Source organism: Cajanus cajan, chromosome 7 (genome assembly GCF_000230855.2).
Source record: "Cajanus cajan strain Asha chromosome 7, NIPB_CcT2T_4, whole genome shotgun sequence".
Lineage (NCBI taxonomy): Eukaryota > Viridiplantae > Streptophyta > Magnoliopsida > Fabales > Fabaceae > Cajanus > Cajanus cajan.
The window spans coordinates 52,795,856-52,849,920 of NC_138523.1; the positions used below are offsets into that span (position 1 = coordinate 52,795,856).

At 29.1% G+C, this 54,065-nt stretch overlaps 4 protein-coding genes across 7 annotated transcripts; 2 read left to right on the forward strand and 2 right to left on the reverse strand.

The window, feature by feature from the left end:
* Positions 1-2,735: 2,735 nt before the first annotated feature.
* Positions 2,736-6,058, reverse strand: LOC109795443 (S-type anion channel SLAH2). Of its 3 annotated transcripts, none has more exons than XM_020354948.3 (6): positions 5,828-6,058; positions 5,073-5,214; positions 4,489-4,908; positions 3,569-4,342; positions 3,408-3,439; positions 2,736-3,321 (listed from the first exon to the last, which is right to left on the reverse strand). In XM_020354948.3, the coding sequence occupies exons 2-6, from the start codon at positions 5,205-5,207 to the stop codon at positions 2,982-2,984; spliced, it is 1,701 nt and encodes a 566-aa protein (XP_020210537.2). In that variant the 5' UTR covers positions 5,208-5,214; positions 5,828-6,058; the 3' UTR covers positions 2,736-2,981. The 3 variants fall into 3 exon arrangements, with proteins under 3 accessions (XP_020210537.2, XP_029126445.1, XP_029126442.1); XM_029270612.2 differs by lacking the exon at positions 5,828-6,058 and adding an exon at positions 5,773-5,811; XM_029270609.2 differs by lacking the exon at positions 5,828-6,058 and adding an exon at positions 5,686-5,802.
* Positions 6,059-21,259: 15,201 nt separating this feature from the next.
* On the forward strand, positions 21,260-24,435 carry LOC109789895 (F-box family protein). 2 transcript variants are annotated; one of them, XM_029270614.2, is made up of 6 exons: positions 21,260-21,622; positions 22,211-22,365; positions 22,458-22,545; positions 22,679-22,905; positions 23,414-23,556; positions 24,087-24,435. In XM_029270614.2, the coding sequence occupies exons 1-6, from the start codon at positions 21,438-21,440 to the stop codon at positions 24,213-24,215; spliced, it is 927 nt and encodes a 308-aa protein (XP_029126447.1). In that variant the 5' UTR covers positions 21,260-21,437; the 3' UTR covers positions 24,216-24,435. The 2 variants fall into 2 exon arrangements, with proteins under 2 accessions (XP_029126447.1, XP_020204535.1); XM_020348946.3 differs by having other exon boundaries at positions 21,262-21,622; positions 22,718-22,905.
* Positions 24,436-27,595: 3,160 nt separating this feature from the next.
* On the reverse strand, positions 27,596-29,432 carry LOC109795156 (reticulon-like protein B5). Its single transcript, XM_020354580.3, has 5 exons — positions 29,198-29,432; positions 28,603-28,783; positions 28,333-28,474; positions 28,106-28,175; positions 27,596-27,996 (listed from the first exon to the last, which is right to left on the reverse strand). The coding sequence occupies exons 1-5, from the start codon at positions 29,352-29,354 to the stop codon at positions 27,836-27,838; spliced, it is 711 nt and encodes a 236-aa protein (XP_020210169.1). The 5' UTR covers positions 29,355-29,432; the 3' UTR covers positions 27,596-27,835.
* A 9,435-nt stretch (positions 29,433-38,867) lies between these two features.
* Positions 38,868-40,431, forward strand: MAKR5 (membrane-associated kinase regulator). The gene is made up of 2 exons (XM_083060060.1): positions 38,868-39,970; positions 40,046-40,431. The coding sequence occupies exons 1-2, from the start codon at positions 39,205-39,207 to the stop codon at positions 40,093-40,095; spliced, it is 816 nt and encodes a 271-aa protein (XP_082916186.1). The 5' UTR covers positions 38,868-39,204; the 3' UTR covers positions 40,096-40,431.
* Positions 40,432-54,065: the final 13,634 nt, after the last annotated feature.

Sequence of the window (54,065 nt, forward strand, 5' to 3'; positions counted from 1 at the left end):
TTGCCTTTCTTGTAATGGAAGGTTTTCGTGGCACTTTTTGTATTAATTTAAAAAAATGTGCATGAAAGGAATGGAATCATTTAAGCTATTGCACCCTTTTCTAAGATATTTATATATCATTTAGCATTTGCAATTGGCTGCAACTGGAATTATTTGCTGTGTAGTGGGAAGGTCACATAACTAATTAGGTCTTGATCGGTAAAATAATAGGAAACCATGGAAGGTAGTATCAATAACAGTTTGCACCACTTGTGAAACAAAACATGATGATATCCAGAATGGTTTAGATGTTCCTTTTCTTTTCTTGCTTAATGCCAGCATGTTGACAGGAACATTCAATATTTGAAATAGCCAAGCATGACAACGATCGATCACAGCTGTCTCTTAAGAACTGGAAAAAATATAAATAATTTAATCTGAATTTGGTTAATATTAAAAAGTAATTGGTTACCTGAACAACTAATAAGTTCTTTATCAACCCATCAGGAACAAATTAATAAGAAGCTTAGCTAATTTATTATAATCTGTCTTTGAGATTAGAGTTTTCAAACACAAATTAATTTATTCTTCGTACCGATCAATTTCAACAAAAATCAGTTCTATAAAAATTAAATAATCTAAAACAAACACACACAAAAACATCCAAAATAAAGTATATAATGGTGGAGCCTGTTGGGTTATGGAGTTGGATTTGTGGATATTATTGGATCTAAATAGTGATCATTTACCACTCTAATAGGCTCGGCCCATGAATCACTTACCTGACTTCCTATAGTTCGTTATGAAGTCAAAGGAGCTCACCACTACTAAAATAAAAAATATTAGCAATTTAGTGCTGTTGGATTTATTACACTCTACGCATAACCTTTATGTAATAGAAATTGAATTATCAATATAAATATTATATTTATATTATGAACCTATTGTAATAATATAACCCATATTAATAATAACTAACAACTTGAGTTGGTCCTACTGCTTAATTCAAATGATTAAAGATTAAATTTTAACTCTTATAAACGCTGAGTTATGGTTTAACTTTTAGGAAATTCACCTTTTCTATTTTAAACGTGAGTATTATATTTTTTTGTTATAAACTGCAAACATTATATTAACTAGTAGGGAAAGAAGACATTTTGTATTTCTCTATATTTATAATTTTAATGTATTAAAATAGTTGTAAAAAAAAAAAGATTTGAAAATAGGTAACCATATAGATTTATGAGTGGGTAGTTTTTTTTTTTTTTTTTAATTAGAGTGAGTAATTTTTAAAATGTATTATTTAAGAACAAAACTTTTTGATCAAAAGTAAAAACTAAAAAAGGTTGTTATTTATTATGAATTTTAATTATAACATACTTTAAAAATTCAAAAATATTTATTTATTCTAAACTTTAATTATATAAAATAAATAAATGTCCTTTTGTATTGTATAGGCTAAAATATTAGTGCCATTTTTTTAATTCATTAAAAAAATTATTTTTTTAGTTCATGAACATGATTTATATAATATTTCAAAATAAACAATTAACACTGACATAAAAATTAATTTTGGGTACATCAATTTAACTTTTATATTTCATGACAAATCTTATAATCAGTTAATTTGCACCTTGGTCCTAGTATTAGAGTGAATCCTAGATAAGAGTAAGGTGGCTTATGAACATTAAGAGCGTGTTTGTATACACGTTTTCAACGTGGAAGCTATTACTAATAGCTTCCACGTTAAACGTGGAAAACCACGTTGAAAACGTGTATGCAAACACGCTATAAGTTGTTGACATATAAAACTTCGTTTTAATGTCAGTGGCATCTGACAAACTCTTGGGAGAGGAATCTCCTAAAGGACAAGCTAGGAACAGTACGTTATTACACATGATTTGAAGGTTCATACTCCAAATTAATACTTCTGTTGGATGAGCAACTTGAGATTAGTTCAATATTGGAATTTGTGAAGACAATGGTATACAGGTTAATTAGATATTATATTGGAAGACTACTTGATGATTTGAATGTGAATTTTTAACTGACATAGAGATTTACATGAAATTTGGCTCAAATTCTTTACGTTCTTTTTTATCAAGTGAGACATTTTTCTAGATTTACTTGTATAAATTAAAGTAAATAGAGCTGATATCCAATTTTACTAGTGTTGATTTGTTGTCATTTTGGCAGCCGATTATTTGTTAATTTTTTAAAATATTTCTGCATTTCCATAGGCATGAACATAACACCAATTCCAAAAAGAGAATAAACGGAACAAATTTTCTCTAACGCAGTAAAACCGATTACCATAAGGTTTCTAGCTAGAAATTTGTGAAAACATGCATATTTACTGACTTCGAGTCAGATCAAATGAGGCAATCCTAAAATGTTAATTTTGAAGAGTGTGTGAAAAAACTCCTCTTTTCTTCGATCATATTCCTTTTGGTAGCATTATTACTTTTGACTTAGGACACCACAATGGGTTTGCATGTTTCCCTAGCGTATATGCAAAGGACATTGCTATAAATCTGATTCTGTTCTGTTCATTTGACATAAACCTTCATATTTTAATTTTCATATAAAGATCAAATTAAAAATGCGATACATTCCAACAATCAAATTAAGAATGTGTAAGAGATTAATACATATAAGAACTAAATTCGTAATAGCGTAATGTTTTTAGTTACAAGTATAAGAACTTATTTATTAAATTTTTACTTACATAAACCAAATTGAGAAATCACTTCATATGCAAGAACTAAATTATGTTCAAAATTTATTAACATTAGGAGCTAAAATAATCAGCATTTACAATGTCAGGGATTAGAATGGGTTTACTCAAGAAAAATCTAAAACTTTCACTCATGTCCCTCACATGTCTAACCACTTAAGGTCATTAAGATGTTGGTTGCCTCATTATTTTCTTACTCATTTGAGACTTCTAAGTATTCAGATACATGATGAATTATTTGAGTCTACTGTTGTGGGATAAGCTTCTAAACAAAATCCTTTCTATCCGAGTCCACAGACTTCAAGTTATTTTCAGTCTTTTTGGCATGACCATGGCTCCCAAATCCTAATGGGAAGCATTTCCTATGTGGTTTTTGCTTTCCCTCACTAGTGGCAATGGCAAGGTCATTGGGAAAGAGGTCTCGGAGGACAAAGGCATGCAATATTGTCGAGACAAGCACTGATGTTACTGTGAATGTAGAAATGAGACTCAATATTACACTCAAAGTTTGAGTTACAACATTTGTCACTTGATTAGAGTAGCCTATGGTTGCAATTGCTGCAGCAGTCATTGGAAAGGTGTAGGCCCACCATGAAAGTGAGAATCTGCAGAATAGCATATGATATTTGTCAGAAAAATCAACATAATGGAATATTAAATGTTATAGATATAGAAGTGTAGTGTAGCATACTTGAATCCTCTGAAGAGATTGACCCGGACAGCCTGCAAAAGCATATGAAACTAATAAGCAACTTGAATGCTAAAATTATTGATTGTGCAAGGAAAAAAAGGTTGTATAAACTATATTAATATGTTAAGCGTCTTTCAAATACTAGGGTGACAAAAGCTTACCAGCGAGAGATATAGGAACATGGCTACGAAATAGAAAATCCGTGATTCATAATGGAAAGAACCCTGAATCTTGGCCCATGCAGTAGCAGCAACACTAGGTGGTGCCACAAAAAGAAAGAACACTGGATGGAGGTCTTTTGGGATGGTTTTATTTGTTGGAAGCATCTGGTGGAGGGTTACAAATAGCACCATGTAGTGAGCAAGCCCAATAGCAAAGAAGAAAATTGGCCCTTCTTTTAGGCCCATAGATGCTCCCAACAAGGCCCCCACAAAATTTCCAATAATTGCTAGGAAATTTGTTGGATTTGCCACCTTTGAGAGCATCCTTCGGCCCCCAAACATCCACTGTCCATATATCTTGAGCTTAAGGCAGAACAATGGAATCATTAGAGCATACCAAACTGCATGATGCAAGTCTTTGGAAAGTGATGGTGGAACTCCAAGAGCTAAGAACAAGAGAGATATCCATGGGGCAAAGAAGAAGTTAACACGAACTGGATGATGGTACTCACTACGAACTGCTTCAAAATAGAGAATTATTTTGAAGAGATAGATGGTGAAAATAGTGGCAACAAGAGCAATAGAGATGAACCATAGGGTAAAATTTATTCTAAGGCTTATGTGAAGAAATTCAGTGGAAGGTGACTCGGCCAATGTTTTCCAAAGAATTGCTTGGCTGCTAACTCCAAGACAAATACCAAAAGATGAAACGGGAAACCGAAGAAGAAATGGCCACTTCTTGTCCTCAGGTAGCACCTTCTCTTCTGAAGATTTCTGAAGGTGTCAATCAAATCAAATCAAAATATATTAAACATTGTTTAACTTATTTGAACATAAGACTTCTGGGATATGGATTATTTGTTACACAAGAAGAATGAGACTGCACTTAAATTAGTAGATGGTAATAAGTAATCACATACCTTAGGAGTTAGTAATTGTGGACCTTCCGATGCTTTGAAGAACAAATCAACAGTTAAAGGCATTTTAGTTTTGTCTAAGCTGTTATCCTCTTCTACATTTTGTTTTGGTACCCTTCCATGTAGAATTGACAATTGTCCCTCAAGTTTACTGGACCATGTTTCGAAAAACTCAAGCCTCTTATCCTTTAAGCTGTCGGTGCTTTCATGATTGGTAAGATTGATACTGTCATTTGGCATTGATTGTGATGGCAATGGTGGTTTGGAGCCTGTAGTTTCGGCACTATAGAGAACTCTTATGGTGTTATCTTGCTGAACTTCTTCTCGAGAGAATGGCATGTTTATAGACACCGAATGCTTATTTTGATGATTTATGGCCCCATGTTCATCACCTTGGCTTCCTGCTAAGACTGTTTCATTTTCCTGTTACGGGAAACAGATATCATAAATTATAATCACCAAAACGGAGGTTGTTATTGTATAATAGTTTTATGTAGTTTCATCAAAGGGATAACTAATCACTGGAAGTTTATTTTCGACCAATATTTTCAATTTTGCAAACTCACTATTATGATAAAGAGGCTTACTTTGAAAGATGAGCTGAGATTTTTCACGTCAACAGTGTCAAAGTTGGCTACTTCATTTGATGATATATGTTGAACAAGTGATGAAACTTTAGGCAAGCCATGCCCTTCTCTTTCACGGTTAAGGTTGTTTCCCATGCTAGACCTGAAAATGTATAAAATTAAAAAAAAAAAAAAAAAAAAAAAAAAAAAACACTATTCAGTTTACTGACATGTGAATGATTCATTTTATTTCTTATGGAATTTGTTACATTAGACATGCAAATAACTATTTTGAATTACAGAGACAGTAACTTAAACATGCATCTATATGTTTTGAATCTCTTTTCCTTATTACTAATTTAGAGGATAACAATGGGAAGCTTGGATACAGAAATCAAATGCAAAGCATATTAGACTAGTGAGCCAGGAGATCAAATGGCAGACCAATTATTAACCCATCAGCTATCATTTATGTCATTTTCTCGTTAGATCATTGGAATCTGCATGCATAATTTAAAAAATAAAAAATAAAAAATGGAGGGACTGATGTTCACTCTCGCCCCTCTCTAAGAAATGTGTGTTACAGTAATGCAAGAGGGAAAAGTTTTATGAGCAATGCTAGTAATATGCTCACTTCAACAAGTTTCTTATTATTATTGGGTGAAATTCACCATAAGATAGCAAATTGAAAAGAATGCAAAACATTGTTTTAACTCCTAACCCATTAGAGAGAGAATAAGCTTAGAGAAACAATATATATGAAAGAGGATCTGAACCTTGAAGTTGGTATACTATTTATCAGAAATTTCAGGCTTAGCTAAGCTTAGAAATTTCACAAGATCCAAAAGAGAAAATACAAGAAAGAGTGTAGGTAGAGAAGGCATGCGTAAGAGATCATAGGAAGGAAAATATATAGAATCCAATATGGTCTCTTTGCATTGCAGCCATTACATCAACAGCACTTTATTAGTGATAACAACAGCTGCTTATTTTGACGCCACACAAGAGGACAAGTACGGCACAAATTATGGTTGGTCAGATTGTGTCAGAAACCATACATGAGTCCATGAATACAGTAATATAACTATAGACCAAAAAAGTTTAAGGGGATTTAATATATATTATAATTAAGCCTCACAGTTCAAGGTCAGTGCATGTCTCAATTTTCTAGCCACCACCTAACATTTGGGTGACGTTACCATTAAAAAGCAAAATGCAACCAAAAAACTCTTTCATGAACAGGTATCGTTGCTACCACTTATGCTGACCCTTATTAATTAGCAAGTAATATTCTAATATTTTCCTCGTCATTTCTTAACACAAACTCCAAGTGGCCTAAATATTTAATCAAGGAATAGAGAACAGAAGATTTATAATGGAAGTTGTAAGTACATATATGCATGTTAAAAGACTAGAGTGTTATCGTAATGCACTCTTTTAACACAATTTTAACATTTTTTTTATTTTAATTAGAAATTATATATATATATATATATATAAGTAAGATTGTAACAAATTTTAATTTTTAATAATTTTTTTTGCCTATAATAAAAAAATATTCGAAAAGATCTGTTATCCGTAATAAATGTTATAAAATGTGAAAAACAGAAAGAGAAAGATGTTTGATTTTTTTTGTTCATGTTACAAGATGAGATTGTCTTAGCGGCAGCATGGAGACATTGAGTTGTGTGCCAAGCCATGTGGTGTAATGAACAGAATGCCATGCAACTCCAATCTTCATATTCCTCTTTTATTATCAATTCGCCGTAGATCGTCCATCAGTACTGTTTCTCCTGCATTTTTATTGTCCAATGAATATAATTAAATTCGGAGATCCAAAGGAATTAACTCGGCATTGTTAACAATAACTAATGATCATTATTTAGAGAGAAGGTTAGAAGAAAGAAAGAGTAGAAAAGTGTTGATAAGCATACGTGTTTGACTGTGGCTAGAAATAAGAGAGGTGGCTGGCTACAATTTAGAAAAATAAAGGTGTTTCTTAGTCTTAGTTTGTGGTGGCTAAGCTTAGCTAGCTACAATTTACAACAGAATAGATGCAGATGCATCTTAGACTCTTAGTTGTTGTGTTCACCATATATAATAAAATTATTTATTAAAATTATTATTTTTTTAAAATAACAAATCAAATATAAAAAATTAATATTTTTAATATCAAATTTTTTAGGAAGTAATTTTTTAGTGGTCTTAAAACATCGTAAAATTTCAATTTTTCAAAGATAAGTACTCCGTATAAAGCTATAGACCGATAGTAAAATTTTGTTCGCCTACGCGTCAATTTGATATTTAATGCTATTAATGTAGCATTTATATATTTTAGATTTATTATTCCCACCGTTCGACAATCAATGCATGTTAAGCTTTCTTTCTATACGGATTATGACAACAACAATAAATGTATTATTATTTTTTAGATATAATTTTATTAAAATAATTTACTCTTTTAATTATAATACCTAAATTTTGTCCTACTTTTAATTAGTAAGGTAGTTGAATATTTTATGAAGTGATTAAAGTTGTGAGTTGATTGAGTTATTGTGTTAAAAATATAATAAGTTGTTGCGTTGATTGAGTTGTGTTGACCATTTAGAACTAGAGGAGATTTTTCAAAAGTCGCTTATTCCATTATGTGGATAAAGTATTCTGGTGCTCTAAGAGCCCAATTTGTTGAAAATTCTTCTTAGGAAGTTGATCCTTGAAGTGGGTGTTGTGTTGTTTCTCCTCTAAGACTTTGTTGGTACCGTATGTGGGTAAGGTCGAAGCACACGTGTATGAATCGATCATAGTAAGGGAGCAAATCAAGCTATACTGATTACAAGTGACCAACCGAGTAAAATACAAAGTCAAAAACTTAGTTCCTAACCAAGTATCGGAAGGTTGTAGTATTTGGAGGATAGTCGGTGGACTAATTCTATAGGAGACTTAGTTAAGCTAGCTAATATAGTGGTAAGCCTATACCCATTTGTTCTATCCTGATGTTAGTACTATACTTCCTTGTTTAAGTGGAGACATCTAAAAAATCGAGTTACCATGTGTTAAGTCTCAATTATACTTCTTTTTGAATGAGACTTATTGAACAATTTCACTCATCCTCTGAACCATTGCAATATAATTGTTCTCTTTTTGGTTCATTTTGTGTGCAGATATAACTAACCCAAATTTAGCTAATAATACCTTAATACACCTCATTTTTTGTGCAGGTATTGAGCTAGAGACTTGAGGATTGAAGACCCATAGGATTGGAAATTTAAGAAGTTAAGGAGCAGGGAAGAGGTTTTGCGCCGGGCGCAAGATGACCCGCGCTGGGCTTGAGCGAAACAGAGTATCTCACCTCTGGAAGTCATATTCGTGTCGGGCGTAAATGGAATTGCACCGGGCGTGCCCTAAGGCAGAGAGTACTTAACCCTCCTGGAAGGCCTGCGCCGGGCACGAAGACTTATGCGCCAGGCGCGTATACCCTAATCTGACTCCCCAAGCTCGTATTTGAAGACATTTTCGGGGCTCTCCTCCTCATTCACACATTGGGCGCGTTTTAGGAGCTGTGGAAGGGATTCCCGGAGCTTGGAACCGTTCGTGTGTGGGTCTTTCCTTCGGTTCTTCATTTCTTCCTTCATCTCTATTTTGTATTTACCCTCATTGTTTTGAGTGGTTCTACCCATTTTTTTTGGGGTTAGATGTAACCAACGAAATCTAATGTAATCCTTACGTTTTCAATGATATATATATATATATATATATATATATATATATATATGTTGTTCATTCATTGTTGTGTTGTTTCTATTCTTAATGCTTGCTTTGGATTGATTCTCCTTTGCATGATATAGGTTCCATTGGGTGTTGGAAAATAACCATTGAAACTAGCTCTGAAACAAATGCCTGGTGGGAAATGTATCTAGGAATGGAGCTTAGCCCATTAGTAGTCTTAAATCCTAGCCCGTAATGCGGGTGTAGATATTGGGTACTCAAGGGATTGATATTCAATATCCGCACCAAGGCTCTTGCTCTAAGGGATTAGGTTTGAGTAAACTTATGGGTTGACTAAGCAATGTATGTAACAAGAGATTAAGGATTCATTAGTGTAACGTTCGATGAAATCTGACCCCACAATATCACAAAAACTATTATACCATTTCTATCATTTTCCACTCACAATCAAATATTTTTATAGCTTACATTCCAATAGTCATAACTTTTGATTCAACTTGCATGACAAACTATGAATTTGGAATTATTCTTTAGTCACGAATAATCAATAAATGCTTATGTTACCTTCTAATCCATGTGGATACGATAATTTTACTACTTGAACGGCCGGTATACTTGCCGTGTTTGAGACGGTTGATAGAATTAAACTGATTTACAATTATAACAAAAGTATTTCAACGGAAAATCTCAACACCATGTTGCGGATTTTTTCCAATTTGCTATTGATCTAACAAGCCCAAAAAGATCACCTTGTGTTGTCGATTCAGTAAGATCAAGTCGCTTAAACTATTCATCATGTGTTGTAACTCCTAATTGAAATACATGATGACACATAGAGTTACTGTATTGAGCATATGATGTGTTGAGTTGATTGTGTTGTTCATATGCTATGTTGAATTGTGATGAAATGTGTTGTTGTGTTGATTAAAAGTTGGACTAAGTTAAGTAGTGTTGTATGCTATGATGTTGTGTTGTTGAGTTGCAAAAAAATTGTTGTTGTGTCGAATTAGAGTTGGATTATGTTGATTGTGATGCTTCGTTGTTGTGTTGACAAAAATGAGATGATAATGTGATATTCCCATGTGTGTGTATATATATGTATGTGTATATATATATATATATATATTTCTTTTTCCTAACTTACCCTTACCCTTGCATGTTTTCATGTGGTTTGGACTGTGATGATCATACGCGTATGAGAGCAGGCAAGGATAGGGCTGGAGTATCACAGTGGAGGCCACACAATAACATTTGGAGTTGGATGTTTCGTTGACTATCTATTGGAGGCGAATTTTTGTGTAGATAGTTATAGTTGTTTGGCTAACAACTTAGTTGTATGTATTTTTATTTACATATGCAAGATTATTATTTGCAATGTTGTACTTATTTTAATATATGATTTTGAGGTAGTTGTTGTGTCCTACACTATACGAACCATGACGGATCGTTACATAAAACATTAGTTATTGTGTATTTATCTCAACCCCACATTGACCTTAATAATAAATTAATAAATAATTCGGGCTAATATCATAATTATAAATAAATTAAGTTAAAATCTATTATTTAATTTAAATCATTAAAATAAAAGTATATGGAATCATTGGATTATTATGAAATCGAATGAAATTCCATTTCATCCCATTTAATTATTATCTTTTCCTTTTTTCTTGATTTAAGAAATAAAATTAACCTTCTTTTTATTCTATCACAAAGAAAATCTAAATAAAAAAACAATTATTTTAATTATTTTATTACATTGCATTGAATGTTGAAACATTGTCTTAATTAATTATCAAAAGTAAATACCAGTAGAATTAGAGAGAGCATGAAAAAAGTATAAAGTTTAAATAAATAAATAAGGTATAAGTAAATAAGTAATGTGAAATGGGTTTTTGACGAGAAACCTAATTTTAGGCACTAATAAAGTTAGGGTAGAAAAAAAGTTGTTTTAAAATGGTGCGCGTAGGAGTCCAATAACATGGCTGGGAAAGATATTTCTAGTTTAATGGAATGTGTGATTTTGATTGTGATTGTGATGGTGTTTGGTAATTGGTATCTTTGGTTTAATGGAGTGTGAAGTTTTCACTATATATTAATTCAAATCCATTCGTTTATTATTCTCATTGCCATTGGTATGTGAAAAGAAGTTATATGGTAGAGTAACCACGTAGCATGATTTTCATTCAGCCAAAAATTTAATTTATTATCTTCAGCTCCCTCGGGTTTACACGCACTACAGTCTTCAAATTTTAAAATTAAATAAATTCATTTAATCCATCTATTTTTTATTTATTTATCAAACATTGATGGAAGTACCATATTTTCTGTACTAATTAAAAATATATTCCGAGTGAAGACCCTTCTAACTGATGTCATAATGCACTTGATCTTGAAACTTCAAAGATACAATAATTTAATTTTCATCATCGTTTGACAAAATGAATCAGATAAAAAGGCAAATGCACACTTCAAACTATTTAGGAATCAGACGGGATTTTTTTTTTCTTCAAAACAATACCTATCAATTTTTTTTTTACAGTTAATCTTGTCTAAAATTCTAGTTGATCATTAGTTAGATTTTTTCTTTAACCATTTTTTTTTATCTATAATTTGTTAAAACCTTATTTAAATAATCGAAAGTGAATATTATTTAACCTTCAAATTCATTGTGCATGACCGTGTATCGAAGATGGTGCTTTGGATTTGGATTTTCCCCTAAGTTAAAGGAGCTTTTGTGGTGTGTAGCAGTTCTTTCCACTTTCGTTTATTGGCCGGCATTGGATTTCTTTTGTTATTTTTCATATATAAATATAAAGCTATGGATCATAGTTAATTAATAAGCCAAAATCATTAAAAGCGAATTAATAATTACTAAAAGACAGAGTCATCGAAAAATTGTAATGATCAAAATAATAGTAATACTTGTGAAATAATTTATGCAAGCAAGCTGTAGAAGAGGTGATACCTAATGCTTTATTTACTGTGTTTGGTAATGCGTTTGGACTTCGATGAGTGAAGTCATTGTTAGTTGTTTTTGAAAGTGAATTATCTCAAATTGTTAAGTGCACACACACTTAATAAAGCATAATATGGAAGGAACGATTCAGGGAGAATGTATAACAAATTAAAATTGTTTCTTTCCATTATTTGAGATACATGGAGAAAAATGTTGGAGATCATATGATAACTAGATATTAGATCAAAAGAAAATATATAAGGGAGAGTTTTTTTTTTATCATCTTACAAAAAGAAAATATATAAAGGAAAGTTTTCTATCATTTTACAAATTTATTTCATAAGATTAAGTTAGAGACAAATTCACTTTCTTGAGATTTTTTAAAATGTTATGTATACTAAAATTTATTCTAATAATTAATTATTGATTGTTGTTAAATTTATTAAATTATCAACTATCAAACTGTTATTGATCATCCAAGTAATTTCATGTCTTTTTATGTTTAACCTGGTTAGCAAAAATATTAAAGAGAGAGAGAGAAATAAACATTTTTTTCACAAAAAATAGATATTGTAATGATAATACAAAATAATTTTATGTTATTATCTAATAACAAATTACCATTTTATGATATTGATAACTTGTTAACTTTTATTATAAATAAATAAATTATTAGTGATATTTAATTATAGTTCGCAATGTAAGCTATTTTACATTATTAGTGTATGATTAATAAACTCATTTTTATGTAAAGGACAAAAATGTTTTAGTTATATTAAATCTTATTTTTTAATGATTAAAATGTATTTATGGTTGTTCATCTTATTGTTAAAAACGGTTTTAATCATTTATCATTTTAACTACAATTTTTAAATTTGAGTTGATATAATTTTTTTCAAGCAGTCTTTGTTTTAGAATTTTAGACGTGATTTGGAATTTTTTTATTCAAAACATAAAATTTTATTTCATGAATTATATAAAAATTATGAAATTTAATTAATATCTAAACTAATAAATAAATTATAAATTTGATGAAAATAAGGTGAAGGGTGAAAATTAAGTTAAAATTAAATATTACTATCTTTTGGCATCTGTCCTCTAAGTGAGGACATAAAGGATCGAATAAAAATATTATTTCCTTTTACTATGTTTTTGGTTTTTAAAAATTATATTAAAATTGTAAAAACACTAAAGAAATAATAAAAAAAATTTCTTAAATAAGATCTACATACGCCTTAAAAGTAGTTTAAGCAATCCTTCCCTGCTTTATCATCACAAAAAATGAACAATAACTATATTCATTTATCTTATTTTATGTTTTTTCTTTATTTGGAAGGGAATTGCGCGTGATCTGTGATTTGCTTTGTTTTTCCAATTTGCATGCGTAAGCCATAGTTTTGTTTTTATTATTCTTAGTGATTGAATCCGGTGCTGATGCTGTTTTGTTCTGTACAAAAGAAAATACTTAATATATAGTATTTATTTTTAGTTTAATCTTACTTTCATCTTTTTAATACAAGAACATTGATTTTTATTACATATATCATATGTGATATTTTATTTATTTGTACATTCCAAAAATGAAAGTGGAATAACAAAAGAAAACATTGGACTTGTCTTTTCGTTGAATCTAAGGAACGTCCCTGAGAGTCAAGAATTAGGAAGGGACATGTCTTTCCAATATTGAATAAAGTTAGGAGTATTGGGATCAGAATCAGAATCCCATTACCACTTAGGCCATTACAATTTTATAATCTCTTCAAAACTAAATAATAAGTCAACTGAACTCATTCCTCCTCCTCCACAGCAGTAATAAAGTTCAAGCCACGTAAATCATTAAAGACTAATTTATAAGTATAAACACTTTTATTATAATATTTATTATTTTTAACTTATTATATTATTCATTATATTTATATTTTTCATTTAAATTTGAGATTACCGATTAAGTTATTGGAATAATCTCATTTTTTTCTTCATTTATAATAGCTAAAAAAATTTTAATTTCTATATAATTCAAACGCTACTTATTTTCTCATATATAGTCACTTGTTAATGTCTTTTTATTTCCTTAAGCACTTATCAACATTAAAAGCATACACTATAATCAATGTTATATGTCATATAGAGTGACATATAATATATATAATATGTATATAATTTTAATATTGATTTTAAATGAGATTTCATTATATATATATATATATTAATTATGTATAACTATAGATTATATATACACTTTTTAAAAACATATCAATGTATTTTATATCTAATAATATAAATAAAAATAATTTTAATAACAAATAATATATCATTACATGATTTTTTTTAATAGCGATAATAGTACTCTCCTCCTTTAATATCATCATAACATTCAATTTTTGTTACACCTTTCATTCACTAAACGATAACTCAGTCTCTCACTATAATATTAATATATTATACTTCTAAATATTAATGTCTTTTTAACTATTTACTTTAATTGGTGTCAAAAAAAACCTATTTAATTACTTTAACTAAGTAATTATTACTATTTATAAATTGCAATATACACCAATGTGTCTGAAATTTAATCTTTGTAGCTTTATATACAATATTAATTAATTAGGTCTAGATAGGAATTATGGGGGTAAGGACCTCTTAATAATTTCTGGAGTACACTATACTTATTTTGTGTATTTTTTTAAATTTATAGAAATTGCAATTATCGTAGCAACGTTCGAATTTATTTTGTGTATGATATAAAAAAGGAAAACCTATTATAACATGCTGCATAATTTAAAATAGAAAAATACTTTTAAGTTCTTTTAAATAATTGACATCAGCATAAATTTAATAATTTAGGTTTGAAGTATTCGGAAAGTACGCATAGTAGCAACGCTGTTGAGTGCAATCTGGGATATCAAGAGTAAACACTTCATAAAACACTATATATATAATCCCATCATACAAATGTGGTTCTTCCAGCGCAAAAATATATGACAGCATATCTGCAATATTTCTGAGTTCTATTTGACTATTTCTTCAATGTTCGATTTATTTTGTTCAATCAACATCAACGTCATTTGAACAAAATTAAATTCACCCAGTGGTTCAGCATATTTTTATAACAACATATTGAATCCTTGAATCAAGGATTAACAAACAAAAACATTCGAGCTCTTGTCTTAATCATATCTGTGACTGTATAAATTCTGCAAGTTGGTGAATCACAATTTCATCATTCATAAATACTTCATCCTATGTATAGATACAAAAAATCTATAGCCTTATTTTGAACCTTACAGTAATTATCACAGATGTTATATAGATGACTGATTGGCTGTTGTGTCTAATCTAAGCTTAATGAGAAACAATTATGCGTGTAAACAATTCTTCCTATGCTTCATCTAGCTCATAAGATATAGCAGAAAAGGTCTAAAGCTCAAAGGCCTGTAAAATGCACATTTCTGGTAATCCTAGTACTTGCTGCAAAGTTATGCATATATAGCAGCAATACTGTTGTGATAATTTAGCCAATTTTCTCAATCAAGGTTCAACGATTCATATAATTGTAATGTATGGAAAATTTGTTCTCACAAATGTTTTTTTTTTCTTTTCTTTTCTTATGTAGAGGCTTCTACCTCTTTCATTCAATAAAGGTTGACTCACCCTAATCTTCTCCTCTTTAGAATCTTGCATCTCTTCATTTTCAACGCATCCCTTCAACCATTTTGACTCTTTGTTTAGATCTGTGACTGGATAATTACATTGGACAAATTAAGCATTTTATTCATAGCATGGCGTCTTATAATTCTCCCCCATGAGTGCGATATAGCTGAAGCTTCATTTTTCTATTCAATTTCCTTAGAGGCTTCGTTGGCAATAATGTTTTAGCCATCATGGAATAAGAGATTACAAAAAAGTCAATGACCAAGAGCATGTTTCATAAATATATGGATTATAATCTGTTCCTCTAAAAATAATGTTCATGGTTAATCATATTTTCACTTCTTTAGTTCCTAATAGTAGCAAAAATTAGTGAATAGAGTTATTTTAGTGGTTGGGTTGGAATAATATGTAAGATCCCTTAGATTTGAATCTCAATGTGACTATTGAATACTAAATAAAAAGAAAAATGTATATCTATAGAAATATAAGCAAAATTTTAGAGATTCTAGTTAAAAGTTAAGAGATTAATTTTTTAACAGTTTTTTTTCCACATTTTGTCTCCAATAATTGACTATTTTAAATGTAACATCAATTATTACAAATCATTCGAAACCTTTTCTTTTTTAATTTCACTATAATAATATATTTTTAAAACAAGTCAGACGAAATAAATTATCCTTATTAAACCAATTTTGATCTTAAACAAATCCAAATATATTTATTTCATATAATTAATCATATAAACTATATATCCATAAATAATTCAATATTGAAATAATTTATTTTCTACGACTAGTCCTAATACACATTGAATATGTATTTGATATGATGTTCTTGACACACTTTCTCACGTTTTGATAGAAGTTAATACGTACATATTATTTTTGCATCTTTCAGTTGGCGAACATGATTTCTTGCGCGTTTCTGACGTGTATCTTCCAAACACACTGAAAGATGATATGAAGTGACAATGGTTTCTTTTACTCTCTTTGGAGTTGAATGTGAGAAATCACTAAATTAATGTTGTTATGCACGAGGAGAATCAGATAACATACGGAAATCAAACGAAAGTCCAAACAGCTAGAAAGAGATTATGATGAAAATAGTATATACTATATTGGGTTAAGAAAATTTGAGTACTAGCTAGTGACTTAATGTACACCACTTCCCTGGTTGAGGACATGTAGAGGTTCCACTATAGAAGAATAAAGTGACATTTGTCTCTTTTACTCTATGTAGAGTTGAATTTGAGAAATATATTAGACGGAAGTCTATGGCTTAGTTGATTTGGTCAATTATTTTAAATAAAATGCGTCAAATTATGATTTTTATTATAGTCTATTTGATTGAAAAAGTTAAACTCTAGATTATTTATTAAGCTTATCAGACCATATCTATTTAAATATATATATATATATATATATATCATTATTATTATTACTATTAAATCAAACTTGTTATAATATATTACAAAATACATTTATTTTTTTTAAAAGATATATTAAATATTTTGACTTATATAAAAGTGAACTTATACATTTATATTGAAAGATAATTAGTCCTACTAATATATCTAATTATAAAATATAACTATTATAATTAGCCTAATGATGGAATGAGGTAAAATACACAAGATCTTAGATTACAACACTACAAGAAATGTTACATACAGTGACATAAGTATAATATATGTAAGTATATGTCTATTTGACATATAGTTACACATAATTATAGTGTTGATTTTAAATGAGATTTAGCAACATATTTTGTGTGTCACTATAGTCTATACCCACACTTTTTAATAATATACCAATATATATTATAATTATTATGTGGGTAAAAATAATTTTTAATGATATGTATAATGTCATTATAAGGTATATGTCACTATATGACAATTTTCTTGTAGTGTAAGATCTTAGGTTAAAATCATGTTATCATCATTATAATTTTAATGAATAAAAAATTTTAATTACAAAATATGTTTTTAAATAAGTTATTATCATGAATGTCATATTAGATCTTAAAAATATGTCTATACCTAAGATTAAATTATTCAAACAATACTCAAATTTTAATCTTTAACAAAAATAATTTTCGGTCAAACTGTATTTACCTTTCGATCGAATTAGATTAATTTAAAATCAAAATTTTAAAATATTGATGCTAAATATATATATATATATATATATATATATATATATATATATATATATATATATACTACATAAATAAATTAGATTCGATTTGTAAAACTTATCATATTTATTTTACTTTTACCTTGGTGTTACATTATTAAAAAGAAAAAACTTAATATAGGTTAGATTAAAATTGTGTAAGTCAAGCTGGCCCTTTAATTAAAAGTCTATGAAAAGTAAACCTACTTAATTTTACACTCTAAAAAAGTACGAATTGTCTTTTTTCAATTAGATATAATGACGATGATTATAATCAATCTTACTTGAGTTGGATATATCACTAATTAAGAACAACGAACTACACCCTAAAATAAACAAAATGATAAGATCACAATTTTACACAATTATTTAATCACAAACCATCATTTATATCAAGTTTGTTGATTTTTATAAATTTATCTTAAAAATTATATCAATAATATTTTTTATTAGTTGATAGTGTAAAAATCTTTACACTAATGATGCATGACTCATTAAACTATTTCTAAAACGTTCTTTTATTTAATCTTCCTAATTTCATTTTCCTTCCTTCCTTTATTTTTATTATTTTAGCATCAATTGAGAAACTAAACACTCTGTTCATTAAATAGATCAACAACTCAAAATTAAAGTTTAACAATAGCCCACAAAGAATAAAAGAGACGTTCTATTGATGAAGGAGCAAACATAAATAACCAAACAAAGACTAGGCTCATCTTCAACCAAACGAAACTAGAAAGTTCGGCCCATATTCTAATCAGCCAACTCAATTGCACTTTAACTTCAAGTTTCTCTTTGACCCAACAAATAAATATCAAGTCTGTTAACAAAAAATCGAATCTAAATAAAATCCCTTATTTGGTCCTCTACAATCATATTTGTTGTCAACTTTGCTCATTTATCTTTTTTCAAAATAAATAAATATCATAACTGTCTTACAAATTTTGTATCATTAACTTAGTTGCTCATAATATATATATATATATATATATATATATATATATATATATATATATATATATATATATATATTATTTGAATATATAAATTATATTTAAAATTTATATAAATATATAATTTTTTAACATATAGACTATATTTTAAATTTATGATATAATTTATATTATAGCATAAAATTATTTTTATTTATTATTAATTTATTTTAAAATATCAATATTTAATTCATAAATAATTATGATAAACACAAATTGTTATATACCTAGTTAATGAAAATAATAATCTTATAACACGTCTTATAATTTTGTAAAAATTTAACTTTTAATTAACTAAAAATTTAAATAAAAAATACATATCTTAACTCTTTAAAGAAAGAGAATTAAAAAAATGAGTGTCGGAAGAAGATAATAAAAGAAAAAAAATATAAAAATTTGTGAAATATACATATTTTGATGAAAAATATGAAAAAATAAGTTTGGTAGGAATTTTAAGTATTCATTAACTTCCAATCACATTTAATTTTTCTTTAGAAAAATAAAAAAAATTACTCTCAATTTGAAATTTCATGAATTATGTATAGTTGAAAATTTCATGATTATACTTAATCACAACTGTAAATTCTCACGTAAATGCAGGTTGAGTGTCTTAACTTTTTTAGAAATTTTTTATAAAAAAAATGATGCAATAAAAGAATAGAAGAAAATAAAAGATTGTGAAAATACATGTTTTGAAGAAATAGATGAAAAAAAACAAGTCTTATAAAAATTTCAAGAATTCATTAATTTTCGATCACATTTAATTCTATAGAAAATTTTAAAACAAATCATAAAAAAAAATCAATAGAGGAGTAATTGTCGAAGTGGGGAGGTGATGAGGGATGGTAAAGGCAATGGAAGAGGGGTCATCGTGTGTAGCTGACGCACAAGATAGAGGTGTGACCATTTGCGATTTTAGCTTTAACAAAGAAGTTATTACTGTGGATTTAGGGGGTGAGGAGGTGGCAAGAGACAACATATGCAAAACAGTGATCCTCCCAGTTTTTAACTTCAACAAAAAAGTCATGATTGGTGAAAATTTAAAAGATTTGGGGATGGGCATAGAGAAGGTGGGTAGGTGAGGGATTACATAAAGAGAAATTCTATGGTACCCATCTTATTTGAGAGGGTACCGGTACAGTTTTTTATATTTTATATTTTTAGTAATTTATTTAAATAATATTTATAATATTTTATCCTTTCAATTTTTAAATTATTTAGTCATTTTATTTTTATTTTATATATTCTAATTTATTTGTAATAATATTATTATATATTTAAATAGTTTAATTTTAATAATTTTTTAAGTATATTTTTATCTTTTCACTTAAAATTTTTGAATTTTTATATTTTAATTTTAATAATTTTTTAAGTATATTTTTTGTCTTTTTGTCTTAAATTTTTGAATTTCTATATTGTAATTTTAATAACTTTTTATTTCTACTATTTATTAATTTTTTCTTTTTCTTTAATATTTTATAATATTATTGAAAACTTATAATTTTAATCTCTATAATTTTATCTTACTTTTTATTTTATAAGTATAATTTAGATTATTTATTTTATAATTAAATTAATTTTTTTTAAAAAAAGTTTATGAATTTACATAGAAAAATGTATTGAAACCCTTCCATCTTTGAGGGTACCGTAGCAACTCCCTTACATAAATGATAAAGTGTAATTATCGCAGTGGAGAAGCTATAAATATGCTCCATGGAAGATTTTGTTGAAAAAGGTAATTCAAATATTTAAATTTTGTAACTATATAAATATATTAGAATAAAGAAGGCAATATAAAAAAATACATAATCTCAAGCGTGTGGTTTAGCAGTAGGGGTTGATCTATGCTTAAGTAAGGTCATGAATTTAAATCTTGTCTTGTGTATGTAGTCTTGTTAAATCTTGGAACTAATTATCCCATCTTTTGAGGTATCTTCAACGTAACGAAGAGATTAGTCACTGCTATCAGCAGTGATACTTTAGAAACGAAAAAAAAAATACGTAAACATTTTTTTGTTTATATGACAATGTTTTACATACATTTTACATTAATGAGTCAACATAATACATAATAACTTAAATTTTATATTATAAATAAATAAAACTTACATAAATAACAATTTGGTTCATTGAGGTGTTAATTGTTGTTAGTGAAATTTTCATACACATTTTATATTTGTGATCATAGTGAAAAGTGTAAAATACATATTTTAGAGGTGTCATTTCACAGTGTCAACTATGAAAGTTCCAAGATTATTTTATGATAATAATTGTGAATTTGTGATGTTGAACACTAATTCATGAAAGAGTTTTTTTTTAAAGACTAATCTTTTATGGAAATTTTTATGAAGGTTTTTTTAAAATTTAATTTTTATTTAATTTAAAAAATTTATTTATCATATTTATTTACAAAGTAAAATTTTTATATTTTTTAAAAAATAATCAACTAAAAATAATATTATATTATAATAAAAATTATTTATCATAAATTTAAAATATAATTTATATATTTAAATGTGATATATATATATATATATATATAAATTTTAGTTTTTTTTAGTTATGTACATTAAACATTTAGGATACAAAATGTATGTGCTAAAATAATAGTTTTATAATTAATACATACATATATATTGAAAAAAAAAAATTGCCTCTTTTCTTGTGTATAAATATGTTAGCCGTACAAATTACAATAACAAGATTGAGATTAGAATGTTGAAGTATCTAAATATCATAAGCGGTGATTTGATTTTTGAGATAATGTTAGGTTTTAGGGTAGGGTGGTGTTGAAGGCGGTTTCTCCCAAATCCATTCGAATGTTAAGTTTGTGAATAAATGTAAAGAGAAGAGAATGAGAGTGTTGAATTGAATTGAAAATATGTCAGACCCATTAGAGAGATACGAAAAACTTGGCTTAAGAGAGTCTCTACCAAAACCCTATAGATACCCAATTGCGTGCCAAGAGCTAAGCTTTATTCTGAGGGAAGCTTTTCATCAATTTACCAAATATTTGCAATCCATCGTCTTCCAAGACACCCTCTCCGCCTTCCGTCTCCTCCCAGAGTACGCTTTTTTCTTTTTCTCTTTTCTCGTTAATCAAATTCATGATATAACTATTTCCAATTCTCATAAATGCTATCATGTATGATTATTATTGTTCCAACAGAAGTTCTATTCATCTTTTATAGCGATTGGAGTTTTTTTCACATGTCTCAAATTGCTAATTACAACTATATCCTGCTTTCACTTATGTTAGAATCAGAATTGAAGGCTGTGTTAGAGAATTTTCGTATGCTAATGGAAGAACTGTGTATTTTATAGATAGTGATAGATTGAGAAAGTTATTTAGTTAGATTTAATATTTTTTTTTTATAACAATAGGTGAATTTTGTATCAGAAATTTAGTATTAAGTGAGTTTTATTTGACATATTCACTAATGATATTTGTGAAAGAAAAAAAAACTAAAATAAGATATTTTAATTTTCAAATTATAGGACTAAAAAAATCAATTTTAAATTTGAGAGATAAAACTAATTTTTTCATATCAAAAGACTTAAAAAACATATTTAAGTCAATTAGTAATTGAGCATGTAACTGCTGTCTTTATGGACCGCTTTGCCTCATTTTTTTTCTTATGCTTTTAATTTTAGAATACAGACTCAGAGTGCTGTTTCAGCAGTCCACATCCTACTTCAGAGTGTAGAAGCAGCACTGCCGAAGCAGAAAAGGAATGTGGCTGTAAAAGAATTTAAGCGTGCCATGGTTGTTCATAAGAGACGCTGTAAAGCTCACCAGGTAGAGAAAGGTCAGATTATATATAAGAATAAGAAATGGCTTTGTTATATTAATGAAAGCAAAATAATCTTGTTTAAGAAGATTCTTTTTCCCGTGTTGCAGGCTCATTGCAACTTCCACAAGATATTCTTGTGCACATTTTCAGTTTTCTTGATATGAAATCTTTTGTCTCAGCGGGGCTAGTCTGCGGGTAATGCTTTTCTTCTTATATATATATCAACAATTGATCATTTTAGCCCACATTTGAGGATGTGAAATACAAACAGTTGTCATATGTTTTTTTACATTGGAATGTTATTGTTCATTAAATTTGTCATTATCAGTATCAATTACCTGGTGACTCAAGGGCATTGCATATTTAGGTCATGGAACATAGCTGCAAATGATAACCAACTGTGGGAGATGCAGTATGTTTCACTGTACGGTAATGGAGCTAAACAGCAGCCTGTGAAACTGGTTGAAAGCAGAAATGATAGGCTTTTGCATGAGCCTATAGATAATACTAAAGTCATTGCCAACTGGAAAGAGGCTGTTAAAGGAGCATACACTGGTAAGCTGAATGTTGAGGAAATGTAGTTAAACTTCGTTTCTCTTTTCACATCCAGTGTGTTCTCAGTCAACTAATGGGATAAAAGTATATACTGGGACTGGGAAACTGTTATGTACATGTATCATCTTTTACTTTGATTGACATTAGGTTCCTAGTAGTGTTGAAGTCGATATATAGAGATGTAATTGCTGGCCTATACATTTAATTCATTATCTGATTATATTGTGATGCTATAAATTAGAATTTTTCCAATAATATTGTTTTCATTTCCCAAAGCATGGGGCAATGGAACTAATAGTTTATTCTTCATTTCAAGTGTTTTAGGAACCAAATTACAGCTTTAGAAACTGTCAGGAACGTTGAATTACATTTTATTTGTCAGTTAAATTTTTATGCTATGACTACAAAAAGGAGTTACTCTTTCTCTATCACAGATATAGAAACACAAATGTATGCATATTTGCACATTCAATTTTTCTTCTGTCTTACTTGGTTGATTTTGATATAGGAGCATTATCAAGAAAATTAACAACCAACCGGGGATATTGTGGACACTGCAAATCAGTAGTTTGGCTAAATAACGCAAAATGCCCCAATGTACACTCTGGAATATCTGAAATTCAAGATATCAAGCCTGTAACAGCATTCCAGGTATGTTCTGTACTGTACTTGGCCACTTTGTATCAGCCATGGTCATTCATCATAGAAATTCAGCTCTCACTTATTATCTTGAAGTGCCTCACTACATTTCACCTATTTAGAACCGGTGAATCCTGTAGCAATCTAACACCAACTGTTAGGACTGAAAATTAACCAAACTACGCAAAATGAATTTGACTTGACCAGTTAATTAGCTCATTGAGTTTGGTTAATGAACTAGATAAGTTGAATCTAATAAGTTAATTTTGCATAAATTGTACGTCTGGATTAATTTTGATGAGTATTAATGTTTTTAGGTGATTTCTGGTAAATTGTCCCGTTGCCAGAAAGTAGTTTACTCCCCTCTCAAATTTGTTCGAGTACATTCTTGGGAATGTTGAAAATCCATTTGTATTGTTATTTGAAGATCAAAGCTTACTTTTTTTCACTCTAAATTGCGTTTTTGTTTATTTCCAGCTAGCGTTCAACATAATTTACCGAAGTAAATGAACTCACTAACTGTGTAGGCCTCCTATTTTCAGGTTGTGGAATATCTTCTAGATGATTCTATATCCATAACATCTTCCTCAGACAGTGACAGTGATTCAGAAGAAGGACCAATTTCTAGGTTATGGGCATATCCCAAGCATATAAGAAAATTAAGTATATAATGGCTACACTGCCATAGTTATTGACGAATAATCACTTTTTTTTTATAATCAGTTTAATCGCTCTATGTATATCAGTAGGGAAAAAAACACGTTGCGTCTCTGTTAAAAGAACGACACAAGTTTGATGTTGGCGATACAGGTGTTATGAGAAATTTGTTTTCTATGGAAAAAATAAAGATAAAATAAATAAAAACTTTGTCGTGATATTATCTTTTTCGAATATGATTCTTCTAGTAAAGGATCTTTATAGTCTAAAAAAAAAAGCATAACAATTTTTCTAATGATTTTTTTTTTTTTACATTTATTTGAATGTGTAGTTATTAAGAATAAAATGAATATTAAAAAATATGATTAAGTGCCGGTGGTGGTGATGATGTGTTTTACTAGTAGTGGTGATAGTAATAATAAGATGAATTATTGTCAAATGTGGTGAAAGTTTGTTTTTTTAAAATTATATATAATTAAAATAAAGGTAGTTTCTATTTCAGGATAAGGTAATTTTTCTATTATTTTTATTATATATAATATAATCACCCTTTTATTTTAAAGAAAAATTGAACTCACTTTTCTTAGATATGATTAAATGAGACACACATATTTGATATTTGAAAATCATTCACCTCCCTTAGAATAATATCATTAGTTAAAGTGAAAAAGAAGAAAAAAATAAAAGTTAATTCACAATTTATCTTTGATTTTTGAATTAAATACAATATTTTATTTTTATGAAAATTTTATTTTTCTTCAATTTTAAAAATAATAAGATTTAAATATATTTTTAGTCTCTTAAATTAAATATATTTTTAGTCTCTTAAAAATTTATTTTTAATCCTTCAAATTTAAAACTATTATTTTTTATTTTTATAATTTTAAAAAATTTTATTTTAATTTTATATTCAAATTTTGTTAAAAAATCTGATAAATATTATCGTATAAAATTTATTTATTAATATTTATATTATTAAAAATATCATATTAAACTTACTTGATATTACATAATCGTCTCAATCTATTATTTTTAAATATATTATTGATAACATAAAAAATTAAAATAAAATTTTAAAAAATTATAGAAATTAAAAATAATAGTTTTAATATTTTATAATTTAAATTGAGTTTTTATACATTCGGAATATATCTCGGAGGTCGAGTTCGGAGGACGGAGAATTTTCCTTTTTTAAAAAAAATTTCACACTCTTGTCCTTTCTTCTCGTATACCTTGTGCATCATCTATTATGGTCAGCCGAAGAAAAGTGGGGAAATGGGATTTGACATTTGAGAGAGACTCTTGAAAGTGAAACTAAGCCCATACTTTCAAAACCTTTCTTGTAGAACTTTATTATAATAATTTTATTTAGGTTTCTAAACTTTTTTTTTAATTAAGTTCTTTATTTTTTAAAATTTTAATAACTTAATTTTAAGAATTTGAAATCAAGTCTTATATATTAAATATGAATCTTTATCTTACAGGAACTTTTGTTTGATGAGAAGAATTTTAGAAATTTTTTTAACTTGTTATTTAATTTAATTTTTATTTATCATAATTATTTATGAATTAAATTTTAATATTTTAAAATAAATTATCAATAAATAAAAATATTATATTACAATGTAAATTATTTATTATAAATTTAAAATATAATTTATATGTTTAAAAGTATCTATTATATAATTTTAAATATAATTTATATATTCAAATACAATATTTACTTGTATATAATTCATTTTAAATTTTAGTTATGTATAATAAATATTTAATATGTACATTATACAGTCTAAAATAATAGTTTATTATTTATTTGTGAACTTGTGGAAAATAATTTTATATGTCTGATACGTGAAAAATCAAAACAAAATAATGTTTTATGTCGTATTCATCCGTATAAGTTTTAATCTTTATCCATAAACATTCCTTCACAATCTCCTTAATTATAAGAAATTCTGGAATAGTAATTAGTAAAGAATGTTAACAGATAAATTAAAACTTGATACTCATAAAAATGTTTTGTTTTTTTTTTTTGTGAAACCATAAAAAATGGTTTTAATGACATAATATGAGTTATTTTAGTTTTTTTCTCATATACAATCTGACTTTTGATTATTAATCTAATTATCCTATGAAATCTTCTTAATTCAGGAACGTCATCTCGTGAAATTCAAATTTATGACTAAATTGTAAAATAAGTACAATCAATTATTTTTATTTAATTATTAGTAAATAAGTTTATATCTAATTGATATATTAGTATCCTATATTAAGATAGTAAATTAAGTTTTAGTTATAACTTTTTAATTAATTTTAAATTTATTTTCAACATTAAAAAAATTAATATATTTGTTATAATTTTTATACATAAAAAATTATCTCTTATATCAAACCGTATTTGTAAAAATTAATACAAAAGTTGAGACTAACATTGCATGACTATAATACTTGAGAAGTTAAAATTAGTCAATTAAAATTTAAGGAACTAAAATTACATAATTACTATACTTAAAAGATTAAAAACACATTTAAGTCTAAATTAAATTTAAGATAAAAAAATCCATCAAAAGATAATCATTTGCTTTAGATTATTAGATTCATAAAAACAACTTTTTTTAAAAAAAAATATTTATAAAGTTAAATTGATGTTTCAAGCAATTAATTTATTTATTCACCAAAAAAAATTATTTGAGAAATAATATTTTTTCATACAAAAGTAACTAATATTTGAAAAATAATTTTCCTCAAACACACTAAATAATTCCTATCAAGGAAGAAGGATAACGCGAATGCATCTCAATATTAAGGATGTATTTAGTAAAAATTAACTCATAAACAAACTAAAAACATGGAAGTTATAAGTTTGAAGTTGGTAAAATTAGTTGATTAAAGTTGTTGATTAATATAAAATTTTGTATTTTTTTATTTGATAATGAGAGTGAGAGAATAACATGTAATCAAAATAATTTATAAATTAAAATAATAATAAAGAATTTAAAGTAAATTACTTAGAATAATTTTCCTCAAAAAAAGAAAAAAAATCTAAGAGATTATAAATATAAACTACTTCAATTAGAACTATCTAAATAAACTATAAACTTCTAAAATAAGTTCTTATATCAAATAAATTTATTTTTATCCAACTTTTTTTGAAACAACTTCTCAATACATTGTAAAACACACTTTTAAATATTTCTTTAGTTTTTTTTTTTCATCTTTTTTCGGCAGACCCATTAAACAACCGACAGACACTTTGATTCGGTCAAATTCATCATAGTATATTTAAATTTTATTGTCATGGATTTCCAGCTTGGAATCGATAACAAAATTCCAAGTAAGGAATTTGTGGTATTGGCGAAGCAATTGAAGAATTAAAAGCAGAAAAGCGACAATAGAACTTGGGATGCACATCCTTGGATGACATGGGATGCACGTTCATCAAGTCAATGTGATGTTTTGACATTTAATTTAAGGCTACTCATAAAAAATCCAAGATAATCCTCAAAAGTAAAGCCGGGACTAGATGGACTTTTATTACTCAAACTATATTTCACCCAATTAATTAAAAGAGGAAGGGGGAGATGCAGTAAGAAATTAACTTGACATCTGAACAAGACCTGATAGATGATGTATTCTAATCCTTTTTCATGCCCGCTATTGGTATCTGGCTCAAAACCTTAGCATCAAACACTGCATACTGCTTTTTTATCTCAATCATCGCCTTCTCACCTATTGCATCAACCTGGTCTTCATATTTCTCATACACCAGTGGCAATGTGAACAGCGACAAAAAGACTATCAGACAAAATAGAGTCGGTGTTAGGATAGGAGAATATATGGATACCATTAAAAAGGTCTTGATAAGCAAACGATATTAGAAGTAATATAATGTACGAAGTCTTACATAGGTAAAACAAGGTCAAGAAGTTGAACCAACTCCCAATAACCGAGATAACCCACAATACAGCAATAATCTGGTCACAAGACAAAAAACGAGACTATGTAAAGCATGATGAAAAATTAAAAATTGAACATATGACATGAATGGATGTGAATTTCAGTTGAACCTCAATTTCTGACAAAATCCAAGGAAATCTGTTACTATAAGGATGAAGGGAGGAATAAACGTACGCTAAGGAACTTCTTTAAATCTCGCCCAGTTCCGATTTCCCGCAAAATAACTAAGGCTCGGTTAATTTCAGTTCTTAAAGCGGAAGCAGCCTCGACAAAGCAGTCCTCAGGAATTGCTATATGCGGGATTTGCAGTGGAGACCTAGCAGAGAAAAAGTGAAACCAAAGGGAAGTGCAGAAATTAAGATATAAAATAGGACAATTTAATTATTAATGAATTGTAAGAGATATATAGCAAAGACAAAGAGTATAAAATTTGCAATGGCTTACTTGTGGATAAAGACAGATGCATTGGACCACAAGAAAAGTGCGGCCAGAGAGAGAATCATTAAATGGCAAAGAAAAGTTATGAGGTGGTACTCCATCAACTCAAAGAAAACCCAAAAGGCAGTGCCAGCACCAAGTACAATTCCGGTGCTTCTCTTGTTCCTCCATAGCAAAATATCAGCAGCTGCAAGGGACACATGCAACATCATCATTCATCAGTATTTAATTACCACCAAAGTCGATAGATAATTTCCAAATCCCTTTCCCATTTCAGCTGTGTCCAGAGTAGGTTTCATATAAATATTGAACGATGAAGATAATAGCCTTCTTCTACAAGAGAATAAAGCAAAATCTTGTGTTTTTATAATAAACCTAATTAAGTCACCAGGCAATGTTAGTTCCTGGTTCCTGCCTTTAATCATTGTAATATATGCTCCATATTTCTAGCTTCTTAATTTCAGACGTAAAAGTCCTAGACCTAGTTTTGGATCGAAATCTACGTACATTATTGCATGTGATTGTAATTAATATAGATAACAGGCATTGAAGAATTAAATAAAGATAATTAAGGAGATTGAAGATTGAAGATGTGAATTACGTTTTCCACCGCCCAGGACCTTATGGACGGGCTGATCGCGGCCGAAGAGGCGGTAAACGTTGGATCCGGTGGTGTGGTCGTCGTCGGAACTGGAATAAGAATCGGAATCGGAGTTGTGGTCGACGTGGAACTTCTCTTCTATTTTGTCTGACGCCATGGATGTGGCTTGAGAGAATGGAACTCAGAATTCAGAAACGATCGCAAACTCAAACCCTTCCTATTTATAATTTAATTGTTCAGTCCCAGCCTCAACCTCGGAAGAGTGGTTACGAATAAATAACGGAATTCTTCCACTTCACTTCATGCCAATCACTTTTTCTTATATTATTTTTTTTATTTTATATCTCCTTTTCTAATTATTACGTAAATCATATATCTTTTCCATTTCATTTATTTTTTCAAAACCTTAGTATATTTTTTTCTTATTCCATATGAATCAAAATCAAAACCGTTTTTGAATCATGCAGAAAGCACCATTCGTCATTAATCAAAAACTATAAATTTTCTCATGCATGAATCGTTAAATAATGATATTGAGAATTTGTAATTTTCACTCAATAAGAATAAAGTTTCTTCTAGCTTTTTCTATCTCTTATGCTCTTCATTCTGGGCCTGAATTCCCATTTCTTTCAGTTCGTTTAAAATGATGGGCTGAGTTTAAAGGAGACATGTTTCCTTGAAGGCCCAAGTGGCCAACATAGCCGAATATGCAAGAACTAGATTGTTTTGTTTTGATGACCAAAAACTGATTGTTTGACCCACGAAACAAGAATACACTGTTGACCGTGTCCTCTCTCCTCCTTCGTCAAGCTTATGTACTTATGTTAGATTGGAAATTTTGGATCTTAAATTCAAATTTTTATATTATTATTGTAATTTTGATAAACAAAATTTTTGAAAAAGTCCCAAAATGAAATAAAAATATGGATACCCAACTCTTAATTACTAGATAAACCTACTCTAAAACTTGTCACTTAAGTTCAAATAAAACTGATTTAAGAATCTAAGATGCCTAAAGAGGCGTACCAACCCAAATCCAAAGCACAAAATTCACAAGATAATTTAGAGAGAAAAAAAAAAAAGAAGAAGAAATTAAAGCCAGGGTCTTTTATATGGTGGAGTAAAGACAAAGAAAAAATGGTAGTAAAAGCAGGAAGGGAAAGACAAGAGTCTTTGGCTTTGCTTTGGGGAAGAAAAATAGCAGTCACACACAGGGTTTCAAAGGGTGTGTGATTAAAAAGAAAAAAAGAAAAGAAAAAAAAAACTTTGGTGATGCATGGTGCTTCCCCAACTTAATTATAAGTGTGCATGTAAATGCAATGCAAGATACATTAAAACAAAAAGTGGTCAACTTAGACAGGGAAGGATTTAGCCAGTTTCCTTTTCATTGTTTTCATCTTCGCTTTTTGACTGCTATCTTCAATGCCTGCACTGTTGCCATATGTATCCATGCTCTCTCACCACCTTTCCTTGCAATGCAAGACATGTATTGCTATTAATAAGGTGCTTTTTTTTTTTTTTTTTTTTTAATTTAAACTTTACATTCAAGTATTCTCAGTTATTATAAAGAGGACTTATATTGTAAAGTGCTCCAAGCTAAGTTTGGGCAGCATACATGTTCTCTGTTTGATATCACAGGTAATATTTGTTTTACTATAGTTTCTGAACCCTAAACCCTACATATAAATCGCCTTATTTTCTTAAAATACATAAAGGACTTTTTTAAATAAAAAACATAAATATTAAAGCTAGTATTTCAGCCAACTTTTTTTTTTCTAGTTCTTTTTTCTTCTTCTTAAAAGAAAAATTAGGTTAAATATATACTTGAAAAGAATCTATTAAGAAATTAAATTGCTTATTTCTTGTAAAAGGAGGAAAGAAGCATTAAAAAAAGTTTAGTGAAGTAGATTTTTAAAACAAATTACAGACTTTATCCTTCCTATCTCTCATCTAAAACTAATTGAAAAAGTTTTAAAATTAAAATTATATAATTTTTAATTTATTTTAAAGTTTCTATTTTAAACTTTAATTTTAGAAAATGGTTGTTAGAAAAAAAAAATTCATGTCCAAAAATCATGGTCACTAAAAATTACAAATCTTAAGAATTATGATTAAATTTATTTAATTGATCATAAATATTTTTAAGAATGTTTGTAAATGTTTCATGAAATTAAATTCTTTTTATGGCATTAACTAGTAACCTAATATTTTTTATCACATTAAAACATTTCTTTTAAATAAAAAATGTTAGATTCTTACGTATTTTATGAAAATAATTTGGTGAAAAATTTATATAAAAAATATTTTCAAGAAATCACATTTTAAAAAAAATATATTATTTTTAATAATAATTAAACATAAAAAAATTAAGATTCTCAATTATAAATTCTTTAAAAAGTAAAGAACAAATAATAAATTTTAAGTCTTTCGACTTAAATATGCCAACAGTATGCTGAATTATTATTATAAAACGTATTCATGCATAGGCTTAATTATTAAGACTTTAAACAGTCAAAGTTTAGTAAACAAAAATAGTCAAAGTTTATTAGATGTTTAGATAAATAACTCTTTTCTTATCCTTTTAAGAATTCATGGTGTCAGCTAACATACCTTCAATTAATGGAGTAATTATGTTTATTGAGAAGCAGTAAAAAGAATACACGTTAAAATATATTTTTTATCTTTATAATTTTACTTACTTTATTTATTAGTTTTTATAATTTAAAATACTTTTTTAATCTCATATACTTATTTTCTTTAATTTTTATAATTTAAGACAAATATCTTTTTTATTAATTATTTTATAATATTATCTCCTTCATATCAATGTGATAAAGATATTAATTTAATTTTTTATATATGATATCAAATTTATTTTACTTGGATTATTTTAAATTAGATTTTAATATTTTGTGTTTTTTTATATATATTTTCACATGTGATGTGATGTTAATTGTTAATTGTTGAGATATATTTTTTATATTAGCAGGTCTTATGTTGGTTTAAGAAGGTGAATTATTGGATAAATAGATAGTAGGCAGTGGGCAGTAGGTAGTAGCTACTGTTATTTGTGAGAAACTTTGTGGTTCTCGATCACTTCTGACGCATCCTAAGAGTTGCTTATAAGCAACCTCCTGCGTTACATTATTGTTAAATTAACTTTAATTTATTTTATAAGTTGCTTAAATTTTAATAAAATTGCTTGTAGAAACAATTTTGCTAAAATTTAAATAATCCATAAAGTGAGCTAGAACTAATTTAGCAGTAATGTGGTATAGATGCTTTAAGAAAGCTCCAGTGACGTGGTGAATCGATTGGCCAGTAATGAAGACAAATGCTTGCTTGTGTTATTTATGTAATAAATTTTGTAACAAACATTATTTGTTCTGAATTCATATCTTTATCTTAATTTCAGCAGGACAGTTTCATCTCCTTTATTGCCCACAGAATTCAATTGTTGCACTTGCAGCGTGGACTATTCTTATAAAGTATAATGATCGTGCTCTTCTCCCTCGATCGCTCAGGCTTCTTCATTTAATCAATCTTCAATAGCTTAGGATCTGCTTCTTTCTGTGCACAATCTGCTGTTATGTCTGTTTGCTATTGCTTTTCTCATCTTTATGCCGATAACAAATTTTAAATAAACAATATAAGGAACAGCACCTCATATTATTGAAGGGGCAAAAGATTAAAATAAAAAATAATTAAAAAATCAAAGAAAGATTTTCTTTTTCCACATGTTTATATGTTTCCTGGAGATATATAGTTATGTTATAACAAAGAAAATTCTTCTGAAAGCATACAAAATTAACACGTGTTAACTTATATAAAGTAAAATATTTATTTATATTTAACTTCCCAGCCGATACATATTGTCAGAAGATATTTCGGAAAATAAAAATGAGTTTGAGAGGATGTATCATTTTTCCTTATAAAATATGCGTGAGATGCATTCATGAATCCTTTTAGTGACGAGGAGTTACTATTGTGACCTAATGCAATAAATGAAACATGTATTAGCATTTCGGAAGAATTTGTATTATTTTGAAGTTTAAATATTTTGTATTTTTTACCCTCTTTATGTTTTTAGTGTCTATAATTTATTTACTTTTTCCTATAAATTTTAAATTGCCTAATTTTAGTTCTTAATTGTTAGTTTTCTACAAAAATGATGACACACTTGATGGCATCTCATATGGATAATGTTACGTCAACAACATTGATGATGTGAATAAAGTCATCTTGAGATTGTTACGTGTATAAAGTAACTTTTTTTATTTTAATATTATTTTTTAATTAATTTTAAAATTAAAATATTATATCAAGTAAAAAAGTATTATATAAAGAGAAATTTTTCAATTTCTAATTACTTCTCAAAATTAAAATTTTATATCAAGAAAATAAATAAGACATAATAAATATATATAATCATAAATTGATATTTAAGGTAAATAGAGTTTGATATTAGCATGTAATTTATTAAAGATATATTCGATCTTAAAAATTTGTAAGAGACTAAAAATCATAAACTATAAGTAATAATAACATCTATATTAAAATTAATTATTATTTTATATTGTTAACTAAACCTTAATATCATTATTAAAATATTACAAAGATAACATTTAAAAAATATTATTTAATGAAATAAAAATAGTATTAAAAATATTTAACAATATAGATTATATATAATAATTGATAATATATCGCAAAAATAAATTAATAATATTTACATATAATTTGATAACATTTTTTAAAATATCTCCAAAAAGTTCTTTTTATTGTATGTGAAAATATTTATAATATTATAATTATATAGTATTATTAAAATGTAATGATTTTTACTTACATGATATTTTATTGGTAGTGAATGATGCAAATATTTGTCATTAGTATAAAGTGATGATATAATATTAAATAAAAATAAAAATATTATCGATGAAACTTGGATTTCATTTCCTTAACTTCAATAATACTTAACTATTAAATTAATATATTAATATATAAATTAAAATTATAAATATATATTTTTAATAGAAAATATAACTGTACATATATTTCTTATTATTAAATAAAAACTTATAGATGTATTAATAATATTATTGATAAATCAATATTGATAATATTATTTTATACTATAGATGAATAACAATACTTTTATCTCGAGGTATTAGTTTTCAACAAATTGCTTAATTTATTTCCACTTCTAGAAATTATTAGAAAGAATTATACGAAAGGGGATTAATTAGCGATATAAAAATATGATTTATTTTTATTTTTTAAAAATAATATTAACTTTGATTGATATAACCTTTTTGTGTGATATTAGATAGATAGATATTACTTCACTATTAAATGATTACTTAGATCATTTTAAAAAGTTAAACAACAGAAAAATTGTAAACCAAAACTAAAATTACTTGTTTCCTATTTTATGGAAACTAAATTTTTCTTGTATATTTAAGAACAAAATACAAACACGTTTGATACATAAGAATAGTTTTTCAAAATTATATTTCTTTTCTATTTAAAAAAAAACTTTAAGTTATGTTTTTCTTTATACTTTCACATCTGTTCCCCTTTCTCTTGTTATAAAATTGGTTTTTTAAATCTGTTTTAAAAATATAGTTTAAAAAAACTAAAAAGAAAAAACATAATTAAATTGACCCTAAATTATATTTAGGACGACTAAATCAATATTTATTGTAATATTTTATTATAGACTTGGATAATTATTTAAGAGCGGTTGATTAGTCAATAAATTAATCTAATATTTGTAATTTTGATGATGTTAGACTTTTCTTTACTTTAATAGCGTAATTTTTAATTAATTGTGTTGCCCCTTCAATTCAACCAAAAAAAATAAAGATGACATGAGAATTGAGAATTGATCCTGCTGTTTTCAAATTCATAACGATATATGAGTCTGATTTTAAGGTGCCAGCTATGGCTGCAGATCATCAAATATAGTCACATTCACATTTCAATCTTTCTTGGTCAATTATCTGTCTTGCACTGAATTTCATAAATTATATCTCCTATGCAATTTTTTTTTTCTATTTTGACCAACGACTACACCATGTACTAGTCCTAGTTGACATGAGCACCTGCGTTACCCTCACCCACATGCTGCTGCTGCTGCTGCTGCTGCTGTGCATATCCTAACTCATTACTCATTATCTTGGATTTAATTCTTATTTTTCCATCACGCCTCACCCAAAATATAAAAATCAAATTTCTTCTATCACACATATTTTCCACTATTCATTTTTCTTTGCAACAGTTATGAGGTATGACTTGTCCTTGTTCATCTGAAATCACTAGCCCAATTGCATTAATCTCTCAAAGTGAAAAATGACCTTGTATTCAGTTCTCTGTGTCCAGTCAAAGGAGGTTACCAAATGGAACGAACACACAACATTAATTCCCACCATCACCCAATTATTCTTTCTATATATGAACATGCAAAGACATGAATTTCTCTGATTACTTGGTGAGCTTCTATTTTCTTATTTTAGTTTGGTGCTGAAAACCACACAAAAGTTTATGGTTGCAAATCCTGTTCTTGCCCCCACTAGCATGAAGCACGAAGACCCCACTTAGAAATTTTTGCTAGGAGGAATCATTTGACCAATTGATTCATTTGTTATTGTCCTAATAACGACATAAAATTCCACACCCAACCACCAGAACGGAACCAACACAAAGTGTCATGCTATCGACCATCCAGCGAACAAGAAATTAAGACTTTGGAACGATCTTCATGTTACAAATTTCAAATTGAATGTTCGTATTCAAATTTATCCGATTTAACTTAACTTCTACGATCATCCGTCTAGAAAAATCCCAATTACAATTTTGTACGCATGTGTTTCCTTAATAAGGTGCATTGTGCATATATTATAAAGTTGTTAAATTCATTATTGGACCAGAAAGAGACCTAAAAATGACAAGGGGTTAAGAAAATAGTAATAACTTTGTAAACAGGCTCCGGGTTTTAATTATTTATTCTTACGGAGTTAAGCTACAAATCACAATGGCTTTTTAAAATTGAAAGAGTCTTCCCATAATTAAGATCCTATTCCTAACAAGAAAGTATCACAGCACCAACAGTAGTGTCATCTTCATCTACATACTTTATTTTAAAAACCTTGATTTCGGATTATGTTAAAAATATGCGGATTAAGATTTTAAAAAGGAGATAGTAGACATACTCGTTTTTTGTGTACTGAAGAAGCAACATAAATCAATCAATCACGGAATAAAACAAAACAAAATGTCCTAATGAATTGTGATCTCTTATCATATATATAGTATGCTTAAAAATTATATACAATCTTCGTAGACTCAGCAATAAATTCTGCCGAAGTAAGAGGAATCAATCTCATGTCGTGCAAGCCATAAACCAGACAGGTTTCCTTTTGAAATTGGCAAGAGATGAGGAGATTAAAAAAACTCATGTGTAACATCACACACCCTTTCCCTTTCTTGTTCTTATCCAATTCAAATACGACCTTCATGCAATTGTACTTACTTTTAAACTATTCCCAGTCAAATAAATGATTACATTCTTTTACTCTTTATTGAGTCTGAACCTTTGTAGCCAAAAACATAGTTTTAGGATTTTTTTTTTTTATATATATACATATATCTTTCCGACAGAGGTGTCACTATAAATCAATATTGTGGCTCAGAACCCTTTGAAACTTGAAAGGTACCTTTCAATTTCAGAAGTAAGTTTGAGCTTGGTTGTTGTTTGCTTGTTGTGAATGCGTTCGACTGTGTAAAAGATTGATAAGCAGTTAAGGTAGTGATTTTCCGTTGTCACCGATCAGAGAGAATCTTAAGGGAAAAAACATAAGAAATTCTCGACGAGGACCACAAAATATTACAGACTAGGCTAGATCAGCATTTTCATAATGCACCTTTTAGGTTATGACATGTAGGACATTACTATAGATGATGCAGTTCAGGTCCAAACAATGCATTAAAATTTGCCTTACCTTTTTCTTTTCTTTTGTTATACCAAAAATATTATTTCTTGGTTATATATGATTCTTTCACTTTCACCTTTCGCTTTCTGGGATTCTTTTTTCTCTCCTCAATTAGTGATTGATGTTGAGGACAACGTTGTATAAGAGATTTTCTAGATACTTTCAATTTTTTATAATTACTAAAATCTGTATCTGATTTAATTAAGTGTGACTCTACAGTTAATAACCCCTACTAGATTCGGGACCAACCCTATGAAATCCCTTAGAATGTGCCAGACAAAGATTATTTACAAATGCAATTTGTAATAATAGTAGGCCTTGATGCTTGAAATGTTGTTTTCATTAGCTGCGGTGTACAAATTGTTTTGGAAATGTGCTTAAAATAGTTCTGCATAGCTTAAGGTTAAGGACATTCGGAGGTTGGTTTAGTATTCTAACTGAGGCCCACTAATTATGTTGCCACCAATTAAATAAGGAATGATGTTCTACCCAGTTAGAGACCATTGGGTTGAATTGACATTTGTATGTGCATGATTCATGGACATGAAATTCATTAAAGTCCAAGTATTCACATATTTTCTGCCAAAATCCAAGTTGTGGGTGAATAATTTATTTATAAGTCTTCTTCTGAATCATGCATTTTGTAACCAAATAAAAAAAAAAAAAAAAGAGAAAAGAAAAAAGAAGAGTGCAAGACTAGGCAAACGGAGTTTACAAGTCAAACCTTTTGAGGCAAAAGACTTGGACCCTTCTGCTCATTGAATGGCACAAAGACTTGGACCTCTTCAAAGATAGGTGTAGTCACATAGGATGGGTCCTAAAAGCAGCAGAACATGCGTGCTCTAGCTTTGCACCTAATGACTTTGCCTTGTAAAAGAACCCAATTTTCTGACTTACACCACCTCTTTTTAATGGCTCTCTGTAAAGAAAGGTAAAGCAGCGGATAGCCCTTACGTTTCCTTTGCTCTGCATTTCGCTCTTTTTTATGAACCTTTCTTTTTTAACCCTTTTATCTTTCGTTTTCTTTCCTTCTTTTCCTTTTCTCCCCCCTCTCCCTTTTTGGAAGTTTCCTATCCCCATCCCCCCACCCTTCCATCTGTTGCATCTGTAAGACCCACAATACTATCCAATTCCTTGCTCAATAATAATAAGCTCCATGTTTTAATGATTTGTTTATAATCACAAGTTCCTATCATATCATTCGAGTACCCAAATAATTTAAACAATGGGATTAACCACAAATGTTAAATGTTCTTATAGTCATTCAAAATCTCATCGAATAGCCTTCCTTATATTGCCCATATCTTAAATTTACATACAACAAAAATTAAAAACCAAAAAAGTAAAAATTGCCCATACCTTGATAAAAAAAAATAAAAAAATACCCTTTCTATTGAAAATCTTAAACTAAAAATGATTACACGAGTGAAGCAGAGATATAGGTAGAACACAGAGGGAGAGGAGTATTTGATGAATGATATTACGGTGGGATCAGAAGTGGGCCAAAGAAATCTCAGTTTTCAAATTTACCTGTGGAAGTCTGATGAAAGAGTGAAACGTTTCGTTCAGGACTCTGTATACCTCCAAGGACTGAGCCTGAGCCTGAGGTCAGAGACACTGTGCACTTACTCAGTACCTTTCTTAATTTTTTATTATCTATTCTCTCCCCCCAGTCCCACATGCCACATGGTGAGAAAGACACAAACAATGAATTTTAGAAACCTAAAAATAAAATAAAGAGAGGAAAAATGAAAACAAAAAGCAAAACGGTTCTCTCCAAAGTCCAAAAGCAAAAGCGAACCCCTCCTCTGATTCCCGAAGAAAGCACCGTATTCAATGCTTACACAAGCAGCATTAAACGAAGTGAAAAGCTAAACCTAAACCCTCTTATTTCTCTCTCTAACACATCCTCTTTTTTATTTAGTTCGTTCACCTAACTGTCCCTATAAAACCCAAAACAAAACCCCACACCACACCACACCCAAGTCCCACATCTCTCTAATCTTTCCTTTCATGGACGCTCTGAACTTCCTCAAGTTCTGGAGACACGCCACCATGACCACTTCCTCCGAACCTCATCTGGTCGTCGAAACCGACACTGAATCAGACGAAGACGACTCATTCTTCGACTTGGAGCTCACGCTACCCGACTTCGACAACTCCAAAGAAACGACAACAACAACAACAACCGAACCCAAAGACAACGATGTTATGCCTAAGCCTAAGACAACACTTCCTCTGTCTCCTCCCGAGCCTATCTCCAAACGAAAGATCCTCCCAATCGAGCCTATCTCCAAGCCTCAATCTCCCATTGCGCTTCTCAGGTCCGCGCCCAGCTTCAGAATCTTCATGTTCAGAAAGCGGAACAGAATGCCTCAACAGAAAACAGAACACGAACCCAAGAAGGAAGCTAAAGTCTTCGCGGTGAAACTCCACGTTGACGATTTCCGTTCCTCCCCCGCGCTCAGCAGAGACAACAGCACCAGAAGCTTCGGGAGCAAGGTTCGGAGTTGCAGCCACGAGGAGCCGAAACCGGAGCGGTTCTCCAAGGAGGTGCTGCGGAAGTACCTGAAGCTGATTAAGCCTCTGTATGTTAAAGTCTCGAAGCAGGGGGAGGGGATGAGGGTGGTTTCGAAGCATTTGGGGAAGAGTAGGTCGGCGTCGTCGGCGGTGGGCGGAGTTGGTTCTCCGGCGAATAGGAGCGATGATACGCTGGCGCAGCAGCATGATGGGATTCAAAGCGCCATTCTTCACTGCAAGAGGTCCTTCAACTCCAGAGGTAATTTTGTTTCACTAAATGTAAATTTAATTGTGATTAAAATTGTAATGTAATTATGGTTTTTGGTATTTGCAGAAGGATCGATGTATTCGGTGAGAAGGTCTTTCGAGGGGGCAAAAGTGTAATTTTTGTAAAGAAAAGGGAAAGGGAAAGGGAAAGGGAAAGAGAGAGGGAGGTGTGAATGTGATGATTAGGTAGTGTACATTAATGTTAATGGGGCATTATGAAAAGAATCAAAGGGATCTTCTACTGTAGACTAGTCTGTATCTCTGTCTTTGCACTCTGCTTGAGGTTTATTTTGATTTGATCCTCATAATCATTCATGCCAATTGCCAACCACATTCACTTCCATTTCCATCTCAATTCTTAACTAATGGAATGGAAAGGAAAGAGGGGACAAGTCAATGGTTCACACATCAAATACTAGTTTATCACAAAACTATACTATTTATTTATTATCATCATTGCGCGCTTTGGCTGTGAAATACTCATTCTTCTTCTATGATGGTAATGCGCACTGCATTCGGTATCAAATTACTGGCGCAGTATATTAAAAGTAACGTTTCATCAGATGCCAGGATGAAACCAGGACATCCATGATGCTAAATGCCAGGATCACTCCTTTCACTCAACTTCCCACCCTTCTCTCTTCTAATAAAACAATGAGTAATGCCTTTAATTCCGATATTATTCTCCGAAAATTTCTCCCAATCAACTTACCTGCTTCACATTTTAAAATATTTAAGCATTGTTTCGGAGTTCGAATTAAACTTACATGCACATCAAAATAATATAAAAGTTGAACTTAACTGAAAAGGTAATTAAGAAATTGAATAGTTATGAGTAGTTATACAATTAGTTAATTTTTAATATTATTTATTATTTATAGATTTAAGGGTAAAATTGTCCAGGAAAAAGTGAACATGAAAAAGCGTCATAATTTGTGTTTCCGTTGTATAATAGATAAATGTTTACTATATTTTTATAATTTTCTACTTTTTTAATACTATTTATAATTATTATATTTTTAGTCTCTATTTAGTTTTAATATTTAAGTTGGTTTAATTATTTTTAAATAGTTTAGTTTCATTTTTTTAAAATTATTTAATATTATTATTTTGTTTAAATTGATATTATTGACACTACTGAAAATTAGATGACCTTAAACTCTAAATAGTGAAAATCGTTTGAAAAGAAATTAAAATTAAAATATAATAATTTTAATTTAACTAAATTTAGTTACTAACTTACTATATTTAGAATTATTTTAAGTCAGGATGTAGATGTTTTTATATCTAATTTTAAGTATCTAAAATTTTAATTATAATTAAATAAACATTTAATAAATAAAAACTAAGATTTATTTGAAATGATGGTCGAATTAACTACATAGAAATCGCTTCAACTATGATTTTTAGAATGATTACTAAAAGGAGAAAATTTTGAATATTCCCAAACAAATTTCAAAGTCCAAACTCGTGCCTGGAGAAAACCGATGTCAGGTTTGGGTCCAGCTAGCAATGTCTATGGCATTTTATTAGAAATTACCGACTTAAAGGGCCAAGGCCATTGAAGGAATAATATATATATATATATATATATATATATATATATATATATATAAATCATCAGAAATTATTAGATGATAAGTACGGATAGATATTAATTGGTCATTTATGCATTTGCTTTTATACATACTTTTACGCTAATTAACCATATTTATCTGATTTTTATCAGTTTTATAATTATCATAATTGTAATATGACGAAACTAATTCAAATTAGACATCGATATTTTCGAGTTCGTATATAAATAGTATGATTGAGTTTATATACCAACTTGGTTATCTTTGTGTGCATCACGTGTGATTTTTAATAATTATTAATTATAAAAGGATTTCAAATTTTAAGAGGTGTAATTATTTAGAGACATTTTTCTTATTGTCCCTTTATTCATGCTCATTGGATCTTTAATATGATCAAATATTTCTTACTTAATAGTTTGATAGTATTACATTTTATTTTGTATTGAATTAGTGTTTTAAGATTTTTTTTAAACTAATTTTATTTGTCAAAAAATAAGTAAAATTTGATTAAAGATTAATTTCATCAAGGATTGAAGTTAGACACTATTCAAATGATTCGACTTTGAGTTTAGCACATTAATCACTTGTACTTAACTCTTTATTAGTTAGTAGAATGTTAAATTTTAAGATTGTTAAACGTCTTATATGATATATAGACATGAATAAAAAAATAATAAATTGTATATATCTATAGTTCTATATTATTAATAAAGGAGATTATTCATTTAGTGTCCATATTTTTGGACAAATTTTCCCTCATAACTACCTTTTATCCAATCTAACAATTTTTTTCTTTTTTTATTTATTATTTATCATTTTTAAAAATAATTCTTGGAAGCATGTAGTACCTTTTGTATGCTACTGTTAATAAAAAAAATAATATGTTGCATATATGTCTTCTCTCATTAAAAAAAACATGTTGGATAAATTATTTTTATAATAAATTATTTTATATTGTAATTTTAATTAAGGAATAAATTGTACTCCTGAGGTCTTTTTAAATAATACAAGTGACATTATCTGTGCACTATTAATAGAGAACAAATTAATGCAAGTGATAACAATTGAATATGACTCGATCTCATACTTAATTTTAACTTCCAAATTATAACTTAAATATCATGTATATTGTAATTTAAAAAATATACCAACTTTAAAAAACAAATTCAAAAAAGGGGTTGTGAAATTACTATCTTCAAAATTGAAGAAAGAATATTTTCATAAAAAGACAAAACATTCTACATAATTCAAAAGTGAAGCACACATATATGTGATTGATAAAAAATAAATTCTTTTATTTTTTTCTTCTTTCTCTTGCTTTAACTAATAATGTTATTTTAAGGGAGATGAATAATTTGCATATGTGTATCATTTAAACAAACTTCAGAGGAGATGAGTGCAATTTTCTCTTAATTAAATGATAAAAATCATCTAATAATTATATCTATGTAGGTAAAAAAAAAATTTACATCCTACAATTTTTTATGTTCAATTTTTATCATTAAATTTAAAAATTGTGTTACATCATGTAATCTTCAATTAGTCTTAAAATATAAGAAAATATGATTCATTTAATTTTCATTGTTCATTATTTACATACAAGACTTTACAAATTATGTTTTTTTATCTGGTCAATTAATTGGATCAAAAACTATTTTTGTTTGTAATATTGTAACTATCGTACGCGTTAATCAACTTAATTAGTTTTCACATTTGATAAGTATCAAAAACGAATTCTCCCCTAAATAGATCATCACCATAATATGCACATGCATGACTTAACCATTATGTCAACTATCATGTTACTTTACACAATAATATGTAAATATGGATTGCTAAAAAATCATATTATAAATTAAATTATTGAATGATGTGTGAATGTTAAGTCTTAATATACTGTCCAATTAAAAAAAATTATAAAGAGGACACTGAAAAATCAAATTTGTAAATACACATAAATGTTAAATTCTTATGTATTTTTTTTTCAATTTTTATTATTAGATCGATCCTAATTAATCATTAGGTTCCATTCTTACACAATTTTAAAGTGGTCCTTCTTTATATATTTGTTTGACAATATATTTATCATCAATTATTAATTATGAAAATAATTTTTATATTTGAATATACTGTATAAAAAGCAATTTTAAGATAATTTATTTGATGTTGAGTGTTTAGCTGACCTTTTACACCCAATAGGAATTGAACATAAAATTTCGTACTAATTATTATTAGATTATATAATGTAAAGTGCTTAAATATCACGTGAGGCGAATGAGTTAGACTTTCTCTTCTTCTCTGGATATAATAATTATTAAAGTTTTCTTTAAATACATTTAATTAAGATACAACTTATAGAAAATACTATTGTGTTTTGCATGATTGCGGAGTTTAAATTAAGCAATCGAGTGTGTTTAGGTGGTAATGGTAAGTAGAAAAAAAATAGACACGGTTATGATTGGCTGGACTGCAAAATTCAGAGACATATTGGAGGTTGGATGATTTCAAATGTGTTGTTGGTGAGAACAAATTGCATAGAGGTCAAAGTATGTATTGAGGACTATAGTGATTTTGCCGTGTACCAATATTTTCATATTTCAAAGGCATCATTAAATGAGCAGAACTATGCCATACCATTGCACACTTAAAGACCCACCATACCAGATTTCCTGTGGTCCCAAGCAATGCAGATATATAGTAAAAATAAATTTTATTACTTCTTTTATACATGTTTAAGAATAGAAAACAAGCTAAAAATATTTTAATTATCTTTATTTTTAACTTGCAACATGTCATAAATCTTAAGGAAGACTTAAAATAATAGTTTTTCTTTAAAATTTAATTTTTTAAAGTATGATACTCCATAGTATTAGTTACACTTTCTATGTTAAAAAGCTGAATTTAAAAAAAAAAAATAAAAAAAACTTCAAAAGAAAATTATGGTTATCTCTATTTCACGTCTATGGTTGAACAAAAAAGGAAAAACCCCGATATGTTATGCGTTGGATCATGCGATGCTTCATTGTCTGCATCAAACTGAAAGATGAGAATACGAGACAAATACCTAAGCTAGGTTCCATGAACCATTTTAAGAAGCTTGATGTTAGTTAAGAAAGTTATAACATAAGGTATAGGTTCTCTTAAAACTTGAGGAGAATGTGCAATGCACCCACAAACACTACTTAAACAGCGACCCAACACTATTTTTGGTCCTCCGAGGATGCTAGATTTGTTGTGTTTCCTCAGCAGATTGTTGTTCCTCTATTTAGTAGCGTGATATTTGTATTGTCATTTACATCAAGCTATTATGGATGGGAGAATCATTGAATCCATTTTCCAGTAACATGTTTCCTGTTTTGGATAATCACGTACGTTGCTAGGAGACATTATGATTGGGAATTGAATTGCATGCTTTTAGTTCATTGCATCTTCTTCTTCGTTAGAGAGGTTTTCTCAAACCTTATAATAGTAAACTAGAAAGACTACTCCACATGTCACAAAATGCATGAGTCTCGCTAAATTCGAGGCTAAGAAACATAATGGATTTAGTACATTGTCGTTCTTATATCGGTAGGTGAGACATTATCGTATTATTAGAGTTGTTGATCTTTCTTTACATCTCGAGATAAAACAATCCATGTGCACATTCAATTAGAAGGAAAGAAGAAAAGTATGCAATTGGAGATAATTGATTAAAATGTCAAAGACTGAGTTGATATTTATAGTCTTGTTCCTGAGGACTGCAAATTATATTTTTAAACAGTAATCGGATATATTTAAAAAGTCTCGTTTTGAATGTCATTCTAAACTGACTTCGAAGTATACAAAAAGTTAATAGGTTACAATATTCACAATGTTCTAAATATGGATATCTTAAAATTTATATTTTTTCCTTTATCATGCTAACAAGTGTCTTAGGAACATCACTTAAAGAATCAATAAATATTTTTTTATTAAACATTACTCTGAAAATGCATTAATTGCTACCAATAAACTCTACATTTGTACATAATACATATACCAGAGAAGAAAGCTCATGCTGAAAAGAAAGACAAAAAGTGGTTTATAGACTTCTAGTCATTACATTTACAAAATCAAATATCATCATTTGTATATAATAGTATCTTTTTCTTTTTATCTTACTTTATTATCTTGCCTTTCTTTAGGGTTTATGTCTATGCCAAGTATTTTGATTTAAGACACATGTTTGTACAATTTTTTTTTCTATAGGAAGAGAAAAATGAAATAAAATTCTCTATAAGCTAATACACAGATAATTTTTTTTAAAAAGTTTTTAAAGAAGCTGTAAGAGTGAGCTGCTACAAATTGTTGAATTGATATGGTTTTAATCAGTCTTTATTTAACACTGGTGATTTGAATAAATCCCTATTGTTTTAAGATTTAGATTGTTGCTTCCTAGTTTATCACTAAGTCAATATGATTGTAGAGAATTGACTGCAGTTTTTTTTTAATATATATATAGTCACATTAGTTTATGTAAAAAGTAATTTTAATTTATATAAGATAGTATTTTATTTTTTCTTAATATTTTTTTTGTCTTATAAATTTTATACAAACAAACTCTTTTGGCAATTGTATGCTGAGCCGTGTGCATATATATGTCAGAATGTCAGCATGTAATTGTGACAGTAAACACATTCATTGTTGATGCATGGGCTCTGGCCCAACAAGAAATGGATCCAAAAATAAGGTTGATGATATATACACCTCCATTTTTTTTATACATACACCTCCTTTTTTAAAAAAAATATTAAATTCCTAAATTATCCTTAATATTATTTGGAATAAAAAAAAATTATTCTGGAAAGTGTTTTTCAAAAGTTGATGATATATACACCTCCTTTTTCCTATAAGTACACCTCTTTTTCAAAAAAAATAATTAAAATTTTAAATATTCTTAATTTTTTGCTTTTTTTTTTTTAATTTTACATTCACAACATTTAATTTAGTACTTTTTTTTACATTTTTTTCTTTTTTTTTCTTTTTTTTTTAATTTTTACATGCACGCTATTATCTTTCTTTCACCCCACCTATTTTGGTAGCATGTAAAAATTGAAAGAGAAAAAAAAAGTGTGTGAAAAAAAAGAAAAAAGTAGAAAATTGAAAGTTAAAGGTATAAAATTAAAAAATATATATATAATATTTTATAATTTTTTTAAAAAAATAAAGAAGGTGTACTTATAAAAAAAAAGGAGGTGTATATATCATGAGCCTTCCGAAAAGAACTTTCCGTCAGAATAATTACGGAAAGTACTTTCCAGAATACTAAAATTACTATTCCGAAAATAACTTTCCGTCAAAATAGTTATGGAAAATACTTTCCGTAACACTAGAATTACTATTGCGAAAAATTCTTTCGGCAATATTAACAGTGTGTGTATTTGTTATCATAATTCTGTAAAGAACTTTCTGCAATAGTAATTTTAGTTACGGAAAGTACTTTCCAGAATTATTCCGACGGAAAGTTATTTCCGGAATAGTAATTTTAGTATTCCGGAAAGAACTTTCCATAATTATGTACAAATACACTTCTGAAAAAAAATTTCCAGGATAATTTTTTTTTATTTCAAATAATATTAAGGATAATTTAGAAATTTAATATATTTTTTTTAAAAAAAGGAGGTGTATGTATAAAAAAATAGAGATGTATATATCATCAGCCCAAAAATAATAGCGTGAACTTGTCATTCGAGTACTATAGTCCATCACTTACACAAAACTAGAGGACATATGAGATGTATGGAACAAAAATAATTAGAGTACACATCATTAGTTCTGATGGAAAAAAACAGAGTACACATGAACCATAGCGTGAACTTGGTTTCTCTTTACTAGTTATAAAAGTGTTTGTAACATTGTACAATGCCACTTCCGGTTTCTATTACTTTTCAACATAAATCTCTAATTCTATAATCAGTGTAGCACGTTAAAAGTTGAATTTCCTTATAACTAAGATACTTATTGTCTTCTAATTTTTTTAGTAAATTTTTTTTTTTTATAATTACAGTGTAAAATACCTTTACAACAGGGCATATGTTGTGTATTCTTTTATATTTTTCTATATGAAGTTAATATTCGCTTTACCTGACCGTTTAAAGCTATAATTGACAAGGTTCATATATAAATTTTTTATCCACAATAATTACTATTAATCAGATAGAGATTGACCCTAAAATTTCTTCTTCTTTTGGGTTAATTATTATTATCATTATTTTTTTAAAAAAATCTTCTAATATTTCCTTTAATTAGTTTGAAACCTTGATAATCAGAGAAGCCCAAAACGATTACTGATACTCAAATATTGTAGCAATTGGTTTATTGGGAGAGTTTAAGTTTTGACAAAAATGAAAACGGGCTTATTCTAATTGGCCTTATTCGATGTGAAATGCGAATCCACTTGCAAATGAAGGGCAAATCATCCTCAGAAAATAATGCAACAGACTGCGACGTCATCTTTATGGAATGCCTGCGAGTGCTGTGAGTCAAAGAAAATATGGGCATTCAGTAAATAATTGTTATTTTTCTTTTTTGATATTTTATCACTGCGATTACGTATTTCAATAGAAAGATAAATATTAAGTGCGGTACTCTAAGTATTCTTAGGATTATATTTTATTATAAACATAATTTTATATCAGTAATTATCATATTATGTCAAAATTTTATCTTTAATAAAAATGCTAACATATATTTAATCATTTCATTCGAATTATTGGCCCATTATAAATTTAATTTTTGGAATAGTTCAATTTAATTGTTTTTTCTATTATTTTATCCATAATAACTGAATTCAATATTAAAATATTTATGGCTTAAATATGTTTTTAGTATCTTAAATTTAAGATAAATTTATTTTTGGTCCTTCAAATTTAAAATTGTTATTTTTAGTCCTTATAATTTTTAAAAATCTTGTTTTAGTCTCTTAGGTCACCAATAACATATTTGAAAGTGACTAATTAAAAATGTTATGTAATATCAAATAAATTTAATGTGATATTTTCATTAATAAGAACACTAATAAGTAGATTTTATGTAATAATATTTGATATTTTTTAATAAAATTTGAATATAAGAACTAAAATAATTTTTTTTAAAATTATAAAGATTAAAAATAATAATTTTAAATTTGAGGAACAAAAAATAAATTAACACTAAATTTAAACAACTAAGAACATATTTAAGCTAAAATTTACGATAACATATCTTCAATAACTTTGAGGAAAGGACTCATTCTAAAAAAACATCAGTTTGATTCTTGTCAATATATGAGAATATTGTTGATAGATAATATTTAATTATTTTTATAATTCATAAAGTCTTGATAGCTGTCATGTCCTTGATGTTGATGGTTAATTTTTGGGATGAGGAGATTCAACTCATCTAAAACTTTTATATAAAAAAAAATCTTATATCTCATTATTTTTAATATTTAAATAAAAACTAAACAAACTTAATTAATTTAAATAACTTATGGATTAGTGTAGAGGTTAAAATCCTTATCTTCATATATTATATAAACGATTTATTTAATAAAGAATTTATGTTCTATTAATTATCACCATATACAAAAATTTATCAAACCAACGACAATTACAACATTATGAGTTAAAATAGTATTGGAAAAATTAATTTGAATGCATTATTTTTAAAATGTAAATTATTCTTACCGGAGATCGGTCGTAGAGGACGATATGTTAGGTAAGATCGGTGAGTCTCTTTCGCTGGTACGCTTGCTGCTCCAAGATGGAAGTGATACCTACAAAGAGACTCCGATGCTAAAGTTAGTGTTTGTGGGTATATGAGTCTCGTATAAGTAATGCACGTACCTTTGTGTGTATTAGGGTTTTGTTGGGCCTTGGGCCCGAGATCAGTTTATGACCTAATTAGATAGCGAGCTGATGTCGCCTAGCGCGTGCCCGAGGTCACTCCGCGCTGTGATGCCAAGCTCGAGCTCGGCATAGCGGTACGGATAGTACACTAGTCTCCCGAGCTCCGAAGATCGGAGGTCGAGGAGTTAAGACCGAGCTCGACAAGGGGTCATGACTTTTCGCGTACGCCTATTTGTCATGACGCCATGTGTCATAACCGTCACCTCGTTCCCATAACGCGTGGGCGGCGTGGTGAGAAGATTGTATTTTTATTTGTTTGATGACGTGGCCTCTTTGGGCCGATGTGGTGTTCCGATGTCCATGTTTCATGGTCGGGCTGAAGAGCTCGGCAATAATATTGAGCTTACTGCTTGGTTAGGCTGGTAAAACTTTGACCGAGTCAACAGATTGGTGAGGGACAAGTCGGCAACTCGGCTGGCCAGTACACTTGCCCCCCAAGCACCGAGTGATGTAAGAGCAAAGGGGCTTCTGAGGAGTTCCCAAATTTGTTGTTTGAAGGTTCAAATTCGACCTTGTTAAGTAGATGTGATCTCAAGGTTTGGACTCGACCTTGGCATATCAAGGTTCGAACTCTACCTTGGTTAAGAAAATGTGATCTCAAGGTTCGGACTCGACCTTGGCATATCAAGGTTCGAACTCGACCTTGGTTAAGAAAATGTGATCTCAAGGTTCGAACTCGGCCTTGGCATCAAGGTTCGGATTCGACCTTGGCAACGTAATTTGTATTTGAAGGTTCGAACCCGACTTTAACATCAAGGTTCGAACTCAACCTTGGCAAGTCGTCATGGTTAATGTGCCAATACCGAAAATGTATGAGAATGAAGTTGCTTTGTTGATTTATTTCTGAGGTGTGCCTCGTTAAAACCTTCCTTGGCCAAAAACCCTTTTCTGCGTCGTCTGTTGCGCGTCTACTATGGCTTCGGGTGAATACCATAAGCGTGGCCGATAAGAGCTGTCTTGATCGGCCCCACGATGGGTGTCAAATGTTCTTACCGGAGATCGGTCATAGAGGATGATCTGTTGGGTAAGATCGGCGAGCCTTCTTCGCTGGTACGCTTGCTGCTCCAAGATGGGGGTGATACCTACAAAAGAGACTCCAATACTAAAATTAGTGTTTGTGGGTGTATGAGTCTCGTATAAGTAATGCACGTACCTTTGTGTGTATTAGGGTTTTGTTGGGCCTTGGGCCCGAGATCAGTTTATGACCTAATTGGATAGTGAGCCGATGTCGCCTAGCGCATGTCCGAGGTCACTCCACACTATGATGCCGAGCTCGGCATAGCGGTACGAATAGTACATAAACTAATCGAACCCGAAAAGCCCCTACTTTGAACTTTAAGACTGTCCAAATTATAAATGGTTGGCAGTTCTGTCTCATTCACAAAAATAAATAACTTTTTTCCCTTTTAAGCACCTTGATGCAATGTATACATTGTCACGGGCGATGATGCTGATTATGAAGTGCCAACATTAACTTTCCAAATAAAATAAAGACACTAATTTATTCAGGTTTTGTGAAAAGCTCACTACATAACAAAGCAAATAAATGGAGAGATTCATGAGTTGTGACTTGTGACTGAGATAGAACAGTATGCTCGTGAATAAGTAGATTAACCCTGCTTCATCAACTTTCAATCACCTCTCAAATATTGCTTAAAATTGAAGAAATTTTCAGTTCAAAGTGTCTTCATGAAATCATTCGAATGACATGCATCAAGATTTTTCAAATATTGATTGATATATTGAGGTGAAATTCCCTTTAAACTATTTTACCAACTACAACATCCTCTAAGATTGTATGAGATTTTATATTCTAATTTCATGAGATCTTATATTCGAAATAAAAAAGTTTCATATTCTTTTATATAATGCGCTACAATGCTTCAATTTTAGAGATGTTAAAAACATAAAATAAACCAAGTCTCATACGATCGAGTTGTCAACTGGCTGAAGATATTAATATTCCGTCGATGATAGATCCATGTCTCCAATCCCTGGCGAAAAAAAATGTTAATAAATAAGGAAGAGATATTTAATGTCTCCTACAATTTATACGACTCGTCTTCACAAGCTACAGAGTATCTTTGGATTAGATTATTTAGTAGATTATATTTTTAAAGTTTTATCACTTTTCTTTTCTTTAAACAAAAAAAGACTATTGTCCCTTGATTTGTTGAAGTTGGCTTAGAAATTTAAACTACGAATGTGGATCGGATATTTTTGAAGCCTAATTAAGCTGCCTTCCTATCTAGTTATAGGTTGTCTGTTCGCCACGTGATTTTCCTTATTCCACACACTACAAGAACATTTCTTGTTGTGACACAAAAATGTTTAAAATGAGTACTTACTAGAGTTAACCATTTTTAAAAGTGAAAGATAACAAGAAAAAAAAATACATTATGTAACATTGTAAATTTTTGTTAATTATATAATTTGTAGTAATAATTATGTGTTGAATCGTTTTGAAGCATGATTGTGAGATTTTTAGAGTTAAGAATTTTTTAAAGAGTTTTAGAATAGAGGTTTAGTTATAAGGGAAAAAATATATAATTTTTGTTAATTATATAATTTGTAGTAATAATTATGTGTTGAATCGTTTTGAAGCATGATTGTGAGATTTTTAGAGTTAAGAATTTTTTAAAGAGTTTTAGAATAGAGGTTTAGTTATAAGGGAAGAAATATATAAGATTTTTGTTAAGGATTGAGTCTCGTAAATTCAATTCTGCATAATTTTAGAGAAATACTAGAAAGAAGTTATAAAGCGCTTCTTCTTCTTCTTCTTCTTCTTCTTCTTCTTCTTCGTACTTCTTCTTTCTTCTCCCTTTTCGATTGATGAGGTAAGGGAAGCTAGGATATGGTGGGTTTTGGGGGGTTGTGACGCATCTTCTTCTTCTTCTTCGTACTTCTTCTTTCTTCTCCCTTTTCGATTGATGAGGTAAGGGAAGCTAGGATATGGTGGGTTTTGGGGGGTTGTGACGCATCTTCTTCTTCTTCTTCGTACTTCTTCTTTCTTCTCCCTTTTCGATTGATGAGGTAAGGGAAGCTAGGATATGGTGGGTTTTGGGGGGTTGTGACGCATCTTCTTCTTCTTCTTCGTACTTCTTCTTTCTTCTCCCTTTTCGATTGATGAGGTAAGGGAAGCTAGGATATGGTGGGTTTTGGGGGGTTGTGACGCATCTTCTTCTTCTTCTTCGTACTTCTTCTTTCTTCTCCCTTTTCGATTGATGAGGTAAGGGAAGCTAGGATATGGTGGGTTTTGGGGGGTTGTGACGCATCTTCTTCTTCTTCTTCGTACTTCTTCTTTCTTCTCCCTTTTCGATTGATGAGGTAAGGGAAGCTAGGATATGGTGGGTTTTGGGGGGTTGTGACGCATCTTCTTCTTCTTCTTCGTACTTCTTCTTTCTTCTCCCTTTTCGATTGATGAGGTAAGGGAAGCTAGGATATGGTGGGTTTTGGGGGGTTGTGACGCATCTTCTTCTTCTTCTTCGTACTTCTTCTTTCTTCTCCCTTTTCGATTGATGAGGTAAGGGAAGCTAGGATATGGTGGGTTTTGGGGGGTTGTGACGCATCTTCTTCTTCTTCTTCGTACTTCTTCTTTCTTCTCCCTTTTCGATTGATGAGGTAAGGGAAGCTAGGATATGGTGGGTTTTGGGGGGTTGTGACGCATCTTCTTCTTCTTCTTCGTACTTCTTCTTTCTTCTCCCTTTTCGATTGATGAGGTAAGGGAAGCTAGGATATGGTGGGTTTTGGGGGGTTGTGAAGCATCTTCTTCTTCTTCTTCTTCTTCGAAGTTCTTCTTTCTTCTCCCTTTTAGATTGATGAGGTAAGGGAAGCTAGGATATGGTGGGTTTTGGGGGGTTGTGAAGCATGTTTGAGGTGAAATTTGATGTGTTGATCAAATTATATCATGTCAATGTCGTCGTAAGCCCCACACCCAAGCTATGTTATACCTGACGGTAGTATTAAACTTTTCTAGTTTAAGTAGCAACATTCGAGAAAGCACGTGTAGGGACTAGTATTCCAATATTTAGTTGTTGATATAATAGGCATGTAAGATGTGAAAATGACCTGTTTAGTTCAATAGGGCCAAGTTACTTAGACTGTAGGTGTTGTACGAGATTTTTGTAAGTGAATGCGTGATGACGTATTAGTTGTGGTGTATATCATATGATGTGATGTGGTGTGTTTGTTGTTCATATGCTTTGGTAATTATATTGTTGAAATGATATGGTTATGGTGTAAGTTTGAATTGCTAGAATTGTTTGTCTTTCAAGCTTGTTGATGTCATGTTAAGTGCTCTATGATGTGAACCATGAGATGCATGTTGGGTGGTTTACATTTTAATGTTGGTAGTATAGTATATTTCATTTATACTTATTTTATGTTAATTCTTTAAATATCTAGCTTACCCTTATAGTGATTAGACTGTGATGATCATGCTTACATGAGAGTACAACAGGATTAGCTAAAGGTAAGTAGGAGTTTTAGTGCATGTTGCCATTGTAACTCTTGACTACTTTTGTTTATTTTATTATAACTGCTTGACTGATACCTAAAATCATATAATATATATATATATATATATATATATATGAAGTTA

Coding starts and splice junctions, on each gene's coding strand:
- MAKR5 (XM_083060060.1), top strand. CDS start 39,205: ATGGACGCTCTGAACTTCCTCAAGTTCTGGAGACACGCCACCATGACC. Junction 39,971..40,045: donor GAGGTCCTTCAACTCCAGAG/GTAATTTTGTTT, acceptor TGGTATTTGCAG/AAGGATCGATGTATTCGGTG.
- LOC109795156 (XM_020354580.3), bottom strand. CDS start 29,354: ATGGCGTCAGACAAAATAGAAGAGAAGTTCCACGTCGACCACAACTCC. Junction 28,784..29,197: donor GGTCCTGGGCGGTGGAAAAC/GTAATTCACATC, acceptor TGTCCCTTGCAG/CTGCTGATATTTTGCTATGG. Junction 28,475..28,602: donor GCATCTGTCTTTATCCACAA/GTAAGCCATTGC, acceptor TTTCTCTGCTAG/GTCTCCACTGCAAATCCCGC.
- LOC109795443 (XM_029270609.2), bottom strand. CDS start 5,756: ATGTTTTGCATTCTTTTCAATTTGCTATCTTATGGTGAATTTCACCCA. Junction 4,909..5,072: donor ATCTCAGCTCATCTTTCAAA/GTAAGCCTCTTT, acceptor TTCCCGTAACAG/GAAAATGAAACAGTCTTAGC. Junction 4,343..4,488: donor CACAATTACTAACTCCTAAG/GTATGTGATTAC, acceptor TGACACCTTCAG/AAATCTTCAGAAGAGAAGGT.
- LOC109789895 (XM_029270614.2), top strand. CDS start 21,438: ATGTCAGACCCATTAGAGAGATACGAAAAACTTGGCTTAAGAGAGTCT. Junction 22,546..22,678: donor TCAGCGGGGCTAGTCTGCGG/GTAATGCTTTTC, acceptor TGTCATTATCAG/TATCAATTACCTGGTGACTC. Junction 22,906..23,413: donor TGTTAAAGGAGCATACACTG/GTAAGCTGAATG, acceptor ATTTTGATATAG/GAGCATTATCAAGAAAATTA.